Source organism: Prionailurus bengalensis, unplaced genomic scaffold (genome assembly GCF_016509475.1).
Source record: "Prionailurus bengalensis isolate Pbe53 unplaced genomic scaffold, Fcat_Pben_1.1_paternal_pri Un_scaffold_51, whole genome shotgun sequence".
Lineage (NCBI taxonomy): Eukaryota > Metazoa > Chordata > Mammalia > Carnivora > Felidae > Prionailurus > Prionailurus bengalensis.
The window spans coordinates 571865-642372 of NW_025091155.1; the positions used below are offsets into that span (position 1 = coordinate 571865).

The 70508-nt window shown below is 52.0% G+C and overlaps 1 protein-coding gene and 1 long non-coding RNA gene across 2 annotated transcripts; one reads left to right on the forward strand and one right to left on the reverse strand.

Moving 5' to 3' along the window:
- Nucleotides 1-3495: 3495 nt before the first annotated feature.
- Nucleotides 3496-4788, forward strand: LOC122478341 (serine/threonine-protein kinase MARK1-like). Its single transcript, XM_043571964.1, has 2 exons — nt 3496-4182; nt 4285-4788. The coding sequence occupies exons 1-2, from the start codon at nt 3820-3822 to the stop codon at nt 4744-4746; spliced, it is 825 nt and encodes a 274-aa protein (XP_043427899.1). The 5' UTR covers nt 3496-3819; the 3' UTR covers nt 4747-4788.
- Nucleotides 4789-29428: 24640 nt separating this feature from the next.
- LOC122478333 lies at nt 29429-30581 on the reverse strand. The gene is made up of 2 exons (XR_006295943.1): nt 30198-30581; nt 29429-29562 (listed from the first exon to the last, which is right to left on the reverse strand). It is a non-coding gene; the product is annotated as an uncharacterized LOC122478333 (long non-coding RNA).
- Between the last annotated feature and the right edge of the window lie 39927 nt (nt 30582-70508).

Consider the following 70508-nt stretch of genomic DNA (forward strand, 5'->3'; position numbering starts at 1 on the left):
GGTAAACTATCTCACATTTACAACATACATAGACACACATACCATTACACAAACAGGGTGCAAGCAAAGCCTTAAGGGCCCAGTTTCCTAATATCTCCCTTTTACAAAACACAGCTAAGTGCAAGATGGTCTTACCATTTATGGATCCCTTCATCGGTTGTCTTTCTCAGGAGTCTGATGAATATTGTGGTGGAGCAGAGTTGACAAAAAAAAAAAAAAAAAAAGATGGCCTCGTTTGGGAGACTCCAGCCCATAGGGCTGGATGTGCAGATAGATTGTCCTTGCCCAGTGTCCAACGAGGACATGGCTTGTTGTATTCAAAGATGCCCAAAGCAGTCAAAGCAGCTGACAGACCAATTGAAGCCCAGGTTACCTCCGTGAATTTTCCCCTCCCCACCCCACCCCCTGCCCCGCTTCAGCTGTGTCCAGTCTGCAGTGTGGCCCATCCGTTGTGGACGGAGGCTCTCAGAAGAGGTCCATAGATGTTCAGCCTGATTCTGGAGACACTACTGGTCCTCTCTTTCCACAGACAAGAGAAAGGTCTCTTTTGTCACTGAGAAAATAACTAATCTGGCTGGATATTTTAGAAAACTCCTCTGGTGACTGTCTGGAAGGTGGCCCAGAGATATTTAGGGTGCATCAAAGCAATGCCAGCCTGATAGAATTAGTTAGGAAGTGTCCTTTCTTCTGAATTTTTTGGAAGAGTTTGAGAAGATTGGTGTCAATTCTTCCAATGTTTGGTAGAATTCACCAGTGAGGCTGTCAGATCCGGGGCTTATTTTTGTCAAGTGGTCTTTGATTACAGCCTCAATCTCTTCCCTAGTTGTGTACGAATCTCTTCCGATTTTCTCTTTCTTTGTGATTTAGTCTTGGTAGGTTTTCTAGGTCTAGAAATTTGTCCATTGTATCTGGATTCTCCAATTAGTTGGAATACATTTGTTGATAGCACTCTAACCCTTTCTACGTCTGTAAGGAGTCAGTGGCAATGCAGTCATTGAGTCTTCTCTGCCTCCACCGGCAATCTGGCTAGCAGTTTGGTGTTTTCAAAGGACCAGCTCTTGGGTCCATTGATTTTCTCTTTCGTTTTTCTAGCCTCTGTTCCATTTATCTCTGCTCTAATCTTTATTATTTCCTTCCCTTTGCTACCTTTGGCTTTTTCTAGTTTCTTAAGTTGCACGTCTATGGTGTTGATTTAAGATCTGTCTTGATGTTTACTGTGAGCGTTTACAGCTATAAATTTCCCCCTCACCACTGCTTTGTTGTTTTCCAGGAGTTTTGATGTGTATTGTTTCATTTCCCTTCACCTCTACGTATTTTCGCATTCCACTGTGATTTCTTCTTCAACACATTGGTTCTTTGAGAGTGTGTTTTCAGTTTTCACAGATTTTTAAATTTTCTACTCTTCCTTCTGTTACCGATTTCTGACTTCATCTTCTTGTGATTGGAAAAGATACTTTGTATGATATCTATCTTGTAAAATCTACTGAGACTTAACTCGTGACCTAATGCAAAGACTGTCTCAGAGAAGGTCCCGCGTGCCGTTATTGTTGGGTGGGGTCCCATGCCCGTCTGTTAGATCTGGTTGGGTTATCGTGTTCTTCAAATCATCTGTGTCCTTACTTACCTTCTGTCTGGTTGTTCTGTCCATTATTGACAGTGGGATATTGAAGGCTACAACGATTATTATAGAACTATTTTTCCGTTCAGTTCTGTCAATAATGGCCTCTCATTATGTGCGTAAATGTTTATCATTTTTTCTTCTTGCTGTACTGAACCTCTTAATTCATATAAAATGTCCTTCTTTGTCTCTTGTAACATTTTCTGATTTAACGTCTGTTTTGTCTGGTATTATTACAGCCACTCCACCCTTTCTTTTGGTTACTATTTGCATGGATTATCTTTTTCCTTCCTTTCATGTTCAACTTTTTTGTGTCTTTGGATCTGAGTCCCTTGTAGGTAACAGATAGTTGGATCCTATGTTTTTATCCATTTCACTAATCTGTTTAATCTGCTTACATTTAAAGTCATTACTGATAAGGAAGGAATTCCTTCTGTGGCTTGCTCTTTGTTTTCTATATGCCTTAATTGCTTTCTGTCTCAAATTTTCTGCATGACTATCTTCTTTTGCATTTAGTTGATTTTTTTGTAGTGAAACATTTTAATTCCCTTCTCATTTCCTTTTGTGTATGTTCTGTGGTGTGTGTGTGTGTGTGTGTGTGTGGTTGCGTGTGGTTACCATGGGATTGCTTTTAACATCCTAAAGTTACAACATCGTAGTGTCAATTTATACCAGCTTAACCTCAATAACACATGAAAACTCAGCTACTTTACAGCCCTGACCCCACCTTCTGTCAGTTGTTAATGTCACAAAATTACATCTTTATGCATCTTGGGTCCAAAAGCATAGATGAATAATTAGGTTTTTAAATATATCAGTCTCTTAACATAGAGAACAAAAAGTAGAGCTACAGACCAAAGTCATAACAGTACTAGCGTTCATAATTGTCTGTCTGTTTACTTTTACCGGAGATTATGTCTTCAGAAGGCTTCGAGTTACTTGTTCAGTGCCCTTTCATTTCAACCTGAAGGACCCCCTTCACTGCAGGGCCGGTCTAGTCATCAGGGCAAGGCTTTCAGCTTTGGTTGATCTGGGAAGGTCTTCATTTCTTCCTCATTTTGGAAGGACAGTTTTCCCAAATGTAGGATTCTTGGTTGACAGCTTTTTTCCTTCAATGCTTTAAACACATCAACCCATGCCTTCTAGCCTCCAAGGTTTCTGATGAGAAATCTCCTCACAACCTTATCAGTGAACATATGATGAAAAGCAATCTTCCTCTGAGCTTTATAGATGTTAATAATGAGCCTTATCGTGTTTTACACAACACAACATTTCCTTATACGTTGTAGCACCATTTTGAGACCAGGAACTGGGTATTTTAAGTGTAGACATTACGAGGTCTATACAAGCCAAAATTACAGTTTTCTAAACTTGAAGTGAAAAGGCCACTGAACCATCTTATAGATGTTTATTTCTAACAAAGTAAATATCAATCTTGAAAAGCCCACACAAACAAACAAAAAGCCCATTGGGGGTCTTTTTTTTTATTGAGTAAAGGGGTTTTGGGAATAAAAAGTGAGGAAACCACTGTGGTCTCAGACATCCCAGCCATGATTGCCTAATTGGCCCATTTCTTGCTGTGCCCTCACAAAGCCCCATTGTGACGTCATGGCAAGACCTGTCTATATAAGACCCTGGCTCGGCTGGGTGTTTGGTCTTTACAGCCCAGGAAGCTTTGGTGACCTGTCGGCCTTTGACCCTAGCTAGTTTGATTTCGACTTCTCTTTTTTTCATTTTGTTTATTTTTTTATTTTCATTTTTCTTTTTTCTCTACTCCTTTTCTCTCCCAATTTTTTTTGCCTTTTTCTGTTTTTACTTTTTTCTTTTTTTCTCCTTTTTTAGTTTTTCTTTTTCTCAATTTTTCTTCGTTTCCTCCCTTCATTTTCTTTGTGTGTGTGTGTGTGTGTGTGTGTGAGTGTGTGTGTGCGCGTGTGTGTTTTTCATTTGTTTTTTTTGTGTTAGCGTTTTAGTACAGTTAGTATAGTTCATATTGTTAGTATAGTTCATATTGTTAGTATAGTTCATAAGCATAGTATTGTTAGTATTGGCAAATTTTGTAGGTTGGTATTGTTGGTTAGCATAGTCCGTGTAATTAGCATTATTTAGCGTTAGTATAGTTAGTAGGTCACCATCCTTCAGGGGCGTAAGGCCATTACCGCATCTGTATTTACGAGACCACCAGTGAGGGCAGCGTCGCCACGATGAAGCTGACCCCGCACATCCTAACCGGGAAGCAGTCTGATGTGAAGTTCATCAGGAAAACCCAGAAGGACCCCACTGGCCTCCAGGGACTTTGTCGTGAAGCCCAGAATATGAAGACCTCAAGTCACCCAGGTATTGTCAAGTCACTCGAGGTGATCAACACCAAGGAAACGTTAGTCCTCCATGCAACATATGTAAGCAGAGACAACCTGCATGACAATTTTACACACCGTGGCCAAGTGACGGAGGAGGTTCCAGAGAAATTCTGCCAGCTGTTATCGGTTGTGGAGTACTGCCACCAACAAGGTATGATCGGCGGGTATCAGAAGCTGGAGACACTGCTTTTTGGCAAGAAGCTGAAGGTAAAACACACGGGGGTTGGACTGAGCATCCGGTTTGCTGGCTACAAACTCCACACTTTCTGGGACAGCCCCCCTTATTCTGCCCCGCGACTCTTCCTGCAGCAAAGGGAGGACACCCCTTCCGCAAATGCTTGGAGCCTGGGGGTGGTTTGGTACTGCTTGGGCACCGGGTTTGAGCCGTTTGAGGGGGAAGTCTTCTGGGAAGCAGAACGAAATATGGAAAACAGGGAACAGAGTGCCCTGATTTTCATGTCCCTGGAGAGTGAAAACATGTGGTACACGTTAACCACTATCCAGCCCACGATCTACACACCAACCACAGTCCGCTGCTGGAGCTCCATCGCAACCTGTTCCAGCACAGGCCTGTCCTCAGAGCGGAGTAGTCTGACCTCCGAAGGGACCAGCATCGTGACCATGATTAGCGGGCCCAGATACAACTCACCAGCCACAAACTCCGACACCAGCAGTGAATACAGGCAGCCAGGGAGGATGTCCCTAGAGCCAAAAAATCAGGTTCTCAAACCTCTTGAGAAATTCAAAAATTTATTCAAAAAAAAACAATAAAATAGAACCCCAAAAAATGGCAAATAAATGAGAGCCATAAGAGAGCCACGTGTCCGTGCCTTTATTTTATTTTGTTTTTTAACTTTAACGGGACTTAAATGTTTGTTTTGAAACAGAAGGGACAGTGCGAGTGGGGAAGGGACAGAGACAGAATCTCAAGTCTACTCTGTGCTATCAGCTCGGAGCCCGACGCGGGGCTCCAGCTCACAAAACAGATGGTGACCTGAGCAAGACCAAGAGTGGGACGCTTGGGCCACTGAGGCCCACCCCGGAGCCCCGTCCCTGCGTTTTAAGTGCAGGGAACGATGCTGAGCTCCAGGAAGCCCGGGGACATGGCACAGGAGATTGGCCAGGGCGACGGGTGGGACCAGATCCAGATCAGCTTCACAGGCTGGAGGAGTGTGGTGGGATAGTGACCTGCTGGATTTGGAGTTGTAGGAAGCACAAGGTGGAGGTGGTGAAGTTTTGGAGTGATGGGGGTTCGTGGGTCTGGAGCCGATGGCCAAGGAAGAATTCGTGAAGAAATCTTTGGTGCAAAAAGGTGATTTTATTAAAGCACGGGGACAGGTCCCATGGGCAGGGAGAGCAGCACTGGCGTCGTGACGGGTTAGGGGGAGAGCCAGAATTCCTTGGAGACTTACTCTAGGACTCAAGGTTCCAGGACCTTGAGGGGCTAGCTGTTGCCAGGAAAATGCCATTTCTTGCCGTTTAATGAAACCTCAGCCATGAGACCCTTTAGATGGATCTGGGCAGGCCATAAGCGTGGAGGATGATTGCCAGCATATATGTTGCAGGGGTTGAGATGAAGTAGATTTGTCATTATTTGTCATAGTGGCGTGTGGGCAGCGGGGGCCCCAGGGGTGGGTCACAATGGGGTATGGGCAACGGGAGCCCGGGGGGGTGGGTCACAATGGCGTGTGGGGAGCGGGAGCCCCGGGGGTGGGTCACAATGGGGTATGGGCAGCGGGAGTCCGGGGGTGGGTCACAATGGCGTGTGGGTAACGGGAGCCCGGGGGCTGGGTCACAATGGCGTGTGGGCAGCGGGGTCGCCGGGGGTGGGTCACAATGGCGTGTGGGCAATGGGAGCCCCGGGTCCGCTTGCAGGGACTGCCCACCTGGTGGGGAAGGAATGAGCTGGGTGGAAACACTCTGGATATCACCCTCTCTTTCCTGTGCACCCACTGGGGACCAGACCTCAGCCGGTGGATGTCCCAGCTCTCCCTCCCCCACCCTCCCCCCTGCTGTCCCCCTCCTCCCTTCTGCCCTGGCTCCGGACTCACCTGCTCTCACTGGCCACAGGTGCAGGGTCCATCATGGCCCCCTTCCCTTCATGTCTCACTTTGGCCACCTCCAGAAGCTGACTTGGATGACCACGCATAGCAGGCTCTTTTTGCCCAGAGGTTGGGTCAACAGTAATCCACTCATCTCACTGGAAAGTCTTAAGACACCACATAAAACCCAATCATGGCTCTGTGCCCTCTGTATACATGACACAGAACCCCAGTATAACAGACTGGTGAGCAAGGAGGTGGGGTGAGATCAGAGGGTCCCTAGTAATGGCCCCCGAGTTGTAACTACTGAGAGGCTTGTCACCTCTGGGTCCCCCAGGAGATTCACTCCTCTCTCCCCTTCATCCCCGACCAGAAACACTCCAGATTTGGGCCAGCAGACTGCTTGACTGTACTGTGTTTTAAAGGACAAGGAGTGCATAATTCACTCATTTGTTCACTCAACAAACACGTTTACATGATGGTATATATGGTGGAGGTTCCATGGGGCACAGGACCCAGTTCCTGCCCTTGAGAGCTGAGGCCACCGGGAATAGGTAAGGGAGCGTGGAGTGCAGTTCCAGAGTCAGGTTCAGATCGCAGCTCTACCGCTGACTCGCCGTGTGACCTTGGGGAAGTCACTTAACCTCTCGGGGCCTCAGTCTTCCCCCCTATAAAATGCATACACTAGTGATGCCCGCCTCGAGGACAGCTGTGAAATTGAAATAAGGTCATTTAGAGAAGCTCTGGGAACACTGCCCAGGGCAAAGTGCGGCAAGTATTTACTGCTCATTTAGCGGCCATTACTGAGCACCTACTGTGTGCCAGGCACCAGGGATGCAGCAGTGATGGAGACACTGATGGGGTGCTAGGCCCCGGAGGGGTAGACAGGTGAGCAGTGCGGAATACCCAGGAGACCCCAGGTGTGGGAAAGCAGAGGCTCCTGGGGATCACACTCCCTCCACCTTGTCCTGCCCTGAACCTACAGCTGCTGGCCCCTCCTGCTCACCTGCCAGCCAGACCCCATTGTCCTGCGGCATCTGGGGAGCGCTTTGCCAATTGCCTGCCTCAAAGGTGCACTTGTCCTAGCTCTTGCCAGCTGGGGGGCCTCAGGACACTGCCTTGGCCTCTCATCACGTGCTTTGTTTCTGTGAGGGAGGACCCAGCCCCTTCCACGGGGGTTCAGCGAGGAGCAGGGGACAGAGTGGATGGCATCCAGCCAGCAGGGTCAGCTCCTGCGGTGACCGGGAAGCAGCTGGTCAGCTTTAAACACACCTGCAGCCCCCCTGTGGCTCACGGAGCCTCGTGGTCTGTGGTCTGCAGAGGTGGCCCAGGGCTGGTGATCTATCTGTGCCCCAGGTGTGGTGGACGGGGGTTAATTAAAAAGGTGGCTGGGAGATGAATTTCTGGAAACACAAATTGGAAACCAGTGGAAGCTATTGATCTGCCTAATGGGAAGCCGATGGTTTCTGAGCGTGCAGAGAGCTCTGGCTCAGGCAGGTGGCAGGAATCGATGTGGCCCCTTCCCCGAGTTGATCGGCCCCAGGTGCACTGGGAACATGGGTCGGGGAGGGGCCGAGGAGGTGCCATACAGTTCTGTGTCTGAACCTTCCTCATCTTGGCTATTGAGAACACCCAGGGCAAAGGAGACCCCGTGGCTTGCTGTGCCTGTGTGGACCCCAAGGCTCTAAACTCCTGTAAGGTGGACTAATGCTCCTGCTACAAAAATTCTCTTTTGAGGTTTTGTGAATCCCAACCCCTCCCACCACTGAAAGTCAAGTCTGGAACTCTAAAAAGGAGGCATAGGGAGGGAGGCCACATGGAGGAGAGGAAGGGTTCTATACAGGTTGCTATATGTCCATGGAGCCCATCCTTCCTCTGCCTCCCTGTCCCTCCCTTCTTCTTCTGTCACCCACTCCCCTTTCTCTGTTATAGCCGAAATTGGTCGTAGCCCCGTGGAAGAAGAAAGATGCCTGATGTGTCACTAGGGAGGCGAGGGATCCTTTGGAGGCATGCCCAGTGGGAGGACTTTCTTTTTCTTCCGGTTGAGTCTAGTTTCTCTTCACTCTTTGAACACTTGGAGACATGAATTAATTCCCCTGGTCACTGTGTCACTCATTTGTCGGCTCACTCGGCTGCTCACCACATCCATGTCTTCCCATCTTTATTTAGCTCAGCCTTTTTTTTTCAAGCAAGAAGGGAGATTTCTTAGGAGAACATAGACAGCCCAAGGACAAGCAGAGAATAGAGTAGCTGGTCCTCCCCAAAGACGGGAGCCAGCAACTGTTTAAGACATGAGAAGCCAAGCCTGCTGTATCTTCTCGCCATTCTGGCGTCACACATTCACTCACCTCTGCTCCCCTTTGTACATCACTAGACCCTTCCATCTTTTAAATCGCTTGGCTTCTCTCCATTTCCACTGCCATGATCCTAGTGTAAAGTACTTTTCTTTTTTTTTTGCCTGGCAAACTGAGGCAGCCTCCTGAATTTTCTCCCGAATCCCACCCTTGCCCACTTCCAATCTGTGTCTCTCACTACAGCCAGAGGGATTTTTAGAAATGAACAGTTTATTCAACAGATTTCACTGATCCTAGGAAAGACGTCAAACTCATAAGCACGGTGTGGAACTGGATTACCACTCCCCCACATTCGGTGCCCTGTATCGAAGTGCCCTGCTCGGTTGGAGGATTATACAGCACGGCCCATGTTGTCCTCAGGCATGGCAGAGGGGCTGCTGAACAGTGAAAACAGATGTGAGCACACGCGTGAAGAACCAGTGAGTAATTTACCACTTTTCTTTTCCTTTTTCCACGACAATGGCAATATTCCAGATAGAGACAGACTGCTCTGTCAACCTGAGTGCAGAGGGGAGAGGAGACGAAGGAGAGCCACATGAGCATGTAGTCTGAGACATAAAGAAACTTTATTGTAGGCCACTGAGATTTAGAGAATTGTGTGTTATGCAGCGTAACCCATCCTAGCCTAACCGATACGCATAATCCATGAACTCTTGCCCATCGCCCCATTGCTTTGCTGAGGCACCACTGGCCTTTCGGTCCTTACACAAGTTGCTCCCTCCCACCTTACAACATTTGTCTGTGACTCTCTCTCTCCTGGGAAAGTTCTTCACTCCCACTGTTGGGCAGTTGACAGTTACTCACCAATGAGGTCTTGGCTTCGCTGTGAAGTACTCAGGAAAGGATGGCCTGGTCCCTGTTCAGAATACCTAGAATTTACCTTCTTTGTCATTAGGGCTCTTTCACTACACTCTAAGTTGGAGGAAAACAGAGCCCAAGGGTTTAGATCATGCTTCTTTGAGGCCCTACTCCACCCCCCACCAATGTGCCCGGGCCCATGCTGAGGGGCTGGAGGTAAGGGGGTACATCAGCCCTGCGCCCTGCTCCCACAACCTGCCCGTGACGGGGGAGCTAGGTGTGCAAGCAGCAGCATTTGAACCCATTGTGATCGTTCTAGCAGGAAATTAGTGTAAAGAGGCCAGCGAGAAGGCCAGGAAGAGGGGGAGTCAGAGATGGCTTTGAGGAGGATTTGGAGGTGTCCAGGTGGGGGGAGCTTCCTGGGAGAGTGGGCGATGGGGGGATCTGATGGAGGGATTGTAGGGCAAGAAGTGGTGCCCAGAGTTTCCAGGACTTGAAAGAGGATGAACCCAGGAGAAGTTGGAACCAGAAGTAAATAGCTGGCGTCTGTGTGTATTCCTGGGAACACAAGTGAGCGTTCCTGTTGGAGTGCCTTCGCAAGCTCATGGTGTTGGCTTCTTGGGGCCGAGGGATGGTGATAACGATGACAGTGGGTTCCAAGCCCTTTCACACAGTGGATATCAGTGGCAGGCTCTGATCCGAGGGTGTGGTGGGCGTGTGTGGGCAGCTGTGTTCCCGGACACAGCAGCGGGAGAGACATCTTTGTCTCCACTCTGCTCATTGGACACGTCTGGATGCCTTAAATCCCTGACTTTGTCTTCTTCTAAGAAAACCCGCCACGGTTCTTTCTAGTGAATCAAGGCTTCCTGTGTACACAGCCCAGTAGTCATTTAAAACGTGTATCAGGTGAACAAAATGGGAGACGAATCGCCGAAGCATCACGTCCCTGGGTATGATGTCTCTCCGCGTGATCTTGTTGTTAAAAGAATCCGCAGGGACCAGGATGAAACCAGATGCTCCATGATTAGGGGCTGTGGTCACTCAGCAGGCCCCTGCTCTGGGGAAGTGAGGTGTTTCCTGGGGTTTGAGGGCCCTGATGGGACATGACAGAAAAGCTACTCAGCCTCCCAGAAGGTTAGAGGGTGGGCAGTGATGCTGGAAAAGTCACCCCCCTCTGTGGCCCTTGAGTCTCTCGCTGTTGGAATAGGGAGGGAGGTACCATTCCCCGACTGCCAACCTCACTGGCTGTGCGGCTGAGGCAGTAGGTGGACAGTTTTCGGAGAAGCCCATCGATTCCAAGGAATTGTGGCTGTTTGATGGTATTATCTTCATGCAGGTGTGAGGTGGACCCTGCAGGGCTCCCCATACTGGAGGGGACAGACACCCACAGAAACTGGACCAGACCCAGCACACAAGCTCTCCTCAGGAAAGCTGACCTCTGTGTGGTGGTTGTCTAGAGGAAGGGACGTCAGCGCTCACTTGGGGGGGTGGGGGGTGGGTGGGAGGTAGATGGAATAGCACAACCAAGGAGGAGTCTTTTGAGCTGGGACCAGAAGGGGAGGAAGAGAGGACAGGTGGGGGCAGGGGGGGCAGGTAGGGAGGGGAGCAGAGGAGCAAAGGCCTGCAGGCCCCGCAGGCCTAGGCGGTGGTGCAAGGAACGCCATCCTCCTGCCTCAGAGAGCTGGTTGAATCTGGCACAACGGGGCCGCTTCCACGGCTCTCTGGGCTAGAGGGTGAAGCTGAGCTCCTGCCTGGCCCTCTGCCCGTCTTGCCGTTTTCAGGTCCAGCAGAGCTCACCCGCAGAGCGGAGACGTGAGCCTGCCCACCCGACAGATGGGAGCACGGGCTCTGGTCAGATGATGGGGGGGCCAGGGGCCCCCCCGCGGCGGACCGGAGGCCACAGGCATGGGCAGTGTAGACGCTGAGGCTGCACGCTGCCAGGGTCCGGCTAGGGTCAGTTCCAAAGCCAGTCGGCTCCTCCCTAGGGCCCCTGCCTCTCAGACTAGCTAGTGCCTGCTGGTGAGGCTTCAGAACCTTCCAGGCCACAGCTGGAGGGATCTGGATCTCTCCAGATCAGCAGGAAGGTATCACTTAGTGTGCCCTCTCAGACTGGCATCCCTGGCAGCCTGCAGGGCCCAGCTGCGGAGCCCAACGCTGTGTGTCTGTGCTCCATGTGAAACAGTGCTGCAATCCATGAGTAGTGTCCGCAGCGGGTGAGGAAGGGGAGACCTGGGTTATGCACGCCAGCCATTTGCCACTCCTGGTACACCCCCTCATTTTGCATATGGAGAAACTGAGGCCCAGAGGGAAGAATGCCCTCGTCCAATTGCCTGTCCTTTCACTTCCCGCTCTGGCCTCTCGACGGAACTCTTGGTACCCCCCGTGACACCACGTGAAAACAGTCAACTATGTGTGTGACAAGGAAATCATAGTGGATGTGTCTGGACCCACACCATGTTCTCTTCTTGTTTTTCTCCTTTGCCTCTGTTCTGTTTTAATACTTGGTGTGTTTCGTGCATTATGAAGGATGGTGGGACAATGAACATCCCTGGGCCCGCAGCTCAACTCCAGAACTAGAACATTCCCAGTCACTTCCATCTTCTCCTTGCCTGGAGGTCACCCCTCTCTGCAATTTGGTGTTTGTTTGTTTGCCATTGTCTTGCTCACAGGCCGACTGAATAAGCCTAAACATTAGATTGCTTCTTTGTTCTCAAGCTCTAAAAACTTGCTCTCTGTATGTAGATCTCTAAAATTTGCATTTTTGTACCCAACATTTCCCTCTCTCTGAGCTTGAGCTGTGCTGCTGTGTAGCTGGAGTTTGCTGTCACCGGTGTGGAAAGAAATTGTGTGACTGTGCTACAATTTCTTTTTGCATTGCTCTGTCAATGAGTATCTGGGTCATTTCCTCTCTCCCCCTCCTCTTGCTAAGAGTGCTGCGACGAACTCTTCTTGGGTGTGCCTTGTGTGGCTCCTGGGAGTGGATTTGCAGGGTTCTAAGGCATGGGACTGGTCAACCTAACAAGAAAAGGCCAAAGCGGTTTTCAGCGTGGCCAGACCAGGTTTCACACTCATCAACCGTGGGTGCCAGCTGATCTGCATCCTCTCAGACCCTCGGTGCTGTCAGATGTCACATGTCTTCCTCACTGTGAGCCTGATGGATGTGAAATCTCTCACGGGGACCTTACCTTGCACTTCCCTGCATCCTCGTGACATCGGGCAGCTTTTCCCGTGTTCATCTGTGCACTCCGTTTCCTCCTCTACCACATGCCTGCTGTGGTCTTTTTGCTCATTGCCTCTCTTCTTCCTGTGGATTTGTAGGACTTCTTTATGTATTCTGGATACTGATCCTTTGCTAGTTGTACATATGCCAGAGGCCTTCTGCTTTTAGTGATTTGTCTTTTCACCCGTCATTTGGTGAAAGAAAATTTACAATTTACAGCAGTCAAACCTATCGATTTTTTTTTATGCTTACTGAGCTTTTAACACCTTGGTAAAGAAATTGTTCCCAACGCCAAGTTTGCAAAGATATTCCCCCAGAATATCCCCCTCTTCTATCCTCAGCTTCCGAGGCTGAGCCAGGCCAGCCGGTGTTGCTCCTGTTTGCGGCCGGGGAGTCCCAGCCCAAGTTAGAGTCTTCTCTCTTTTGTAGGTTCTAGAAACTCTGAGAAGGGCCCTAAATGGTGGGCCCTCGATTAAGGGGTTTCAGAAGGCAGGAGCCCCAAGGACGCCTTCCTTTGCGAAGCCTCTTGGGTTCCAGGGAACTGCTCTCTGTGGCCACCTCAAGACGAGGTGATTTTGACAAACATGTGTCACCTGCATGACACTTGTAAGCAGTTATGCCATGGCCATAAATCTGGGCTTGTGCTGCTGAGTGCGATACCGGCTCCTACATGTGGCTGAAGCACTGCCAACAGTGCCTCTGATGGTTTGTCTGGCAGTGGGGGGGTGCCAGGCTGCTTCAGGACACATCGGCTCCCAGTCAGTGGCTGTATGCTATGAAGGTCCCAACGTCGACGGCTTTCTCAGCATCCCACCCTCCCTTCCTAACCTTCCTGGCTCCCACTGGATGTCTCACAATGTGGACACTTTTGCACCCAGTCATGCTTATTGCTCTGAAAAGAAATAAAGCGGGAGGAGTGTGCAGGGAGTGACACAGGCCATTTGTAAGAATGATCTGTGATCTCCGGTTTGTTTAACAAACCTACTGGGTCAGAGCCTGAAGCAAATGGTGGGGAGCTGTGCGGGTATCCGGGAAGAGCATGCCAGTCAGGAGAGCTGCACATGCAAAGGCCCGGAGGTCAGGTTGGGTCTTATGGGTTGGAGGCAGGTGTGTCTGGAGTGCAGTGAGAGGCGCAAAGCTGGGAGCAGGGTGGGAGTAGGGAGCATCGTGTGGGATGGTGAGGCATTTGGCTTTCACCTGGAGTGTCATGGAAAGCGGCTGGAAGGCCCTGGGTAGGTCCAGGAAACCGCAGAGGAGGCCAGATGGCTTAGGCGTAGCCACTCCCGGGCCAACTATACTGTGCTGACTGTAGATCCTAGCTGTAGAGCAGAACCCAGGTAACAGCAAACATGAGGGCCAGGTGACGGTCCCGAGGCCAGCCAGTCCATCTGTCTGCAGCCAGGCCTCTGCCTATAGATCCTGCAGCCTGTGCATCCTGCCCAGAATGCTGGGATGCCGGGATCAGTTAGTTTCTGCTGCGGAATAACCACCCCGAAACGTAGCAGCTTGCACCAACTGTTGACTTAGCTGAGCAGCTAGCTGGTCGGGCAGGTCTTCCAGGCTCCCTCAAGCATGTGTGGTCAATGGCAGGGGTCGGCTCATTGCTGGCCGGCTGTTGGCCGCGGCGACTAGGGGTGGTGGTGAGTAGGCTACATGTGTCCCATTCTTCCAGGAAGCCGTCTGGGCTTCTGCACATGGTGGTGCCAGGGTCCCGAGAGGGTGGGCACGCAAGGCCACGAGGCTCTTTGAGGCCTACGCCTGAAATTGGCACGGCATCATTTCCACCACATTCTGTCGGCCAGAACAAGTCACGGAGCCAAGGCAGATTCAAAGCGGGGGGATCTAGACCCCACCCCTGATGGGAAGAGCTGCCCCATCATAGTGCAAAGGGTACGGAGACAGGGGGGTGGAGGAACAGAGCTGTTTAGGGGTCAACCGCAGTGTCCCGTGTTCTGGAGAGAGGAGCAAGGCAGGAGCCAGGGCCCCAGAACAGTCAGCCATGGCTGTGTCTCTGTCGCCCTGAAGAAACCAGACCCCCAACAATCCAGGACTAGGCAGAGGAAGCTCGGACCATTTGTTCCTTTGTCACCAAATGCCACCTAGCCAGTAGCGATAGACTCAACAGTGCCCATGGAGGTGTCTTTTCTCTGGGATGCTTACACCCAAGGACTGCGGAGATCATATGGAACATCGCACACCTTTGGCACCACCTCTTCCAGGAAGCCCTCCAGGCTTCTTCTGGGCTCTCCCAGGCTCACCCACCTCCCCCCGTCACAGAAGACAGTGTACTTGTGTCCCTCATTGGCGCATGTTTGTGTCAGCCTCCTGAGTCAGAAAGGCCAAGGCCTGAGGATGGGGCTATGTCTCACTCACCCCGAATCCCTACTTCTAGCTGGGAGTGTGCACTGAGGATGAGGCTGGCAAGGTATGGGTATACTGGGGAACTGCATTCAGTGCTGACTCACAGTTGATGTCTGCAAGGGAAGGGGAGGGTCACTGTACCTGGTAGCAAGCCCCAGATGAGCTCGGCCTGGAGCCTGGACAGGGGGTGCTGGGAACGGATGCCGGATGGAGGCGGCAGCCAGAGCTTAGCGGAGCAAGGGCAGAGACCACAGTCCTCTTGCAGACAGAAATGGGTCTCAAGCTCTGGGCGCCAGCACCAAGGCAGGAAGGCAGCCCACAGGAGAGCATGCAGAGAAGCCACTCCGGGTGTTCAAGGCCAGCACTGGGCAGATGGAAAGGCAGGCAGAGCCTGCCAACCCTGAGGAAGAAAGAAACATCAGCCACGTTTGGCTATAGTCAGCTTTGGTTTACTGGAGTGTCCCTTGCCTGAGATCCACTGTACCCAAAATCAATATTATTAGCATTAAAAAAGAGAAGCCAACTAGGATGTAGCAACCCCGAATGCACTGTGGTTCGGTGCCATCACAGGGCAGGAGAAAAATCTTCATCACCTTCTCATGCATACCAGAGACAAGGGAGGGAAGAATGGCGGCGGGGGGTGGGGGGTGCTGCCTTCACGAGGCCTCCAGGAGTGCCTCCCTGGGGCTCATAGTGAGTTAAGCCAGCCAGGCCTGCTAGTGTGCCAGCTCGTCCTGCCCAACTGGCGTCAGCACCATTGCCCCGGGCTGGGCCGGGCCGTCTCCCTTGGGGAGAGAGCTTGAAGCTTTTGCAGTTTGTAGTGGTCTGTTGTATTTAGAAACCCGAGCATCCCAGGGTCATAAATTACCTTGAACTAGTTTGCTAACCCTTGTGACTCGGTGTACAGCGCCTTCTCAGAGGCGGCCAGTTATGTCACGGACTGAGGGAGGCGTGGCCCAGTCCCCGCAGTGAGGCAGCGTGTGCCAGGCCTGGCGTGGATGGTAGCCACCCAGGACCACGGGGACGATGCAGGGAGGTGCCGCAGGTCTGTGCACGGCATTTCTGGGGAAATGCACTCCAGAAGGGAGAAGGGTCTGTGAGTCCATGAAGTGGGATTCTCACTCCCAGCACGTGGTCGTGAGAGCTGTACCACATGGAAGAGGCAGAGCGCACCGTGTAGTTCAGCATTCCTGTTACGTCCCTGCTGGAGGATCAGCTCCTGCTTGCACCTTCCCAGGGATGGGGGCTCATCGCTGCCTGAGACATTGCACACTGACAGGAAGTTAGCTTCCCGCAAATTCCAGCTCCATCATCTGGGTAAATGTTCTGCATCCGTGCTTGCAACGGCCTGGACAGAGTGGGAGGCCGTTGCAAGGCTGCTGGCCAGCTAGGACGGCTCTCCCAGCCTTTCCTCCATTGCCACAGCCCTCTGGTCACAACAGGTGCTAAAGGGCCCATCTGCTTACACATTCCGAGTGTTACCCCTGCACTGCAAGTTCATTGGCCACGGCAATGTTGAGATCAAGAGAAACACGTGTCATTTTCTCATCTCTACAAAGAGCTCCAACCCCCTCCCCGTTGTTGTATTCAGAAAGCAGAGGGGCGACCCACACTTTCTGGGGTCATGGGGAGGAGATTCAGGTGTGAAGGGAGCATCTGCTTGTGATGTGGGATCCAGTTCCAGGATCCCCTGGCGTTCCTTGAAATTTGCTGGAGAAACAGAACCCATTTGATGTTCAAAACCAGGCTTCCAACAGAATGGGACAGCTGAAACGGCCCAAAAATGGACAAACCACATGAAACAGGTTTTGAAGACACTGAATGAACATCAGGCAACAATGGACAGTGATCCCTAAGAGGAGGGAAGTGATCTCTGTGGTGCTCTGAGCATCTTCCTTGGGAAGAGGTCATGACCCAACTTGGCAGGTGGTGGTGTGTGTGTGTGTGTGTGTGTGCACGTGCACATGTGTGTGTGTGTGTGTGTGTGTGTGTGTGTGTGTGTAGTAAGGGAGGGGAGGACAGAGCCTGGAGTCCTCCCTGAGTTAAAGAGGTGGAGCTGAGTGTCTGGAAAGACCAAAGCAGCTAGACCTCACCACAAGTATCAAAGAGGACTGCACGGCATGAAGGGAGTACTCAGGACATCTGCAGAGTTTCTCCCTTGGGTATTCAGTGGAGTGCTGGCTAGGACATGTGTGAGAGAAACTGGGAAATTAACTATCCAAAAGAAGTCGGAGGTAGCAAGTGTCTGCTCTTACCAGCCAGACTAGAAAACCTCATGATGCCTGGGACATTGGCTAAAGTATTCTGAACAGACTTGCCCCAGTGGTAGGAAAGGATTAGCCCTAAGCCAAGCACTGCTGAATTTGACAACCTTAAAAACAAGACACTAAAGGATCAAGTTATTTCCACATAACTTACCATGTCCCAGAACAAAGCTCAAGGTGGTTTAGAGGAATACAAAAATATCCAGCAGGGCGAAATTCACAAAGTCTGACGTCCAGTGAAAAGTTTTATGGCATGGAAACGGGCAAGAAAATATGACCCATATGAGAAGAAAAATTAATCAAACTGGCCCAAAATAAACACTGATGCTAGAATTAGCAGAAATGACCATTAAAATAGTTATTATAACTGCATTCCATATGTTCAACAGGTTGTGTATAAACATGCAAGATTTTTTTTTAACTTGTAAAGATTAAACCCTAATGCAGTCACAAAAAATATTCGAATAATTTTTAAAAAGGGTTAGGAAAAGAAGAAAAATATAACAAGGAACCAATGAGATAGAAAGAAAACAAACAGATATGTCTAATCATTTCAGTATTCATATTAAATGTAAATGGCCTAAATACACTAATTAAAAGGGAGTGATTGTCAGATATGGTGGGGTTTTTTTTAATGTTTATTTTTGAGAGAGAGAGAGAGAGAAAGCAAGCGGGGGGCTGGGGGAGTGGGTAGAAAGAGGGAGACACAGAATCCAAAGCAGGCTCCAGGCTCTGAGCTGTCAGCACAGAGCCCAACCCAGGGCTGGAACCCACAAACTGTGAGATCATGACTTGAACTGAAGTCTGATGCTTAATTGACCAAGCCACCTAGGCACCCCAGATTAGATGTTTTTAAAAAGCAAGAACCATGTACTACCTACAAGAAATACCTTAAATATAAAGATGCAAATATGTTAAAAGTAAAAGGATGGAAAACAGATGTAATAAACCCGGGGCCACCAGAAGGAAGCAGGGCTCATGACTGAGCCAGAGAAGGCTAGGGGAGCCAGGAGCTCCCATAGGAGGTGCACCTGAGAGATCCTCTGCTCATGAGTCAGGGGTGGGGTCACTGCCCATGACATTTGCCAGTTATGCCACCAATGGCAGTCCTACCGGTGCCCTTTCTTGAGTTCTGTGTGTGAGCCCTGTCTACCTCTTCACAGTCTGGGCATCTCCGGTTTGCACAATTGCAATCCACTGTGGCTGTGAGGGGAGGGAGGATGGCAGGTGCCACTAATAGCCCCACTTTACAGAGGAGCCACTGCTCACCACCTGTCAGAGTCCTGTGGGTCTTTATTGAGATCCATAGACTATTCTGGCAGAGCAGGGCCTCAGAAATCATTGAATATGAGCCCCCCTTATAGGCAGAGAAACTGAGGTTCAGGAGTTGAGCACAACTTCCAATGGTTAACATTCTGGAGTCCTAGACTTCCCCGCTTTAGGGGCGCAGTTTGGTGAGCTCATCAAGACCCCTAGAAGCTGCCCTCCCCCAGCAGTCACAGCTTACTAAAGCAACCAGGATGACCTGATCTATAAATGGGGTCCTGACGATCCGCTATCACCACCCTCCCCCTACCCCCACAGGCTGCTCACCCTCACAGCCTCGCAAAGGGGCCATGCACCCTAACGTGAGCCTCCTCGGGGCACAAAAGGGTTGCCAGACTGAGGATTGGAGGGAACCCACACTAAGCAGCTGGATTGGCCTGAGTGGGCAGCATCTCTTGGGCTGCTCTTGTCCAAAAGCTGCCATACCCCGATACAGACAGAAGTGAGCATGCCTGTGTTCCAGCAAAACTTGACTTACAAAAGCAGGCAGCAAGCCAACTTTGGCTCAAGACCCATAGTTGGTCAGCCTTTGTTCTACATATAGCAAGTCCCATGATAACCCAGATTCATCAGCCTGACTCCAGGCCAAGCGGCAGACCTGCTACGGGCCCAGGGCAGAGTAGGGTACTGGGGGGCACAGAACTGGGCCTGGGTTCCATGTTCCGTCATGCACTATAATCCTAGCAACTTGCTTGACGTCTCTGGGCCTCACTGTCCACACCTGAAGGCTGGATCCGGGGTGCAAACTCAGAGCTGCTGGGGTCACATTACCACGTATCAGAGAAAGGCTGGCTGGTGGGGAGACTTGGGCCCATCTAAGGACTCAGCTGGCTTCTCCATTGCCGCCAATCATCGCTGATAGGGACACTGGCCCCCAACATTTCAGAAGTCACAGGCCACGTTTAGATGTGAACCCTCGTGGTTGTATGCTGGCCACTGACTCAGGCCAGCCTGACTTGTGTGGGGCCGACCACACCCACAAGCCGTGTCCCTTTGCGACCCCTCAGCTCAGGGCTTGTCTGCTTTTACTAGGGGACAGAGAAGACTGACTTTCCCAACAGACGCTGTCTTCAGGTTTGAAACGAGTTGCGGGGGGTGGGGGGGGGGAGGCGCAAACATTACAAATAGACTCCCTTGCCTCACCCGTGCGCCTGTGTTCATTTCCACCTGGTAATAACCTTCCAAGGCCTTCCATGTTGAGCTCACATATCTCAGACTTAGCCTGTGCAAAACCTTCTTGGCTGGGTTTTTCTTAATCATTTGCTCAGTGGGTGTATTATTTGACATGTAATTGTCTTCCTGGGAGATTAACTTTCAGGGCCCTGAATGGTCTTTATTAAAATAAAGAGAGCGGTAAATTCCAGCCCTGTCCCATGGGGCATGCAGGAGACCCAGCACACCTCATACTGGGTGCGCGCGTGAAGACGTTCCTCTCAGTGGGAAAGGGTCACCAGCCTGCACGTTCTCCAAGCCCTCCTCCTTCATTAGACTGACGCTGAAGGAGTGAAGGAGCTCCTGGTGGATCCGAGGAGTTGGGATGCTGCTGCCCCCTGGAGGGCCCAGAGCCTGGTGTCGCGGTGAGGAGGATGTGGATTCGGGTCCTAACCTATCCAGCAATGAGGCCATGTGACCTCGGCAAGGTCCACCACTCTCTGAGCTCCAGGGTCCTGGGCAGCAAAGTGAAGCCGCTGGTGGGGACCTAGTGGAAATACTCTTCCTGGGAGTCTGTGCTGAGCTCCAGCTTTGAGGGCACTGGTTATCCTGCAGGGCACAGTTAGCGGTCTGCGACCCACATGCTGCCTTATCCCTGTGTGTCTCCTGAGTGTGCAGCTCTGTTCAGCTCCTGGTTCCCCTCCCCGGCCCCTCTATGCATTCATTCATTGTCTCTTTCCTTCCTTCCTTCTCACACTCAGTCCATTCTCCACTGGACAGCCAGAGGGATCCCGATAAAAGCTAGGTCAGTGCCAGCCCCTCAGCCCCCTACCATGGGCTCCCTCCTCACGCACAGTGAGAAACAGCGTCCTCCCCATAACCCTCATGGTCCTGATCATCTGCCCCATCATCCTTCTGCCCTCATCTCTTCCTGCGGTCACTGGCTGGGTTCCAGGCACACTCCTGCCCCAGGGCCTTTGCACTGGCAATGCCTTCTGCCTGGCTCACTCTTCCCCCCGGACACCTGCGTGGCGCCCTCACCATCAAGTCTTTACATGGTTTCATCTCCTGGGGGCCTTCCCTGACCAGCCTGTTTGTACTTGCAACATTAACCCCTTCCCCTGAGAGGGTATTTCTATCCACGGTGCACATCACCGTGTGCCAGATTTGGTTTGCTGCCATTCCCCTCACTGGAAAGCGGACATCCTGCAGGCAGGCCTGACCCAGGGCAGGTGCTAGGAGCTCTTGCCTGCCTCTGGCAGACCTGGATTATTTCCACCCAGCCTTGAGGGATGTGGTCTTTAGTTTGGATGGAGGGCCCATTTCAGTCTCCTGCTGCCTTAGCAGTGCCCTGAGCCCGGGGTAAGTTCTGGAGGGCTGCACAACGCCCAGCTCACCCGGCAGCCCCTGGTCCGTTCCCTCCATTGTCAGAGCCAGGAATTCCGCAGCCTGGCCCAGTGCCCAGCCCCTGCGATGCTCCGCTGATTCAGCGGAGGGGAGCACCTACTTCCTGTGGGCCAGGGACTCCTAGCCCCGTTCTTTCCCTTTTGCTCTTTGTAGATCGCACAGCCCCAAAGCAGGCCCCAAGCCTATCATCCTCCAGAGACAAAAACAGCCGGTTTGTGCCTCCCTGGCCACCCCTGCTTGTCCACTCAGGACTGGCCTTGGCCCTGTTGTGCCCTGGCTGCCCAGGACCTTGACAGGTGGCATCTCAGAGCACATCAGCTTACGGGTGCACAGCTCTGCATAGGGCCTTGGTCCCTGGGGCAGCGAGCACCTTATCCCTACAGGTGCCAGGAGGGTCCATGCAGAGTAGGGTGGTTCATTCAAGTCGTGTCATGCGTCCATATGTCTGTCTGTCCTTTCAGTAAATAGTCACCAAGCAGCTGTTCTCTGCCTGGCCCTGCTGTGTATGCTGGGAACAGGATGAAGCCCTGTCCCGATGGGGCCGGCCTCCCCTCTCCAAGCCTTAGTGCCCTCCTGTGTCAAATGAGAATAATAACATTGGCTTCCCAGGAGGCTGTGAGGAGTACATGAGACAGATATAGAACAGCATCAACAAATGTTTTCTGTCAAGGGCCAGACAGGAAATATTTTAGGCTCTGTGGGCCATACAGTCTGTCATCACCACTCAATTCTGCAGATGCCCCAGCCATTGACGACATGTCAACGGTGGGTGTGTGGCTGCATTCCAGTGAGACCTTAGGAAAACAGCCGGTGGGCCAGATGTGGCCTGGGGGCCGTGGCCTGCTGGCCTCTGGCGCAGAGTGTCTGGGATGGGCGCAGAAGGGACAGCTGCTGCTCTAATCATGGCTGATGATGATGGTGGTGATGCTGTCCTCCTCTGGGACCCAGGACTACAGGAAAGTTGCGGTCTGGGGTTGCAGAGTGCTGGGGGCAAAGCAGGCACGAAGTGAGTGAGATTTCAACAGCACCGCGTTCTGCTTCCATCTGTTTAAGCCTCATTTAGTCTGTCTGGGTTTCCCTGGAGCCGCATTTAATCCCTAACAGGGCAGGGTAAGTTCTGGGAGAAGGGAGAGCTAGCACTTAACTCATGGCCGAGGTCGGCCGGGAGGCCCCACAGAGGCGTCCGATCTCACCCTGCCTGGTGCCACCACTTTGAAGCAAGCCTGGGCTGTGCCCTCGGGGGCAGCTGAGTGCAGGCAGGGGCCCGGCAGTTCTCATGCGTCCTGCTTTATTGCCCGAGAGACTCCTCCGCTGGCACTGTCTTTTTCCCTGGTGCTCCGAGATCCCTCTGCTCATTGCTCTATGCAACCCCGTCTCAGATTGTGTTCTAAATTCTTCTTAATTAAATGTTTGCCTCCTCCCTCTAGACTATGAGCAGCTCCTCCTTCGGGAAGGGAAGAGGAAGAATTAACATTAATTGAATGTGTGCCACATGGAGGCCTTGGGGACGAGGAGTTCAAGGAGACCAGAGAGGTCACATGCCTGCCCAAGGGCACACAGATTAAGAGCCACAGAGCTGGGATCTGGAGTTGGGACCCTCCCTTGCTCCATCGCCCTGCGTGCGCTCTGTCTCATCCTGACAGGAGAGGCCAGGCATGAGGAACACAAGTTGAAGTCAGAGAGGCTGGGGCTGAGAATGCCTGCTCCCACCAAGCGTCAGGTTGCTCATCTGTAAATGGGACACAGCGACGGTCACCACCTCTCAGAGTGATCCTAAGGATCCAGTGAGGTCTGGAGGGAGGGAGGAAGAGGGACAGAGAGTCCTCACCCTGTCTCTTGGGGCCTGAAGGTCACTACCGCTGGAGACTGCCCAGTCAGCCCCATGCACACCCTTCTCCCTGAGCTGGAGTGTTAGCGGCAGGCCCTTGTGCGTTACATCCTCACACTGTCCCTGTGCCAAAGGAGTGCCTTCCAAAGAGCATGCCCCCGTGGCCAAAAAGAGTTCTGAAAGCCTTCCTAGGAAAGTGGGGAGCAGGAAGGGGTCTGCCCTTTGCCCCTACCCGAGTCATTGACCGGTTCCCAGGTGGGCCCACAGAGAACCCAGGAAATGGTACGTAGCTCACAAGGTGGGGTGTGATGGCCTTCTGTGCTGACAGAGAGGCCAACAGAAATGCTGTGCTGTGCTGTGCTGTGCTGTGCTGGGAAAAGCAAAGCCCGCGCCACGTTGGAAAATCAGGGTTCCAACCCACTCTTTTTTTTTTTTATTAATGTTTATTCAGTTTTTGAGAGACAGAGAGTGAGTGCGGAGGGGCAGAGAGAGAGGGGGAGACACGGAATCCAAAGCAGGCTCCAGGCTCCCAGCCGTCAGCACAGAGCCCGACACGGGGCTCGAACCCACAGACCGCAAGATCGTGACCTGAGCCGAAGTCGGACGCAAACAGACGGAGCCACCCAGGCACCCCCCAACCCACCCTTAATCCTGGCACCCCATAATCAGCCTCATCGTCGTCCAGCGTGATCAGTATCCCTACCACCGCCCTCATCCTGTGCCCGTCGGAAGCCAGACTGCCCCACGTGCACTGTGTGAGGGTCCAGTTCTCTGGGTCCCTTTCAAAGGATGGGGTTGGAGGGACCAAACAATGTGCTCACGTGGGGAGGTGCTTTTTATTTTCCATTTCCTTTTTAAAATCTACATAACATAATATTCGCCATTTTAACCATTAGTGTGAGGTGGAGTGGCATAAGTAACCGTCCCCACCATCCACCTCCGGAACTTTTCCATCTCCCCAAACTGAAACCCTGTCCACATTAAACACGATCTCCCCAGGCTTCTCCCCCGCCGCCCCCCGCCGCCCCCCGCCACCCCGGTGCCTGCAGCCACCATTCTGCTTTCTGTCTCTGAGTTTGATGACTCTAGGGACCTCATGCGAGTGAAGTCATGCAGTGTTTGTCCTTTTGTGACGGGTTTATTTCACTTCGCATAATGTCCTCAACGTTCATCCACATCGCAGCATGTGTTGGAACTTCCTTCTTTTTTTTTTTTTTCAACGTTTATTTATTTTGGGGACAGAGAGAGACAGAGCATGAACGGGGGAGGGGCAGAGAGAGAGGGAGACACAGAATCGGAAACAGGCTCCAGGCTCCGAGCCATCAGCCCAGAGCCCGACGCGGGGCTCGAACTCCCGGACCGCGAGATCGTGACCTGGCTGAAGTCGGACGCTTAACCGACTGCGCCACCCAGGCGCCCCCGAACTTCCTTCTTTTTTAGGGCTGCGTGATACTCTATCGTATGGCTCGGTCACGTTTTGTTCTCTCCGTTCATCCATCGTTGGACACTTGACTCGTTTCTGCCTTTCAGCCACTGTGAATCACGGTGCTCTGAGCGTGGTGTAGAGATGTCTCTTTGAGACGCTGCTTTCCATTCTTCCGGGTACCTGCCCGCAAGTGGAATTGCTGGATTGTAATGATAATTCCATAGTAAGTTTTTCGAGGAACCGCCCTACTGTTTCCCACAGCTGCTGCCCCAGGTTACGTTCCACCAGCAGTGCACGCATTTCCCCCACATCTTGCCCAGTGCTGTTCTGGGTTTTGGTAACCGCCATCGACTGGGTGCGAAGTGGTATCTCATTGTGGTTTTGGTTTGCAATTGCCTAAGTTGAGCATCTTTTCGTGTGCATTCCGGTCGTGTGTATCCGTTCAAGCCCTTCATACGTTTTTTTCATTGTGTTGTTTTTTTTTTTCTTGTTGAGTTTTAACAGCTCTTTATTCTGGATCTCAATCCCTTACCAAATTCATAATTTACCAATATTACCTCTCATTCCGTGGGTTTTCTTCTCGCTCTGTCGACGCGTCCCCTTATATACAGAAGTTTGTACTTTTGGTGAATTCCGGTGTAGCTGTTTTTTTCCCTTGGGTCCTGTGTATGTTTTGTCTCTGACTGCTTTAGTATTATATCCAAAAAAGTAATAATTGCCACACCCTGGTGTCATAAAGTGTCATAAAGCTTTCTGTATGTTTCTTTCTAAGATTTTTATAGTTTCAGTTCTAATGTTTAGGTCTTTGATCTGTTTGAATTAATTTTTTATATGGTGTGAAGTTTGGATCTGACTTTATTCTTCTGCACGTGGAATCCAGTTTCCATGACCCCATTCGTTGAACACTGACCTTTCACCCTGGAGTGGTCTTGGCCCCCTTGTCTCAGACCCTTTTGACCATGTATGTGAGGGTTTATTTCTGGGATCTCTGTTCTATGCTGTGTTTGTAAAGTTTTATTGGAACATGGCCACACCGTTCACTTATGTATTGTCTACAGCTGCTTTGGAGAGAAAACAGAGTCAGAGTAGCTGTGACAGAGAAAGTCAGGCTCTGGGGGCAGCTGGGTGGCTCAGTCGGTTAAGCATCTGACTCTTGATTTTGGCTCAGGTCGTGATCTCTTAGTTTCGTGGGTTCAGACCCAGCATTGGCTCTGTGCAGAACCAGCTTGGGATTTTCTCTGCCCCTCCCCTACTCATGCTGTCTCTCTCTCTCTCTCTCTCTCTCTCTCTCTGTCTCTTTCTCTCAAAATAAATAAATAGACTTTAAAAAAAAGAAAAAAAGAAAGAAAAGAAAGAACATTAGACTGCCAAAGGCAATAGTACCGTCTGGCAATATGGTCCAGTCTCCTCTGCCTGCATGGCTCTGGGACGTGAGCTCCCTGGATGGCTTCTTCCATTTTCCCCTGGCAGGCAGTGCAAGGTTCACCACCTAGTAGGTGCTCCACCACCTAGTAGGTGCTCTGCCAGTGGTGTGGGTTTGTTGCCTTCTGTTGACCGGGAGGATTTTCAATGGCCTCTGCCTTGGTACACTTCTAGACACATAGTGGCAAAGACGTTAAAGTACTACAGGACCTCTCATTCATTCCCTAGGGGCCCTTCGTTTTTTCCCTGGTGGCCCCTCCTTCACGCCTCAGGACTTCTCCTTCCCTATCGATTTGGCTAGAGGAGAAACTGAGATGCATAGTTGAACTATTTCACAGCATCCTGGAGGCTCCCTGCTGCACCAGATGTTAACCTTTTAGTTGCTGAATTTGGGGAAAGTGGGGAGCAGTTCCAGGCAGGCAGCCAGGCAGTGGGAGGGGCTCAAGGCAACTTACCAACCAGACAAGGGTGTTTTACTGGTTAACAGTACCGTGAATAGCACTGAGGCGAAGGCCTAGAGCAGGCCATGGTCCATGGGCAGTGCCCACTCCAGACGCCTGGCCCCGGCCACTTGTTGGGGCCACAGATGCAGTCACAGGGGCCAATGTGTTCTGACAGCCTCCAGTCCAGGTGCTGGAGTGTTCCACTCCCCAGCGCCTCTGCTGGCGAGACAATGCATTACCACCCCTGCTTTACAGATGAGGAAATATGTTCAGAGATTTATCTGAGGTCACAGAGGGAATGGGGACACCCCCCCGGGGACGTCTTGGGGGTCCAGACCCCTGAGGGACACTGTGACTCAACCCCATTTCTGGCAAGACTCCCATCCTGAAATAGGGCCTTGCCGAGCACCCGGACAGGTAGAATGTCCTGGAGCAAGAAGGGAGAGGACTTGGCCACGGGAACAAGAGAGGGGGTGCAGCGGGGATGGGGGAGGGGAACAGGCTAAGCCAGGCCAGGCCCACATAGGCAGCAACCGGACGGTCTGAGCATTTCATTGCCCACTCAGCCATGGCACACCCCAGCTCAAAGATCATCTCTTCTGGCTCCCTTTAAACAATAGAAAGAAATCCAAACCTCCTGGCCTTCAAAGGCCTCACCCGAGCTGTCCAGAGCCATCAGCCCACCTGCCCAGCACCCTCAGGGCTCACCCACACCCCCACCCTGCCCCCCTACCCCACTAGCTGAAATACCACCTTCTCTCCAAATCTCCCCGGTGCTTGGCCCTCCTCTTTGGCGCTCCACCATCTCTTCCGGGTCACACGGTCTGAAATTTTTTATTTTCAAAATGTCAAACCCATGGAAAAACTGAACAACAACATGATAAGTCCTCCTATAGAACTTTGCCTGGGTTCCCCAACTGTCAGCATCTCCTGTGAGTGGCCACTGCATCCCTCCCTGGGAATACACACCAGTCTACATCTTTTGTCAACCTGCAGGCTGTAGATGCTGTGACAGCACCCCCCCCCCCAACACCCGAGCACAGGGCTGCCGTCCTGGGGAACCTCACCTAGGAAAAATGACACTAACTCAGTAACTTCATCCGCAGCGTTCAGGTTCAAAAAACAACACAGGAAGTCATCCTCTAGATGACCAATTAAAGCTGTAACGGTGCTGACGTGCCTTTTGGCCAGTGTTCCCAGCCCAACGGGCTCCTGCTGACTCTGTTTGAGGTGTATCCTGGCAGAACTGTTTTGTGCATCGTCAGGTACACACGGGCACAAAGCTGGTGGTGCTCTGCATACGTCTTCCTCTCTCATAAGTAGAATTACACTGCATGCATAATGTTTTGCAACTGCCTTTGTACTCCCGGAACTTTTCCACATGTCATCCTGTGACCTGCAGCTTAGGGTGTCCCTCAGCATATCTTTGCCAGTCCCCCACGGAAGCTCACGTCCAGCTTGCTTTCCTTTTATTTGACCAGCCCTCGCCACATCGGCAGCGTGGCCGGCTCCCCAGGGAGCCCCCTTGCTGCCAGCAGCCACCCCCCCATCCTGCAGGAGACCCTAAAACTCCCAGAGTGTTGAGGTCTCGTGGCCTCGCCACCACAGCCCCCAGGCCGAGGACAGCGTCCAGCTCCGTAAACAGCACCAAAAGGCAACGTTTGAAGGATCCTCGTTCCGCACCGCGCTCTCCTCTGGGTGCCGCGCCTGCTGGTATTTCTGTAATCCTCCCACACCCTCCGAGGTAGGCAAGCATTACATTCACTTCACAGATGCACACGCCAAAGCCCAAAGAGGTCACCGAGGTGGTCAGTGTCACAAGGCAGTAAGTGAGGTTGGCTCTAGGGTCTGTGCATTTAACTACTGCCCCTTCGATGTGAAACCAGCTCAACTGAATTGAACCCACCCACCCCAGCAACCAGCTTCAGTGTTTGTCCTGTCGCTACTAGCCCCTGCCTTCTTGCCTCACCCCCAGACCCAGGCAAAGGGGCAGCCCACCGGGATACGTGTCTGCCTCCATCGCCTCCTCCAAGCTGTGTGACCAAAGCTGGCTACTCGCCGTCTCTGAGCCTCGGTTTTCTCACCGTGAGTGGGGCTGGCAGTGGGAGACCCTGTTGTGGAGGCTGACCTTGGGCAGCACCCCACCGCTCCGGGTGAACAGTCAGCAGCCTGATAAGAGGGCGTTCCCTCCCCCAGAGAGCCCTGTGGGGCCCAGCTGCCTGCCCCCCAGTGACTGATGTTCAGCTGCTGCGGCCCGAAGCCAGAGCAAGTTTATGATGCTCTAGCTGGTTTTTAATCACAGCAAGATGAGAATTTGGCAGATTCAGACACCGATTCGTGCGACAAACATTGTCTGGTGTCTCATTTGTCTTTCTCTGGCTTCAGTGGTGATGCAGGGGGTGGGGCTTCCACTCTGGGGAGCACCCCCCTCGAAGTCCCTCAGGCCTCTTCCATCTGCCCATGCCTCCCGAGCACCAGCTCCAGCCTTGAGGGAGAGGGACGCAGGCACTGGCCTGGAAGGGATCTCGGAAGCCCCTGCCAGGAGGCTCCCTCCGTCTGAGCGTCACTGCATGCCTGGCACAGCCCACCTTCTGCTGGGTTGACTGTCTGGCCCGCCCCCCGGGGGTGTCACTGCCTAAGAAGCTCTGTATCTGCGATGGCAGATGCTCAGAGGTGTCCAGATCTCCTCCACTCAAGCGTCGCCTCCTCACGGAAGTCCTCCCTGACCACCGTAGACAGACTGTTCCCTTCATGGCTCTCAGGGCTGGGGCAGAGTTTTCCCCACTCTGTCTGTCAGTTGTCTGTCTGACCACTGACAGTGGTCACCATCACCTGCATGGCACTTGACCCATGCTGGGGACCCTGATAGGACATTTACGGGTGTAAACAGTCCCGACAGCCTCACTTTTCGGACGGGACACAGAGAAATTCAGGAGTTGCCCCAGGCCACACAGCTCAGAAAGAGCCAGACCAGCTGGTAACGTGTGGGCATTCCTGGTCTGTGCCGCACTCCTCGGGGGGCGAGGACCCTGGTGGGCACTCCATTGGCATTTGTGAACTGTTGCCCTGGCAAATGCTGGTCCACGTGCTGGGGGCCTGGGAGGAAGCTGTCAACTCTGTGCATCATGGACACAAGAAAGAGACGGGGGGGGGGGGACAGCAGAAGAGGGATGGCATGTCAGCTTTGCCACAGAGGCTGAGTAAGAGTCCATCTGGCAGATGGGCGGAAGGAAGGGCAGCCCAGGCAGGGGGAACAACATTTGCAAAGCACGGCAAGTGCAGGAAGCCGCGATGAGAGTGGAGGGCCACCCATGTGCAAAGCATAAAGGTTGGGGAACGTGGCAAAAACAAAATCACTCCGTGTACTAGACAGCTCAGGCTGATATGACAAACCACCACAAGCTGGGGGCGTAAGCAACACACATTTATTTCTCGCAGTTCTGGAGGCTTGGGGGTCCAAGGTGAGGGGGGTCGGTGAGTTCAGTTTCCGGTGAGTTCTCTTTCTGGCTTGCACGTAGCCGCTTCTTGCTGTGCCCTCACGTGCCTGAGAGAGGAGCGGGGTCGTCGGTCTCTCTTTCTCTTCTTGTAAGGACTCTAATCCCATGGGGGCTCCACCCACATGGCTTCATCTAAGCCTGTTTACCTCCAAATACCATCATATTGGGGTTAGGGTTTCAACATATGAATTGTGGGGGACACAAACATCCAGTCCATAACACGCGGCTGTATTAAGCAGAAAGAGTTGTAATACAGGGGGTCAGGAGCCTGCCGACATCACCAGAAAGTCTGGAGGTACAGGCCCTCAGGAACCAGCCCAGAGCAGCACTGCAGAACTGGCCCGGATCAGCCTCTGCCACAGTCACGAAGGTGGGGGGTCAAGAGGCTGGCGCTGGGCCCCCAGATGCTGCTGGAGGAAAAGCCAGACCCTCCTCCCAGACACAGGAGATGAGGCATAAGAGCAGGGAAGGGCCTGGGCTGCGGAAGCGGGGCGGGCAGCGGGGCATATTGACCCATGACTATGCGAGGTCCCTGAAAAGCCCAGGGAAGGACATCCCAAGCCCTCGCTGCAGGGAATGAGCTCTCCAGCCTCTGCAAGGCAGGCAGGAAGTTGGTGTGGATGCTCTCCCTCTCCAGCACACCTCCCTGGGTGGTGGGGGCCCCAGGTTGCTTTTTCCTTACGTGCTTCCTGGGCTCTGCGGTCCCCTCTGACACTTCTCTGCTTAGGGATGACAGCTGAGCGGGTAATTCCCCCCAGCCATCCTCATTGTTCACTGCAGGGCCAGCTGGCTGTTCCCTGGGTAAGCTCTTTAAGACGATTCATTTGCATCTCCCTTTAACCGGTGCCCCGCCCCACCCAGTGTCAATCTCCAAACCCACTGCTGTAGAAGCAGAGCATAAATCTGTAAGGCTTCTGCAGCATGTCCCAGACGCTCGGCAGTCCGGGAAGTGCCTATGGCTGGGCTATCAGGCAGCTTTTCGGGTTCAAGAGACAGAAAGAGCTTTGGCCAAAATCATCCCAAGAGGATTAGAGGTGGGGTGAGGGTCAGGGCGGCCTAGTGCAAGCAGGAGCCAGGCCAGCACGACGGGGGCTCAGGAGAGGAACTGGCAAACAGGCGTGTTGCCTCTGTTGGAATAACTCAGCCACAGGTGGAGGCGTTTTCCAGGTGACAAAATATTCCAAACCTCGGGAAAATAAAAAGAGCCTAGGGGCACCTCTGTGGCTCAGTCAGTTAAGTGTCCGACGCTTGATTTCGGCTCAGGTCATGATTTCGTGGTTCGTGAGATCGAGCCCCACATCGGGCTCTGTGCTGCCAGCACGGAGCCTGCTTGGGATTCCCTCTCTCCCTCTCTCGCTGCCCCTCCCCAGCTCACACACACACACACACACACACTCTCTCTCTCTCTCTCTTTTTCTCTCTCTCTCAAAAATAAATAACCATTAAAAAAAAACTAAAAGACAAGAGCTTATACTTACATGGCACTGCCCGTGTGCCCAGAATCATTCTAAGACACTGAATGAACCCACCCACCATCCAGATTAGCTGGCATTTATTTTATTTTATTTTATTTTATTTTATTTTATTTTATTTTATTTTATTTTATTAAAAAAAATTTTTTTTAATGTTTATTTTTGAGAGAGAGAGACAGAGACAGAGCAGGAGTGGGAGAGGGGAAGAGAGAGAGGGAGACACAGAATCTGAAACAGGCTCCAGGCTCCGAGCTGTCAGCGCAGAGCGTGACGCGGGGCTTGAACCCACGAACCGCGAAATCATGACCTGAGCTGAAGTCTCACACTCAACCAACTGAGCCACCCAGGCGCCGCAGAACAGCTGGCATTTATATTGTGCCACAAAAGGGGGGCAGGGAGAGGAAGCTAGTACTCTGGGGCTGCCCCGGCCCCTGCCAGGGTGGACGGTCCCTCACACATGTATGTGCGTTGGCCACAGAGTCCCCGTGCATTGGAGGACCGTGGTAGACTGTGTCTGTACCCTACGCCCCTGCAACCCACGGCCTGGACATGCCCTTCCACAGTTGCTGTCGAGAGGTCTATATCCATGATCAGAGAGCCCCAGAGGGACATGTTGGCCCTGTGACCCCTGAACTTGGAGGAGGCCACACCCTCCCGACCTGTGTCCTGTCCATTGTCACTCACATTGACCTTCCAGACGTTTCCCGACTCGGGGGCTATCACCTGCCGGCTCCTCTGCCTCAACCCCAGCAGAGGGGCTGTGTGGTCCAGAAGTTACCGTTTCATTTGTGGGCTTTGCACGAATTCTATCAGACGGCACTTACCTATTTAGCACCGTGCCCTGTTTGGATCCCTGTGGTGTTTTCAAGCTTTGGCCGCGCTAAGAACGCCTGGAGAGCCTACACGCACAGGCAAAGGTGTGTCCCATGGCTTCTCGACCTTGCAGCCATTCGGCTCAGGATTCTAAACTCAGAGGGCTATGTGTCCACCCTGAGCTGGTCAGGGAGGCTCCCACCGAAGGCTGAGTCAGCAGAGGAGTGAGGACATTCCCTCAGAAGGGGAGTGTTTGCAGGAGGGGAGATGGCTGTGCGTGGCTGCCTGGTAACACAGGGAACACGCTCATCACAGCCTGGGGACTGCAGACCGGAGGGCGGTGTGGGCATTTGTAACGAAGGGGCCCCTGAAGTGTCCACAATTCTGACCCGTAATTCTGCCTCTTGCAATGCTCCTGAAGGATCTGCTCGTCGACGGAAACGAGGAAACGGCTGACAACATAGCTCCCGCAACTCCAAGTGTCAGCAAGAACACTGCTCTCTGAAAATAGGGGTGTCCATTCATGATTTACATCCCAGCCACATACTGGTGTTGAAGGGAGTGATTAAAACGGAGAACGCCTGGGTGGCTCAGTCGGTTGACATTGACTCTTGGTTCTGCGTCAGGTCGTGATCCCAGTAGCGCAAGATCGAAGCCCCACATTGGGGCTCCACGCTAAATGTGGAGCCTGCTTAAGAGTCTCTCCGTCTCTTCCTCTGCCCCTCCCTGGCTCCTGCTGTCTCTCTCTCTCTCTCTCTCTCTGTGTCTCTCTCTCAAAAAACAAAAGTAGAGTTTTTAAAACATGAGGCAGAAGGATGCTCATGAAACAGAGGTCACAAAAAAGCTAACACAACATGCCTTGAAAAAACGACCAGTAGAAAATTCACAAAAAGGCCGAGTGGTTCATTCCAGGTGGTGAGATCATGGGTGACTTTCGTTTCGTTTGTACCGTGCTGTGATTTTCTAGGTTTTTAGAATTTAAAGGCTGTAAGGTATCAGTGGCAGCATGAGGGGCTGGTCCCCTGGGCTCACTGGGTGAAGGACCCGGGAGCTTGGCTGCAGGCTGTGACAGGCCAGGCAGCCACACAGCGTGGGGAGGTACGGGTCCCTCGCGTGTCTTGCTGAGCCACATTCTGAGGCCAGCTGGCAGCGAGCCAAGGGCTCCATCATCTCGTCCGTGGCCACGGGGGCTTACCTGGAGTGACAGACCCAGCGGCTCAAAGTTCTGGGAGATCAGGCAGTCAGAGGCAGAGTCCTAGACCTTGAGTGGAGGTCCTGGCAAAACCATACTGTTAAGAAAGCACTGACCACCCTGAGGCCATATTTGGGGTTCCCTCTTGATGTTGGGCAATGCTTCCTCTTGGAACGTGAGTAATGGAACCCGCTTTGGTCCTAATCCTGTGATATCTGTCACCTACCCGCTGTGCGGCCTTTGGTGAGGCACTTGACCTCTCGGAGCCTGTTTAGTTCCTTCGTGCATAAAATGGAGACAGTAAGTCTCACCTGAACTGAATCCTGGGAAGATTAAACAAGTAGGAAGCATCTAACTGCCGCTGCCTTTACTGATCTGAATGATTCCTAGAGGGCCTGGACTTTGCCATTAGAGTGGGAAATGGTGTTGCTTTTCTCTAGCCACTGACCTGATCAGCCCTGGCTCATCTTTCTTCTGGCTCCTGGATGACCTCTGGGGTCACACGGAGGCCCCGAGGCCTCTGTTCCCTGGTGGTCACCTGAGCCAAGCCACACCTTCTTCACATCGAAAATGACAAAAGCAGCGAGGAGTGGCCGGGGATCTGCCAGCTTTGTGGCATCTCACATGTTCACTGTTGCTTTGGGCTGGCATTTCATTAAGATGTAAGTCTTCCCATAAAACCACCCGACTCTTCAACTATTTTCATCATTTCTGCTAACTCCGCACGGCTGGTTAGCTTTAATGGGCCACGGAGCTGGCATTGGACATCTCTTCTCAAGCAGATCTGAGATGATGTATTTGGGAGAAGTGGAGGCACACGTAGGATTGTGAGGGTGTGAACTCCAAGGCCTCGAACTTCCATAATGGCGGTTCCCCCCACCCCCCGACGTCTGTTCGGTCACTGGTTTTATGAATGTGTTTGGAGTGCGTACTCGGGGCCCAGCCACGCTCCATGAGAGTGAGAAGGGGACGTCATCTGATGCGGATGAATCGGGGGCCCATGGGCCGTAGCCCCCTGTAGGAGGCACCAGGCAGTGCAGATCCGTGCATTCTCCCCCAACACCCACTCATGTGCTCACAGCGGGTTAGCCCGCTGTGCCACAGGGAAGCAGCGTTGCCCCAGGGTTAAGGGCATGGCGTGGTGAAGGCTGAATTCCCTGCCCAACTCCTGCTGCTGTGTGACTTTGGGCACATTACTTGGCCTCATTCACCGGCACAATTTCGTGGAGCTGTGCTCAGGATTAAATGCGTAAAGAGCTCAGAACCATACTTGGCATACAGCAAGCGCTAAAGAAAAAATGGAGGCTGATTACCCCAGGCCAGATGCTGGGTTCCAAAATAAGAAGGGTCCTGTGCCCCAGGAGGTGGCATGGGGGTGGGGAGCTGGGGAGGCAGACACATGATGCAGAGTCACAGTGGAGGTAGGGTAGTGGGGGGAGGTGACAGGGTGGGTCACAATGGGGTGTGGGCAGCGGGAGCCCCGGGGGTGGGTCACAATGGGGTGTGGGCAGCGGAGGCCCCGGGGGTGGGACACAATGGGGTGTGGGGAGCGGGGGCCCCGGGGGTGGGTCACAATGGGGTATGGGCAGCAGGAGCCCGGGGGGTGGGTCACAATGGCGTGTGGGCAGCGGGGGCCCCGGGGGTGGGTCACAATGGGGTGTGGGCAGCGGGGTCGCCGGGGGTGGGTCACAATGGCGTGTGGGCAATGGGAGCCCCGGGTCCCCTTGCAGGGACTGCCCACCTGGTGGGGAAGGAATGAGCTGGGTGGAAACACTCTGGATATCACCCTCTCTTTCCTGTGCACCCACTGGGGACCAGACCTCAGCCGGTGGATGTCCCAGCTCTCCCTCCCCCACCCTCCCCCCTGCTGTCCCCCTCCTCCCTTCTGCCCTGGCTCCGGACTCACCTGCTCTCACTGGCCACAGGTGCAGGGTCCATCATGGCCCCCTTCCCTTCATGTCTCACTTTGGCCACCTCCAGAAGCTGACTTGGATGACCACGCATAGCAGGCTCTTTTTGCCCAGAGGTTGGGTCAACAGTAATCCACTCATCTCACTGGAAAGTCTTAAGACACCACATAAAACCCAATCATGGCTCTGTGCCCTCTGTATACATGACACAGAACCCCAGTATAACAGACTGGTGAGCAAGGAGGTGGGGTGAGATCAGAGGGTCCCTAGTAATGGCCCCCGAGTTGTAACTACTGAGAGGCTTGTCACCTCTGGGTCCCCCAGGAGATTCACTCCTCTCTCCCCTTCATCCCCGACCAGAAACACTCCAGATTTGGGCCAGCAGACTGCTTGACTGTACTGTGTTTTAAAGGACAAGGAGTGCATAATTCACTCATTTGTTCACTCAACAAACACGTTTACATGATGGTATATATGGTGGAGGTTCCATGGGGCACAGGACCCAGTTCCTGCCCTTGAGAGCTGAGGCCACCGGGAATAGGTAAGGGAGCGTGGAGTGCAGTTCCAGAGTCAGGTTCAGATCGCAGCTCTACCGCTGACTCACCGTGTGACCTTGGGGAAGTCACTTAACCTCTCGGGGCCTCAGTCTTCCCCCCTATAAAATGCATACACTAGTGATGCCCGCCTCGAGGACAGCTGTGAAATTGAAATAAGGTCATTTAGAGAAGCTCTGGGAACACTGCCCAGGGCAAAGTGCGGCAAGTATTTACTGCTCATTTAGCGGCCATTACTGAGCACCTACTGTGTGCCAGGCACCAGGGATGCAGCAGTGATGGAGACACTGATGGGGTGCTAGGCCCCGGAGGGGTAGACAGGTGAGCAGTGCGGAATACCCAGGAGACCCCAGGTGTGGGAAAGCAGAGGCTCCTGGGGATCACACTCCCTCCACCTTGTCCTGCCCTGAACCTACAGCTGCTGGCCCCTCCTGCTCACCTGCCAGCCAGACCCCATTGTCCTGCGGCATCTGGGGAGCGCTTTGCCAATTGCCTGCCTCAAAGGTGCACTTGTCCTAGCTCTTGCCAGCTGGGGGGCCTCAGGACACTGCCTTGGCCTCTCATCACGTGCTTTGTTTCTGTGAGGGAGGACCCAGCCCCTTCCACGGGGGTTCAGCGAGGAGCAGGGGACAGAGTGGATGGCATCCAGCCAGCAGGGTCAGCTCCTGCGGTGACCGGGAAGCAGCTGGTCAGCTTTAAACACACCTGCAGCTCCCCTGTGGCTCGTGGAGCCTCGTGGTCTGTGGTTTGCAGAGGTGGCCCAGGGTGGGTGATCTATCTGTGCCCCAGGTGTGGTGGAGGGGGTTAATTAAAAAGGTGGCTGGGAGATGAATTTCTGGAAACACAAATTGGAAACCAGTGGAAGCTACTGATCTGCCTAATGGGAAGCCAATGGTTTCTGAGCGTGCAGAGAGCTCCGGCACAGGCAGGTGGCAGGAATCGATGTGGCCCCTTCCCCCGAGCTGTCCCTGAAACCTGGATCCATGGTGGGTCTGGGCCTGCCCTGGGCCTCCTTGGCCCTGGAGGGTGCCCTCCCCGGTTTCTGAGGCTGAGCCAGGCCAGCCGGTGTTGCTCCTGTTTGCGGCCGGGGAGTCCCAGCCCCAGTTAGAGACTTCTCTCTTTTGTAGGCTCTAGAAATTCTGAGAAGGGCCCTAAATGGTGGGCCCTCGATTAAGGGGTTTCAGAAGGCAGGAGCCCCAGGGACGCCTTGCTTTGCGAAGCCCCTTGTGTTCCAGGGAACTGCTCTCTGTGGCCACCTCAAGATGAGGTGTTTTTGACAAACATGTGTCACCTGCATGACACTTGTAAGCAGTTATGCCATGGCCATAAATCTGGGCTTGTGCTGCCGAGTGCGATACCGGCTCCTGCATGTGGCTGAAGCACTGCCAACAGTGTCTGTGCTGGTTTGTCTGGCAGTGGGGGGTGCCAGGCTGCTTCAGGACACATCGGCTCCCAGTCAGTGGCTGTATGCTATGAAGGTCCCAACGCCGACGTCTTTCTCAGCATCTCACTCCCCCTTCCTAACCTTCCTGGCTCCCACTGGATGTCTCACAATGTCGACACTTTTGCACCCAGTCATGCTAATTGCTCTGAAAAGAAATAAAGCGGGAGGAGTGTGCAGGGAGTGACACAGGCCATTTGTAAGAATGATCTGTGATCTCCGGTTTGTTTAACAAACCTACTGGGTCAGAGCCTGAAGGAAATGCGGAGGGCGGGTGGGGAACCGTGCGGGTATCCGGGAAGAGCATGCTAGTCAGGAGAGCTGCACATGCAAAGGCCCGGAGGTCAGGTTGGGTCTTATGGGTTGGAGGCAGGTGTGTCTGGAGTGCAGTGAGAGGCGCAAAGCTGGGAGCAGGGTGGGAGTAGGGAGCATCGTGTGGGATGGTGAGGCATTTGGCTTTCACCTGGAGTGTCATGGAAAGCGGCTGGAAGGCCCTGGGTAGGTCCAGGAAACCGCAGAGGAGGCCAGTTGGCTTAGGGGCAGCCACTCCCGGGCCAACTATACCTTGGTCGTAACTGTGCTGACTGTAGATCCTAGCTGTAGAGCAGAACCCAGGTAACAGCAAACATGAGGGCCAGGTGACGGTCCCGAGGCCAGCCAGTCCATCTGTCTGCAGCCAGGCCTCTGCCTATAGATCCTGCAGCCTGTGCATCCTGCCCAGAATGCTGGGATGCCGGGATCAGTTAGTTTCTGCTGCGGAATAACCACCCCGAAACGTAGCAGCTTGCACCAACTGTTGACTTGGCTGAGCAGCTAGCGGGTCGGGCAGGTCTTCCAGGCTCCCTCAAGCATGTGTGGTCAATGGCAGGGGTCGGCTCATTGCCGGCTGGCTGTTGGCCGGGGCGACTAGGGGCGGTGGTGAGTAGGCTACACGTGTCCCATTCTTCCAGGAGGCCATCTGGGCTTCTGCACATGGTGGTGCCAGGGTCCCGAGAGGGTGGGCACGCAAGGCCACGAGGCTCTTTGAGGCCTACGCCTGAAATTGGCACGGCATCATTTCCACCACATTCTGTCGGCCAGAACAAGTCACGGAGCCAAGGCAGATTCAAAGCGGGGGGATCTAGACCCCACCCCTGATGGGAAGAGCTGCCCCATCATAGTGCAAAGGGTACGGAGACAGGGGGGTGGAGGAACAGAGCTGTTTAGGGGTCAACCGCAGTGTCCCGTGTTCTGGAGAGAGGAGCAAGGCAGGAGCCAGGGCCCCAGAACAGTCAGCCATGGCTGTGTCTCTGTCGCCCTGAAGAAACCAGACCCCCAACAATCCAGGACTAGGCAGAGGAAGCTCGGACCATTTGTTCCTTTGTCACCAAATGCCACCTAGCCAGTAGCGATAGACTCAACAGTGCCCATGGAGGTGTCTTTTCTCTGGGATGCTTACGCCCAAGGACTGCGGAGATCATATGGAACATCGCACACCTTTGGCACCACCTCTTCCAGGAAGCCCTCCAGGCTTCTTCTGGGCTCTCCCAGGCTCACCCCCCCACCCCTGTCACAGAAGACAGTGTACTTGTGTCCCTCATTGGTGCACGTGTGTCAGCCTCCTGATTCAGAAAAGCCAAGGCCTGAGGATGGGGCTGTGTCTCACTCACCCCGAATCCCTACTCCTAGCTGGGAGTGTGCACTGAGGATGAGGCTGGCAAGGTATGGGTATGCTGGGGACATGCATTCAGTGCTGACTCACAGTTGATGTCTGCAAGGGAAGGGGAGGGTCACTGTACCTGGTAGCAGGCCCCAGATGAGCTTGGCCTGGAGCCGGGACGGGGGGTGCTGGGAATGGATGCTGGATGCAGGCGGCAGCCAGAGCTCAGCGGAGCAAGGGCAGAGACCACAGTCCTCTTGCAGACAGAAATGGGTCTCAAGCTCTGGGCACCAGCACCAAAGCAGGAAGGCAGCCCACAGGAGAGCATGCAGAGAAGCCACTCCGGGTGTTCAAGGCCAGCACTGGGCAGATGGAAAGGCAGGCAGGGCCTGCCAATCCTGAGGAAAAAAGAAACATCAGCCACGTTTGGCTATGGTCAGCTTTTGTTTACTGGAGTTTCCCTTCCCTGAGATCCACTGTACCCAAAATCAATATTATTAGCATTAAAAAAGAGAAACAAGCCAACTAGGATGTAGCAACCCCGAATGCACTGTGGTTTCGGTGCCATCACAGTGCAGGAGAAAAATCTTCATCACCTTCTCATGCATACCAGAGACAAGGGAGGGAAGAATGGAAGCTGGTTGGGGGGCGGTCTTCACGAGGCCTCCAGGAGTGCCTCCCTGGGGCTCATAGTGAGTTAAGCCAGCCAGGCCTGCTAGTGTGCCAGCTCGTCCTGCCCACCTGGCGTCAGCACCATTGTGCCGGGCTGGGCCGGGCCGTCTCCCTTGGGGAGAGAGCTTGAAGCTTTTGCAGTTTGGAGTGGTCTGTTGTATTTAGAAACCCGAGCATCCCAGGGTCATAAATTACCTTGAACTAGTTTGCTAACCCTTGTGACTCGGTACAGCGCCTTCTCAGAGGCGGCCAGTTATGTCACGGACTGAGGGAGGTGTGGCCCAGTCCCCACAGTGAGGCAGCGTGTGCCAGGCCTGGCGTGGATGGTAGCCACCCAGGACCACGGGGACGATGCAGGGAAGTGCCGCAGGTCTGTGCACGGCATTTCTGTGGAAATGCACTCCAGAGGGGAGAAGGGTCTGTGAGTCCATGAAGTGGGATTCTCACTCCCAGCACGTGGTCGTGAGAGCTGTACCACATGGAAGAGGCAGAGCGCACCGTGTAGTTCAGCATTCCTGTTACGTCCCTGCTGGAGGATCAGCTCCTGCTTGCACCTTCCCAGGGATGGGGGCTCATCGCTGCCTGAGACATTGCACACTGACAGGGAGTTAGCTTCCCGCAAATTCCAGCTCCATCATCTGGGTACATGTTCTGAATCCGTGCTTGCAACGGCCTGGACAGAGTGGGAGGCCGTTGCAAGGCTGCTGGCCAGCTAGGACGGCTCTCCCAGCCTTTCCTCCATTGCCACAGCCCTCTGGGCACAACAGGTGCTAAAGGGCCCATCTGGTTACACATTCCGAGTGTTACCCCTGCACTGAAAGTTCATTGGCCACGGCAATGTTGACATCAAGAGAAACACGTGTCATTTTCTCATCTCTACCAAGAGCTCCAACCCCCTCCCCGTTGTTGTATTCAGAAAGCAGAGGGGCGACCCACACTTTCTGGGGTCATGGTCTGGGGTCATGAGATTCAGGTGTGAAGGGAGCATCTGTTTGTGATGTGGGATCCAGTTCCAGGATCCCCTGGTGTTCCTTGAAATTTGCTGGAGAAACAGAACCCATTTGATGTTCAAAACCAGGCTTCCAACAGAATGGGACAGCTGAAACGGCCCAAAAATGGACAAGCCACATGAAACAGGTTTTGAAGGCCGCAGCCTTTCTGGCAGTCTGAGCCTCCCCGAGCAGCAGGGAACGGGTTTTGCCGGGAGACGCCCGTTTGCGATGGCGCTCGCGCTCCTTTTCCCCCGGCCGAGACAGGTGCAAACTCAGATGGATTCATTTTCCACAAACGAAACGACTCGGTTTTGACCATGTTGCAGACTTAGGACTTGGCTCCCTTGTTCCCGGGGGGTGTGCGTCTGGTTTTCACTCCATTCCGAAGGAGCCTGTGGAGACTCCTAACTTTGAACCTTCTAATGATAATGATTTACTGGTTTCAGGGGGTTTGGGGTGGGGTGGCGGGGGGAGGTGGGACAAGAAGAGTGATGGAGAGTTTGCAGTCTGAAGGAATGATTAGCTGCGTGGAGGGCCCGGGGCCAGTGCTGATGCTGTAGTTAAGGCACAAGGACTTTCTGCAGCGCCAAAGCATCACCTTTTGCTTCTCATCAACCCCTGGAAACGAACTCAGTCATGTTCACTGATAGGAATCAGTACCACGTAATGAGTGTCCGCCATGGGTCGGGGCCTCACCGCACCTGTACAACCAACCCCACCCGTTCAAGAGTGTTATGGTGCGCCCCAGTGTTTGAGCTCTGGGAGACTGGGGTAGAGAAATGCTGAACAGCTTCCCTAGACAACACGGCTTTCAAATGCAGATCTGAGACTTCCCACCCAAAGCCTTTCCAGGTCCTGTCCTTGGTGCCTGTGGAAGGTACAGATTTCCAGGCCCTGTCCTTGACGTGTCTGACTCGGTAGGGTCGGGGGCGGGGCCCGAGACTCTGAATTTTGCCCCCTTCCCGCGTGATTCCAGCAGGCAGCCTGGACACCCAGCCTCTGTCCAAGCAGGCCAGCGTCCAGTATTCGGCTGTGCCCAGCTCACCAGTGTGAGCTCAGAAACACCGAACCAAGCAGTTCCCGTAGATCCCCCCACCCCTGGCACAAGAATCCTAAACCCTGACTGGCATTTTCCAAAGGTCCCAGCAAGCTTCTCGGGACCCTGAGCAGCCAGCCAGTGAAACCTGAGGACTGCTTGTTTGGGGAGTGTGGGGGCTGCTTCTGGAGCAGGTGGGCTTGGTTACAAGTGTTGTCTTGATTGGAACGAGGACGTGGAAGGGAAAGCAATGAGTCCAAATTAATCCGTTTTCCTGTGAACATCTCCCACCACCCCGTGCCGAGGCGAGGCAGCCTTTGTAATTAACCGACTGGGCCTTTGCTCCCCCCAACCCAAAATGGGAGCGTGCGATTTATTTTGTGTGCGAGGTGGTATGAAAATTGCCAAAGTTGGCAGATGAGGCTGGGATGTTGGTGGAGCTGGGTAAACAGGGCTGAGCTGTCTGTCACCTCCAGGTCGGAATGGGGAGCTGGCTCCAAAGCAGGGACAGGGGCTGGGGCCACGGAGGTGCTGTGCCCAGGGCTGAGCAGGTGGCCTTGGGAGGAGAGCAGAAACTTCTTAGCACTGTGGATGGGAGTAGAGGCACTACAGTTCTGAAATCAAACCCTTCTCCTCGTCCTACCCTGTGTCACCACGGACCAGACACTGACCTCTCCAAGCGTCAGAGTCCACGCGGGTTCAGCGGTCTTTACTGAGTGCCTGCCGTATGTAGTGGACCCAAGTTCATCTGCCTGATGCGCATAAAGACCATCACTGAGACACGGGGTATAAAGCAAAGCAAGAGTTTATTCCAGAGGCAGGAGGGCGAGCCTCACATCCACCTCCCTAGAGGAGGAGAGTCAGGGGTACTTAGTGGCGAAGGAAAAAGGTCAGGGTACAAAGTTGCGGCTGCTAGCCCTTTGGTTACCCTTTTCAGTCCGCAGGGTCTTTTGATCCGCCCTCATTCTTGTGGGTATTGGGACCACGACCCGGCCGCGGCCGTTACTTCCTGCTGAGGTGGGGTGGAGACTGGGGTTAGACAAGTGGAAACTTTGGGGTGGAAAGGAATGTCCTGCATTACCGGGATTTTTGTACTTTGGTCAATAGTTCCTGTACCATGTTGTGTCTAGGGTTTTAGGGGTACTGGAGAATGACAGGCAGCATGTTGTCCTCAGGGCTTGATTCCCTTGGACCAGTTCCCCCGCGTCGGAGGTTCAGGTCCGGCAGAGGCTCACTGGTCTGAGCCGGGTCCCTTTCGACCTCCTCCCTGCTGACAGGGTGTAGGGAACCTGTGGATTCTTGTCATTCCAGTGTGAATCCACGGCTCAATTCCCTGTAGTCTCGGGGGAGTGGGGGGTCAACGGCACCTCGCAGGGTCTGACGTGTCCAGTGAGGCTGGAGCTGGTCCTCTGGGCTCCCGCTCTTCATGTCTTTAGTGACATCTTTAGTGACACCTTTGGATGTCACCAAGGGATTCAGGCAGCGTGAAGACACATCTGTGAGGTACATCAGCCTGCCGGAAGCAAACTCAGGCCCTGGATGTACCTGATAGTATCCAAATCGCTGGTGGGAGCCCCGCCAGCGACTCCTAGGTCACGAAAAGAACATAGAAAGTCTTGCATATAACATTCCACAGGGGCTTAAACCAAGCCCTCTTCTAGGGACCACTCTTTCCCAAAGCAGGGCAGATGGCACAGGTTGTTCCCAATGAAGTGGGTTTCTTGGCAGAGCTTTGCCAAAGTTCATTTTTTCCCCTTTTTCCACTCTCTCGGTGTCTCCCGGAAGCCTGTGATTTCCACTGAATGCCCAAGGCCTTGGACACTGTGGTTGTCACTCCATTGTCACTCTGAATTATTAGCGGCACTTCAAACCTAGAAATGATCTCGCTTCAAAGCATTTTGACCACTCCCGAGGCCTTCCCTGAACAGCAGGGAGGAACCTCAACCCCGTTGATAAAGGTGTCTGCAGATACAAGCAAACCCCGAGAATTTCCCATTGTTCTTTGCATTCTGGGAAAGGCTGCGTGCCGGTCTTCCCCAGGTTTGGGGCGTCTCAGTTGTATACCCTTGAGAACTTGTGGGCACCCAGTCTTAGGATTGGTTTTAGCACAAGCGTTGCCTTTTGTAGCATTTCGCCGAAATCGGAGCCCGCAGTATACTTCTGGATCCACTGGAGAGTGGCATCTTTCCCATAACGGGTGCTTCGAGGAATGTGGCTAATTATTTCTTTCATCAGATGCCCTAGGGTAAGGATTCATTCTGTTTCCAGCCGGGGTCAATGCCAGCACGGTGTCCAAACCCCCACTCCTTACTTAACTCCTCTTTGGTCCTCCAAGGGACGTTGGGGTTGATATGTAGTTAAGTCTATCTTTGGCACTAAAGCTCTTCCAGAGGGTCTTGGAGTCTTTGACGGGCTGCCAGCATGGTTCCCTTGGGCAGTCGGTCCACTGTGTGGCGTCTTCCGCAGTGGACGATGGCTGATGGGTCACCGCTGCACCCAGCTCTTCCTTGTCTTTGACCCGTGACACCGTCCCCATCCGTGAACACGTCCACGTCTGGATGCTCCGATGGCAGCTTGTCCAGTCGGGATGGCTGTGATCAGCTTGTTCAGCTATCCGTGTGTCTCTGGTGATCTTTCTGAGTGGCCCTCAGATCACCGGGCCACTTTTCTCTCCCGTGTACCTCGGGTGGCCTGGCTTCGGTTTGCGGGGCTTCAGGGAAAAGCAGTTTCCGTTCTCAGTGCTTCCAGTCAACACGGTGGGAGAAAACTGGAAACCTTAGTTTGGAGAGTCAGGGTCAGACATTCAAGGAAACCAGAAGAATTCAGGACCCAGCCCAGGTGTATAGACAACCAACGAACACTCAAAGACGGTTCCTCGGAACTATGATCTTACATGTTCACAGGTGTGTTACTGGAAAAATCTCCCTCTCTGAAACCACCCTCATTTCCACCAAAGACAGCCAGATTAGGACACGTTTGTTTGTAAAATTGTCCAGTTGAAGCTGGGCCCTGTTTACACAAGCGCCATCACAACGGTGATTGGTCATATAGGTGTTTGGTTTTTTCAATCTGCTTCGCTGGAACTTTTCGTAAGGAATGTCAGATTGAACTTCTAACAGCCTTGTCAGGCTAAAGAAGCCAAGCCAGATACTGGCCATCAGCCTTTGCCTGCCATACCTATAGGTGTGGGTGGCTCCCTCTCTTCTCGAGATCCCCCAAATACCCTGAGGTTCCTGCACCTGCCAGGAAGTGACGACCTTCCTTATTCGCCTGGTAGGGCTGCTGGAAACTTTGTAAGCAAGGTACGAGGCAAGTTTTCCAAGGGGCTTCATTGGCTCGGCAAAGTCAACCTTAATTAGCTCCTTAAAGCTCTCTGATTGTAGCTGAGTCTAGGCATATCTCCCTCAACTATGACATTCCAGTCAAAGCCTTGGCAACATGACCAATGTTTCCAGTGGCGTCCTGTTGCAAGGAGAACGGATTCGTATCGAACTTCTGCAAATAAATACACTGCCGTGAAAGTACGAGAATACTCCCTGAGAGTTTTGAATTCTGGTGGTACCAGGTAGGGAGAAAGGGATAAATGTTTCCTATCTGTTTATGAAGAAATTAGTTACCAAACGTCTGCCAAATGTCATGGGCAGACTTAAATTTAGAAGAGCAAACATTAGAGGACCAGCAATGTTTACACAAGTGTCTGTTTGAAAGCAGGTTCCCCATTAGTTCTGGGAATTCTTACTAAGCTTAGCTTGATGATCCTGAAGGGATCAGAGAGCTGTATTTGTCAATGCAGTGCAGCTGGCAAGGAGATTCTGTGACACACGATACTTCAGTAGTTAGTATTACAAGCGATGACGCTATACCAGGACATATCAAAACCTTAGGAATCTTATAAAATCTCTAGGACACTTAGAGCAATCACCCATATAACAAAGCCTAAGAAGGTTCCTCATCGCTTATTTGACGATGCCTCCCGTGTCATTTGACACACCGGGGAATAAGCCTAATTCGTCAAAAAGACTTCCATTCACAAGCTGGGTTTTTGGAAGTTGGTGAAATACCAGAAGGTTTCAAAACACGTGCCTAAATAGGATTACAGATCATTACAAAACAGGATACTTATTTAGCCGGGATGGCGAGAAGAGATTCTCAAGGTAAATGCAGACAGCAAGGTAACTGGAGCTGTGAGCAAACCTTAGCTCTCTTCACACTGAGCAGATTCAACTTTCTTAAGTAAGCAAAGACCTAACAAAGACAAGACATAGGAACTTCGTTTTTCTAGGCAGATTAAAGATAAAGAAAAACCTCTGTTGATAATGTAGACCCATCATCTAAGAAGCCTCTGTCACATGAACAGCGAGAAAACCCAAATTCCAGTCTTATACCGCTGTACTTTGGATATTAAAACTCATTCGTTGCAACAGGATGAATTTTTAAAAAGATATGCAGTCCGTTCTTTCTTCCTCCGTGTCACCTCCCACGTTGATACATACTTATTTGGACAAGGACATCCAGGGCACTGCATGGGTCTGAGTTCTTGGGGCGGGTGTTGGGATGTGCTGACCAGAATCTCCGGCAGGAACCCGGGTCTCCCAGCCATAGCAATGCTGCCTACAGCCTTCGACGCTCAGACGTCATCAGGGATCGCCTTGACTGTAGGCAGCGGCCTTGCCAAGGGCATTGCCCGCTGCCCAGGTGGTCACATCCAAAGACGCTTACGAAGAGCCAGCCCCTTTCACCTAAGTTTGGATGCTTCCGAAGGGCAGTCCAACTTTTGGGACGGCTCAGAGAGTCGGCTAAGGCTTCCGTTGAAGTGTCACTGCTCAACTTCTGCCTGACATCATTCTCTGCCTCCCCCTTCTCTTCCCCGGGGGTCGATCGCTGCCCTCATAAACTTGTTTCTTACATGCGAAACTCCAGAATCTCGGTCCCGACCATGCATAGCATTTCTTTCGAAAGATTCCCTTCTCGCAAACCTTCTGCAATTTTCCCTTTCGCATTCCTTCAGATTTTGTCCTACGTTTTCCCCTCTTTATTTTTTTTTAATTTTGTTTGAGAGAGAGAGAGCACAAGTGGGAGAGGGGGATAGAGAGAGACACACAGAGAGAGAATCTCAAGCAGGCTCCACTTGGAGCCTGACACGGGGCTCAATCCCACAACTCTGGGATTATGACTTGCGCAGAGGTCAGGAGTGGGATGCTCAACAGACTGAGCCACCCAGGTACCCCAAGTTTTCCCTCTTTGAATAACCGGTCACACTTTCATTAAATACAGAATTTTTCCCTTATTTTTTCAAGTAGCCTTAATTACATTTATTAAAATTATTTACATCTGTCTGTCTGTCCTTCGCTTGCCCATAAAGCTTCAGAAGCCATTGGACAGGGCTCTAACGTCGTTTTCTTTTCCATCACATTTTGTGACAGTCACAACACCAACAGCTGGTTTGACTTATAGTAAACACAAGCAGAGTGAAACTACCATATTTAATGTTGACAATTCTAAAGACTTATCTCCATTTTAACTAAACAAACAACGTTACATTAGCTTTCATACCAAATATTTTCCAAGATCACTTGAACTTGAAAGACACCTGGGGTTAGTTTCTATCTTTCTGAGTTTTAGAATTCCCAGTTCTTTTTTTTTTTCTTTTAAATTTTTTAATGTTTACTTTTGAGAGAGAGACAGAGAGACAGAGAGAGACAGAGCATGAATGGGGGAGGATTACAGAGAGAGGGAGACACAGAATCTCAAGCAGGCTCCAGGCTCTGAGGCCTCAGCACAGAGCCCTACGTGGGGCACGAACCCACAGACCACAAGAGCATGACCTGAGCTGAAGTCAGACGCTTAACCGACTGAGCCACCCAGGCGCCCCTAGAACACCCAGTTCTTACAAGCACTTGCCTTCAAACCAGCTAAGTAGAGCACTTTTACAAATTAATTTTCACAAACACCACCCAGAGGTAAACTATCTCACATTTACAACATACATAGACACACATACCATTACACAAACAGGGTGCAAGCAAAGCCTTAAGGGCCCAGTTTCCTAATATCTCCCTTTTACAAAACACAGCTAAGTGCAAGATGGTCTTACCATTTATGGATCCCTTCATCGGTTGTCTTTCTCAGGAGTCTGATGAATATTGTGGTGGAGCAGAGTTGACAAAAAAAAAAAAAAAAAAAGATGGCCTCGTTTGGGAGACTCCAGCCCATAGGGCTGGATGTGCAGATAGATTGTCCTTGCCCAGTGTCCAACGAGGACATGGCTTGTTGTATTCAAAGATGCCCAAAGCAGTCAAAGCAGCTGACAGACCAATTGAAGCCCAGGTTACCTCCGTGAATTTTCCCCTCCCCACCCCACCCCCTGCCCCGCTTCAGCTGTGTCCAGTCTGCAGTGTGGCCCATCCGTTGTGGACGGAGGCTCTCAGAAGAGGTCCATAGATGTTCAGCCTGATTCTGGAGACACTACTGGTCCTCTCTTTCCACAGACAAGAGAAAGGTCTCTTTTGTCACTGAGAAAATAACTAATCTGGCTGGATATTTTAGAAAACTCCTCTGGTGACTGTCTGGAAGGTGGCCCAGAGATATTTAGGGTGCATCAAAGCAATGCCAGCCTGATAGAATTAGTTAGGAAGTGTCCTTTCTTCTGAATTTTTTGGAAGAGTTTGAGAAGATTGGTGTCAATTCTTCCAATGTTTGGTAGAATTCACCAGTGAGGCTGTCAGATCCGGGGCTTATTTTTGTCAAGTGGTCTTTGATTACAGCCTCAATCTCTTCCCTAGTTGTGTACGAATCTCTTCCGATTTTCTCTTTCTTTGTGATTTAGTCTTGGTAGGTTTTCTAGGTCTAGAAATTTGTCCATTGTATCTGGATTCTCCAATTAGTTGGAATACATTTGTTGATAGCACTCTAACCCTTTCTACGTCTGTAAGGAGTCAGTGGCAATGCAGTCATTGAGTCTTCTCTGCCTCCACCGGCAATCTGGCTAGCAGTTTGGTGTTTTCAAAGGACCAGCTCTTGGGTCCATTGATTTTCTCTTTCGTTTTTCTAGCCTCTGTTCCATTTATCTCTGCTCTAATCTTTATTATTTCCTTCCCTTTGCTACCTTTGGCTTTTTCTAGTTTCTTAAGTTGCACGTCTATGGTGTTGATTTAAGATCTGTCTTGATGTTTACTGTGAGCGTTTACAGCTATAAATTTCCCCCTCACCACTGCTTTGTTGTTTTCCAGGAGTTTTGATGTGTATTGTTTCATTTCCCTTCACCTCTACGTATTTTCGCATTCCACTGTGATTTCTTCTTCAACACATTGGTTCTTTGAGAGTGTGTTTTCAGTTTTCACAGATTTTTAAATTTTCTACTCTTCCTTCTGTTACCGATTTCTGACTTCATCTTCTTGTGATTGGAAAAGATACTTTGTATGATATCTATCTTGTAAAATCTACTGAGACTTAACTCGTGACCTAATGCAAAGACTGTCTCAGAGAAGGTCCCGCGTGTCGTTATTGTTGGGTGGGGTCCCATGCCCGTCTGTTAGATCTGGTTGGGTTATCGTGTTCTTCAAATCATCTGTGTCCTTACTTACCTTCTGTCTGGTTGTTCTGTCCATTATTGACAGTGGGATATTGAAGGCTACAACGATTATTATAGAACTATTTTTCCGTTCAGTTCTGTCAATAATGGCCTCTCATTATGTGTGTAAATGTTTATCATTTTTTCTTCTTGCTGTACTGAACCTCTTAATTCATATAAAATGTCCTTCTTTGTCTCTTGTAACATTTTCTGATTTAACGTCTGTTTTGTCTGGTATTATTACAGCCACTCCACCCTTTCTTTTGGTTACTATTTGCATGGATTATCTTTTTCCTTCCTTTCATGTTCAACTTTTTTGTGTCTTTGGATCTGAGTCCCTTGTAGGTAACAGATAGTTGGATCCTATGTTTTTATCCATTTCACTAATCTGTTTAATCTGCTTACATTTAAAGTCATTACTGATAAGGAAGGAATTCCTTCTGTGGTTTGCTCTTTGTTTTCTATATGCCTTAATTGCTTTCTGTCTCAAATTTTCTGCATGACTATCTTCTTTTGCATTTAGTTGATTTTTTTGTAGTGAAACATTTTAATTCCCTTCTCATTTCCTTTTGTGTATGTTCTGTGGCGTGTGTGTGTGTGTGTGTGTGTGTGGTTGTGTGTGGTTACCATGGGATTGCTTTTAACATCCTAAAGTTACATCATTGTAATGTCAATTTATACCAGCTTAACCTCAGTAACACATGAAAACTCAGCTACTTTACAGCCCTGACCCCACCTTCTTTCAGTTGTTAATGTCACAAAATTACATCTTTATGCATCTTGTGTTGAAAAGCATAGATGAATAATTAGATTTTTAAATATATCAGTCTCTTAACATAGAGAACAAAAAGTAGAGCTACAGACCAAAGTCATAACAGTACTAGCATTCATAATTGTCTATTTACTTTTACCAGAGACTATTTCTTCAGAAGGCTTCAAGTTACTTGTTCAGTGCCCTTTCATTTCAACCTGAAGGGCCCCCTTCACTGCAGGGCCAGTCTAGTCATCAGGGCAAGGCTTTCAGCTTTGGTTGATCTGGGAATGTCTTCATTTCTTCCTCATTTTTGAAGGACAGTTTTCCCAAATGTAGGATTCTTGGTTGACAGCTTTTTTCCTTCAATGCTTTAAACACATCAACCCATGCCTTCTAGCCTCCAAGGTTTCTGATGGGAAATCTCCTCACAACCTTATCAGTGAAAATATGATGAAAAGCAATCTTCCTCTGAGCTTTATAGATGTTAATAATGAGCCTTATCGTATTTTACACAACACAACATTTCCTTATACGTTGTAGCACCATTTTGAGACCAGGAACTGAGTATTTTAAGTGTAGACATTACGAGGGCTATACAAGCCGAAATTACAGTTTTCTAAACTTGAAGTGAAAAGGCCACTGAACCATCTTATAGATTTTGATTTCTAACAAAGTAAATATCAATCTTGAAAAGCCCACACAAACAAACAAAAAGCCCATTGGGGGCCTTTTTTTTTTTTTAATTGAGTAAAGGGGTTTTGGGAATAAAAAGTGAGGAAACCACTGTGGTCTCAGACATCCCCAGCCATGATTGCATAATTGGCCCATTTCTTGCTGTGCCCTCACAAAGCCCCATTGTGAAGTCATGGCAAGACCTGTCTATATAAGACCCTGGCTCAGCTGGATGTTTGGTCGTTACAGCCCAGGAAGCTTTGGTGACCTGTCGGCCTTTGACCCTAGCTAGTTTGTTTTCGACTTCTCTTTTTTTCATTTTGTTTATTTATTTTTTTATTTTCATTTTTCTTTTTTCTCTACTCCTTTTCTCTCCCAATTTTTTTTGCCTTTTTCTGTTTTTACTTTTTTCTTTTTTTCTCCTTTTTTAGTTTTTCTTTTTCTCAATTTTTCTTCCATTTCCTCCCTTCATTTTCTTTGTGTGTGTGTGTGTGTGTGTGCACGTGTGTGTATTTTTCATTTGTTTCTTTTGTGTTAGCGTTTTAGTACAGTTAGTATAGTTCATATTGTTAGTATAGTTCATATTGTTAATACAGTTCATATTGTTAGTGTAGTTCATATTGTTAGTATAGTTCATAAGCATAGTATTGTTAGTAGTGGCAAATTTTGTAGGTTGGTATTGTTGGTTAGCATAGTCCGTGTAGTTAGCATTATTTAGCGTTAGTATAGTTAGTAGGTCACCATGCTTCAGGGGCATAAGGTCATTACCGCTGGTGAGGAAGACATCTGTATTTATGAGATCCCTGAGACCACCAGTGAGGGCAGCGTCCCCACGATGAAGCTGGCCCCGCACATCCTAACCAGGAAGCAGTCTGATGTGAAGTTCATCAGGAAAACCCAGAAGGACCCCACTGGCCTCCAGGGACTTTGTCGTGAAGCCCAGAATATGAAGACCTCAAGTCACCCAAATATTGTCAAGTCACTCGAGGTGATCAACACCAAGGAAATGTTAGTCCTCCTTTCAGAATATGTAAGCAGAGACAACCTGTGTGACGATTTTACGTACCGTGGCCAAGTGACGGAGGAGGTTCCAGACAAATTCTGCCAGTTGTTATCAGTTGTGGAGTACTGCCACCAACAAGGTATTCTCGGCAGGTATCAGAAGCTAGAGACACTGCTTTTTGACAAGGAGCTGAATGTAAAACGCACGGGTGTTGGACTGAGCATCCAGTTTGCTGGCTACGAACTCAACACTTTCTGGGACAGCCCCTCTTATTCTGCCCCACGACTCTTCCTGCAGCAAAGGGAGGACACCCCTTCTGCAAAAGCTTGGAGTCTGGGGGTGGTTTGGTACTGCTTGGCCACCGGGTTGGAGCCGTTTGAGGGAGATGTCTTCTGGGACACGGAACGAAATATCGAAAACAGGGAACACAGTGCTTTGGTTTTCATGTCCCTGGAGAGTGAAAACATGTGGTACACGTTGACAACTATCCAGCCCACAATCAGCACACCAAGCACAGTCCGCTCCTGGAGATCCATCGCAACCTGTTCCAGCACAGGCCTGTCCTCAAAGCGGAGTAGTCTGACCCCCGAAGGGACCCGCATAGTGACCACGATTAGCGGGCCCAGATGCAACTCGCCAGCCACAAACTCCGACACCAGCAGTGAATACAGGCAGCCAGGGAGGATGTCCCTAGAGCCAAAAAATCAGGTTCTCAAACATCTTGATAAATTAAAAAATGTATTTAAAAATAATAATAAAATACAACCCCAAAAAAATGCAAATAAATGAGAGCCATAAGCGAGCCACGTGTCCGTGCCTTTATTTTATTTTGTTTTTTAACTTTAAAGGAACTTAAATGTTTGTTTTGAAAGAGAAGGGACAGTGCGAGTGGGGGAGGGACAGAGAGAGAATCCCAAGTCTACTCTGTGCTATCAGCTCGGAGCCCGACGCGAGGCTCCAGCTCACAAAACTGAGATGGCGACCTGAGCAAGACCAAGAGTGGGACGTTTGGGCCACTGAGGCTCACCCAGGAGCCCCGTCCCTGCGTTTTAAGTGCAGGGAACGATGCTGAGCTCCAGGAAGCCTGGGGACATGGCACAGGAGATTGGCCAGGGCGACGGGTGGGACCAGATCCAGAACAGCTTCACAGGCTGGAGGAGTGTCGGTGGGATAGTGACCTGCTGGATTTGGAGTTGTAGGAAGCACAAGGTGGAGATGGTGAAGTTTTGGAGTGATGGGGGGTTCGTGGGTCTGGAGCCGATGGCCAAGGAAGAATTCGTGAAGAAGTCTTTGGTGCAAAAAGGTGATGTTATTAAAGCACGGGGACAGGTCCATGGGCAGGGAGAGCTGCACTGGTGTCGTGACGGGTAGCTCATTATATACCCTCAGGTTGGGAGGGGGTTAGGGGGAGAGACAGAATTCCTTGGAGATTTACTCTAGGACTCAAGGTTCCAGGACCTTGAGGGGCTAGCTGTTGCCAGGAAAACGCCATTTCTTGCTGTTTAATGAAACCTCAGCCATGAGACCCTTTAGATGGATCTGGGCAGGCCATAAGCATGGAGGATGATTGCCAGCATATATGTTGCGGGGGTTGAGATGAAGTAGATTGGTCATTATTTGTCATAATGGCATGTGGGCAACGGGAGCCCGGGGGGTGGGTCACAATGGGGTGTGTGCAGCGGGAGCCCCGGGGGTGGGTCACAATGGGGTATGGGCAGCAGGAGCCCGGGGGGTGGGTCATAATGGGGTCTGGGCAGCGGGAGCCCTGGGGGTGGGTCACAATGGGGTGTGTGCAGCGGGAGCCCCAGGGGTGGGTCACAATGGGGTGTGGGCAGCGGGAGCCCTGGGGGTGGGTCACAATGGGGTGTGGGCAGCGGGGTCCCTGGGGGGGTGGGTCACAATGGGGTATGGGCATCAGGGGGCCCCGGGTGGGTCACAATGGGGTATGGGCAGCGGGAGCCCTGGGGGTGGGTCACAATGGGGTCTGGGCAGCGGGGTCCCTGGGGGGGTGGGTCACAATGGGGTGTGGGCAGCAGGAGCCCGGGGGGGGCGGGTCACAATGGGGTATGGGCAGTGGGAGCCCCGGGGGTGGGTCACAATGGGGTGTGTGCAGCGGGAGCCCCGGGGGTGGGTCACAATGGGGTGTGGGCGGCAGGAGCCCGGGGGGGGTGGGTCACAATGGGGTGTGTGCAGCGGGAGCCCCGGGGGTGGGTCACAATGGGGTGTGGGCAGAGGGAGCCCCGGGGGTGGGTCACAATGGGGTGTGGGCAGCGGGAGCCCTGGGGGTGGGTCACAATGGGGTCTGGGTAGCGGGGTCCCTGGGGGGGGTGGGTCACAATGGGGTATGGGCAGTGGGAGCCCGGGGGGGTGGGTCACAATGGGGTGTGGGCATCAGGGGGCCCCGGGTGGGTCACAATGGGGTATGGGCAGCGGGAGCCCGGGGGGTGGGTCACAATGGCGTGTGGGCAACAGGAGCCCGGGGGGTGGGTCACAATGGGGTGTGGGCAGTGGGAGCCCCAGGTCCCCTTCCAGGGACTGCCCACCTGGTGGGGACGGAATGAGCTGGGTGGAAACACTCTGGATATCACCCTCTCTTTCCTGTGCAGCCACTGGGGACCAGACCTCAGCCAGTGGATGCCCCAGCTCTCCCTACCCCACCCTCCCCCATCCCCCCTTCTGCCCTGGCTCTGGACTCACCCGCTCTCACTGGCCACAGGTGCAGGGTCCATCATGGCCCCCTTCCCTTCATGTCTCACTTTGGCCACCTCCAAAAGGTGACTTGGATGACCACGCATAGCAGGCCCTTTTTGCCCAGATGTTGGGTCAACAGTAATCCACTTATCTCACTGGAAAGTCTTAAGACACCACATAAAACCAAATCATGGCTCTGTGCCCTCTGTATAGATGACAGAGAACCCCAATATAACAGATTGGTGAGGAAGGAGGTGGGGTGAGATCAGAGGGTCCCTAGTAATGGCCCCCGAGTTGTAACTACTGAGAGGCTTGTCACCTCTGGGTCCCCCAGGAGATTCACTCCTCTCTCCCCTTCATCCCTGACCAGAAACACTCCAGATTTGTGCCAGCAGACTGGTTGACTGTACTGTGTTTTAAAGGACAAGGAGTACATAATTCACTCATTTATTCACTCAACAAACACGTTTACATGATGGTATATATGGTGGAGGTTCCATGGGGCACAGGACCCAGTTCCTGCCCTTGAGAGCTGAGGCCACCGGGAATAGGTAAGGGAGCGTGGAGTGCAGTTCCAGAGTCAGGTTCAGATCGCAGCTCTACCACTTACTCACCGTGTGACCTTGGGGAAGTCACTTAACCTCTTGGGGCCTCAGTCTTCCCACCTATAAAATGCATACACTAGTGATGCCCGCCTCGAGGACAGCTGTGAAATTGAAATAAGGTCATTTAGAGAAGCTCTGGGAACACTGCCCAGGGCAAAGTGCGGCAAGTATTTAATGCTCATTTAGCGGCCATTACTGAGCACCTACTATGTGCCAGGCACCAGGGATGCAGCAGTACGCCCCGGAGGGGTAGATAGGTGAGCAGTGCGGAATACCCAGGAGACCCCAGGTGTGGGAAAGCAGAGGCTCCTGGGGCACACACTCCCTCCACCTTTCCCTGCCCTGAACCTACAGCTGCTGGCCCCTCCTGCTCACCTGCCAGCCAGACCCCATTGTCCTGTGGCATCTGGGGAGCGCTTTGCCAATTGCCTGCCTCAAAGGTGCACTTGTCCTAGCTCTTGCCAGCTGGGGGACCTCAGGACACTGCCTTGGCCTCTCATCGCCTGCTTTCTTTCTGTGAGGGAGGACCCAGCCCCTTCCACGGGGGTTCAGCGAGGAGCAGGGGACAGAGTGGATGGCATCCAGCCAGCAGGGTCAGCTCCTGCGGTGACCGGGAAGCAGCTGGTCAGCTTTAAACACACCTGCAGCTCCCCTGTGGCTCATGGAGCCTCGTGGTCTGCGGTCTGCAGAGGCGGCCCAGGGCGGGTGATCTATCTGTGCCCCAGGTGTGGTGGAGGGGGGTTAATTAAAAAGGTGGCTGGGAGATGAATTTCTGGAAACACAAATTGGAAACCAGTGGAAGCTATCGATCTGCCTAATGGGAAGCCGATGGTATCTGAGCGTGCAGACAGCTCCGGCTCAGGCAGGTGGCAGGAATCGATGTGGCCCCTTCCCTGAGCTCATCGGCCCCAGGTGCACTGGGAACATTGGTCGGGGAGGGGCCGAGGAGTTGCCCAGAGCCTCCCAGTGGGGCCCTGGGGTACTGACTCTGGCTCAGAGCTGGGGAGCCCGCTGCGTTTCTGCTTGGGGTCCTCATGAGAGGAGCTCCTATCCTGCGTCAGTTTCCTCATCTGGAAACTCCTGACCCCTGGTATTATTGTCAGGTTAAGTGGGTTGTGACAAATACCGGCCTCAGTGCTGGGTACATGGTAGTAAATACCCTGGCCCACGTCTCAGCCCCTCCTGGAGCTCACACTCTAGTGGGTGTGACACACAAGGAGCAGATGCAGTTTCAGGGAGAACTGCCTGTGCAAAGGCCTTGTGGGGGGAGGACCCGGTGGCCTGCAGTTGGCCACAGTAGCCTGTGATGTGAATAGACATCACCGTGGCAATCCACAAATACCCCCCAAATTTCAGATCCCCACACCTCCAGGGGACTGCGGCACCATTGCAGAGAACCAGTGATGTGGATCTGCTCGTTTCCTTTTCACGGAGTCCCTGCAGCATACACGTAATTTTATGCGCATTACACAGATAAACAAAGTAAAGCTCAGAGACGCTTGGCCAGGGCTGAAGACCACACAGCTAGGAAACCGAGCCTCCAGTGCAGTGCTTTGCCACAGCTCACGGAGCGGGCGTGGCTGTATTCCTTTGGTGTCCCCGCACTATCACAGCAGGGCTGGGCCCAGGGCCTGGCTCACCAGCCCCGGCCCATCTTGGGCTGCGCTGCTCTAGAATGTAGGCAGGTGACTGTTCACACTGCCCCTGGTGAGTGGATGCCATTGAGGCGTGGGCAGACTTTATCAAGCTCTGGCTGGTGCCTGGGCTCCTGTCTCACCGCACCCCCTCCTTCCCTCCCTAGACCAGAGTCATTTTGAAAGCACTTACTTGTGAAGTGCTCTCTCAGGATTTGGGGGGGGAAAGTGGCCAGTGTTAGTCTGCTTATTGATCGCTGGACTTTATAAGGGTTTATCTCTGAAACAATAAAACTGAAAGATGGCCTCTAAATTTATATCTCCAGCCTATATCTCCACCGCCTCCCCCCCCCCCAATTCCAGGCTTTTTAGCACCAGTGGCCCTTCAGGCATCACACTGCCCATCCACCCAAGGGCCTCCTGGGTCTCCATTTCCTTTCTACTGTCTCAGCAGGGGGAGCTTTTATAAGCACAAACCACATCATGTTGCTGGTTTGGAACACCCGATGCTTTGCACTTTGCCCAAAATCTAGATTCCCCATCACACCTGCCCTGCCTCCCCCTCTACCTCCTCTGAAGGGGCACTCCCCTTCAGACACTCTTCAAGTGTCAGCTCACAGGTCACCTCCTTGGGAAACACTCCTGGACCATCCCCACACACCTTCGCAGTGCGTAATGCCCTCTCCAAGTATTGAGTGTGCACCTGTGCACAAGCTTCCCGTCTATCCCTACCCCCATGGTAGCAGGAACTGTCTTTCCTACTTACCGCCCAATCCCCAGGGCCTAGGCCGGGGTTCGGTAAGCATTTGTACAATTAATCAATGAACAGAGTGTGAGGTTCTGCAAAAATTCAGCCAGAGACACAACCTGACTTGGCCCGGAATTCTGGGCTTTGCTGGATTTACCCGCACTTGGTGGCATTGTGCTGGGTCTGCCCGCCACCCCCTCCACCGGTCCCAAACCGCTGACCTGAGGATAGGTAACCCTGTGGTGTCTTCAGCCCCTGGCTCTGTCCCTGCTCGGAAGGCGGGCCTCAAGGGGATGTCCTGGAGGCCGGTCTGCACGGAAAGTCCAAGCCCTCTGTGTGTGTTGAGGGGAAATGCCTCACCCTGGGCTGCCAACCCCAGCAGAGGAAACCACCCCAACACCCAAGGGGTTAGGACTTGAGGATGAAGTTTCACCAGGCAGATGAGGAGAGAGGGAAGAGTGTCCTGGGCAGAGGGAACAGTGTGTGCAAAGGCCTAGATGTAGGAAGAGCCTGGTATAAAGACAGAAGAGGAAAGAGCCAGCCAAACCTCATTTTGGAAGGAGGACTATGGTCTTCGTCTGCCTCATTGGATCTCCCCCACCACTCTATGCTAAGGAGGAGTCGGTGGAGCTTCCCTCAAGGTCATGGGGAAGTCTTCTCCCATAGCCCCTTGTACCAGCCTCCTCCCTGCCCTCCCTGTTCCTGCCCTTGCCACCCTGCTATCTGTTCTCAGCACAAAGCCAGAGGGGCCCTCCCAAGGCTCCCACCTTAAAGGCCAAGGCCATCCAAAGCCTGCACCAGCCAGTCCTCTGACCACCCCTCCTCAACTGTCCCCATCACTCCCTCTGCACCAGCACAGCGGCCTCCTCGCTGATCCTGGAACACACCAGGCACACTCCTACCTCACTCAGGGCCTTTGCACGTGCTGAGCCCTCAGCCCAGAACCACCTCCTTCATTGCTGGTTCTGCTTTTATAGGGAGACAAGGTGAGCTGGGCACGAACAGGGAGCACTTTGAGGTTGAGGGGACTTTCCTGGTATCTAAAGCTGCCCCAAGGGAGACCTTTTGGGGAACACTGATGGCTATTTTCCTAAAACTTAGGGCCAAGAAGCCCTCCCAGAGCTGGAGCCCCAGGGTGATCTGGGAGAAGTCCCATTTACCTTGGCCTGCTTCATTCCTGTAAGTACTGACTTTGGCTTCCCAAAAGATCGAGCTCTGCCAGTGATGTGACTTAAGCAGGGCCTCTAAGGGCTACGGATGCCTGGACCAGCACTCAGGCACAGAATGGCCACTACCCGTAAGCCCTACCTGGTGCCGCCTCCGCTCTTTCTGAACAGAGGACAGTAGTGACCTCCATGACCACCCGAGGGACCTGAGCCTGAAAAGCATTTGCCCCACTAGCTCTGAGAGGATGCAAGTCTTAGTGGTTTTAAAGCATCAGATTCTCATGAAATGCCATCCAGCACACCTGAAGTGGCATCCCCTCCCACCCCACCGAGTACTTGCCAGCACCCCCAGGCCGGAGTCTGACACGCCCATGTGCCCAACTCTGGCATCAACTTCCCCAGGTGGCAGACACAGGCAGCCTAGTCCAGCTGCACCCATTCCTGGACCTGAAACTCCACTCAGGTCTCTGCTCAAGTGTCCCCTCCTAACCCCTCTCCCCATCTTATCCCAGTTCCTTCTCCTTCAGGGCACTGTTGGCTACCTGACATGTGACATAGTCATTATGCAACAGCTTCGTCGGTAGGTAATTTACATACTAGAAAGCTCACCCTCTTAAAGCATGCAAGGCAACGGTTTTAGCATATTCAGAGTTGTGCAACCATCACCACTGTCTAATTTTGTGATGTTTGCATCACCCATAAACCTATACCCATTAATAGTCATTCCCCGTTATTACTCCCATCTTCCAAGCCCCTGGCAACCACTTACCCATTTCCTGTCTCTGTGGACTCGCCTGTCCTGGATATTCCTATAAAGGGGACCATGCGCTCTGTGGTCTTTTGTGACCGACTTCGTTCATGGAGCAAAGTGTTATTTCTAATCATCCATTTCCCCCTACCTCAGGGCCCTTGCACTGCTGCTCCCTTTGCCGTGAATGTTCTTCCTCAGATACCCCTGCGGCTCCTTCCTTCACTCCCCTCCTCAGCAAGGGCTTCCCCAACCCCTATTTAAATGGGTAATTCTCGCCCTCTTCCTGGCCCTTCCAACCTTACCAGCTTTGCTTTTCTTCAGAGATCTTAGCTTCCCCCCCCTCCCCGACATTGCTGCACTTCCCTAAGATTCTGTTATCAGCCTCCCCAAAAGTCAGGGACCTTGTCTCACTGCTCAGTGCCCCCTGAAAATGGCTGCATGTAATAGCTGCTCTGTGTTGGTTGAATGAAGAAATTCCAGGGTCTTCCAGGATCCTTTTAACCTTATTCAGAGCCAGCCTCGGGTCTGGTGAGGCCATGAGCCACCTGGGGGCAGGCATGCATCAGGAGCTCTATCACCCTGGGATGCTCAGTTTCGGCCTCTAGATGCCGCCACAGTGCTCAGGGTTCTAGGGGCCGAGCTCAGCAAGGGCCTTAAGTGTCCGGGGCCTTCGGTGCCCACGAAGGGCAGCTGGGCATCTCCCACAGTGCCATGGAGCTGGCCATGAGGACAAGGTCTGCAAGCAGGGTTCAGGCCTCAGCCTTCCCCGGTGACAAATGGCTGATAATTAATGTTGGACCCGCACGTTATTAATCAATTTAAAGTCGAGTGCACAGCCAGAAGCGATTCCGAGGAAAAAAATGTTCAGCCCCGCATCCTCCTCATTCTTACTCGTCAATCACCAATTTTGCAGGCAGCTTATTAAAATGTAGAGAAAAGCGTGACTGGAGAAATAAGGAGCCCTTAAAGGCCCAGAGATGGTTTATCAGGGTTTTGCAGATGCGGAGGCAAAGGGTGGGGAGAGGGGTGTCAGGAATGGCAGAGCTGAGGGGCCAGGCCCCATTTCACAGAGGGAGGGGCTGAGGCCAGATCCTCAAAGGTGAAGGGCGATGGTGTGAAATGCAGAAGGGTTCATGCCAGCCCAGAAGCATGGCCAGAGGCTCGAGCCCCCAGGCCCAGGAGTGGTGGTGGGGGGGGGAGCGGGGGGGGAGCTTGCATAAGGTGCCAGCAGACAGAACGAAGATCCCATGTGGAGGACTTAGTGACCAGAGGCAGTGGATCTAGGTCCAAGTGCAGGGCAGGAGAAGACCATTGCTTTGGAGTTAGGCAGATCTGGATTCAAATCCCAGCTCTTCTCCCCACCAGTGGTATTAGCGGGTAAGTCGCTTTCTGTCTTGGAGCCTCAACTTCCTCCTGAGCCAGGAGAAAACCAGACCACTCTCAAAGGTTTGCAAGCATGGAAGGAGGCCACGTATACGAAGGCCTGGGAGACTAGGCAGAGAATAGATGCTCAGTAAATGAGAACTATCTCTGAAGGCCCAGAACTGGTCACAGACCACGGCTGGTGTTTCTTCTGTGTCTCCGGAGGGCATGAGGATGTATTTTGAGTCTAGAGCCAAGCAGGTTTGCCCTCTGCTAGGACAGTCTTTCCAAGTACGAGAAGCCTGCTATGTTTTTGCTTGTCCTGTTTCTTTTCTGGGAGTGTGCTTTCTTGTCTCCTTCCCCTAGGGAACTCTTACATATCCTTCAAAACCTAGCTCATACAGCAACCCCTCTGTGCTGCCTTGCCAGTACTGTCAGTTGCTTGACTTCTGTGTTCCAAACATACTGGATTCTTGCTAGATTGTGAATCCCTTGTGGGAAGGGCCTTGCTTTGTGCCGCCTCATAGGCAGTGACATAATACCTTTAATTGGATGAATAACTAAAGGGATGAGTAAATAAATGAATGGCCATTTACCCCTTCCCTGATGTCACTTAGAGGCCTGTCCCTCGCCATCCTTTGCCTCCATGACTGTGAACTTCTCAAGAGCCAGAGCCTGGTTTAGGGGTCTTGGCTTTGTCTGTCTCCCACTGGCCAGGTCCGTTCTTGATACATACTAGCTACTCAAAAGGTGTCAGAATGACCGAGAGGGAAAAGGGGAGACGGGAAAGCTGAGCCCATGCTTAGTGAGCACCTACTAAGAGGCAAGGGTGGTGCTGAGCGTTTTTACCTGTATGACCCCTTTCTTAGCGTCATACCAAGCTCATAGTGCAGATGTGGGTACTGCGGCAGAAGGACCCAGATATGTGCAGGAGCCAGAATTTAAACCACAGGGTCTGAATGACCCTTGAGAGCTGTTGCCGTTTCATGATGATGCCTTCCAAAGGCGTTCATGCACGCATGAGTGACTTAATGAGTACACAGATAAATCAATGAATTCCATAGTTCTCAGGAGAAGTCTGCTGCCTCCTTCCTCTCTCACGCCAGTCCCTCTGCCTCCTGCCCAGGCCTTTCACCGGTACAGCCGGGTCAGCGCTTTTATTTGGGGCTGTAGAATGAGACCTGGCCCGCCCCATCCCTTCGCAGGACTCCTACCTCCCTTCAGATTTTCCTGCATGCCACCCCCCTCCTTCACCCTACCTTTCCTTGCTCTGCCGCTGCTGGCCCTTCCTGCTCCCCTGCCAATCAGACCCCCATTGTCCTGCCACATCTGGACTGCTCTGCAAATTGCCAGCCCCAAAAGGCTCACTCAGAATTCTCTGCAAGAAGACGTCCAGGCTTCACTCACAAACACGCGTTCCTAAAAGGCTGGTGATTGTGTCCTCAGCATCCCCATTGGGGCCTACCTGGAGCCTTGGAGTGGCAGAAAAAGCCCCAGATGGCTGGGGAGGGAGGGGTGATGGAGCAGGAAGGGAGCTTGGCCTCTGGGAAGTACAGGGCATGCATTACAATATCCTTTGCTCCATCGGCCGCCAAAGCCTGTGTTCCTGCCTCTTGAGAGGTAGTGTCTCCCTAATAGGGCTGCAAGGATGTCGGCGGGAAGGCTGTTAACACCCCGAGGGCTGGACCTGCCCCGGGGTTCTGGTTCAAGAAGCCTGGGGTGGACATTTGATGCTTTGGTTAGGGGAACCATGAGGAGGCTTCAGGAAGGGCGAGACCCTGCCCAGCTGGGCTCGCCTCTGGGGAAGGCAGTGACCATCTGGACCGGGTCACACGCAGCCCAGGGGAACCCAGGGACAGGGATGGTGGCAGTCTCTGGCTCATTCACCTGTGCAGTAAGCCTAGAGCAAGGTGAGGAAGAGGGAGGGTGCTCAGAGAGCAAGATCTGACTGGTGCCAGCTCACTGATGACCATGGTCACTACCATGGTGAAACAGCAGCAGTGGCCCCTCTGAACCCCTACCGTGCACCAAGTACAGAACACCTACCTCGCTTAGGGTCTGATTTGACATCAGTGAAGTCTTTGTCCGTGAATAATCTGAATGTGCCCCTCTGCTTTCTGGGGAGGTAATGATTGAACTGAACTCCCACCCTCCCTGAATTTCCAGTAGAAGCCCAGAGAGGGCATGCACTCTACCCCAGGTCACACAGCTTAGCAGGTGCAGGACTCACTGAGAGAAGGCCCTCTCGAACACGTGGTTGCTGGAATCAGTTGGCCTGGGTTTGGCTCCTGGGCCCCTCTGCTCAGCCGTGTGGCGAGAGACAGACCCCGAGCTTCACTGTCCTCAGTTTCTACTTCTGCACTATGGGCCTGAGGAGAAGAAAGAGGCTGCTGTGACCACTCATGCTCAACACCCCATCAGTGGACGTGGCTGCTTCTCTGCCACCACCTCCTTATGGCAAACCTGAGAGACGAGGAGCCTGAGGGTCAGGGTGAGGCAGTCCTCAGGGTCACACAGTGCAGTCCCTTCCCTGAGACATCGCTCCTCCTCTGGAAGCTGCTTTTAGAGGCTCGTGGCCTCCTGGGAGACCGCGTGCAGGCTGTGTTCACCCTGAACCTGGTATCAGAGCCGGGGTGAGGATCTTCCTGAGCACAGGCAGGGCAGGGCCAGGCCTATAAGCTCCTCACAGGGCTGTGGGAGGCAGGATTCAAAATGCCTTGGATTAAAATACATAAGAAAACCGGACAGTGGAAATTGATAAATGCGAAATTAGTGTCCTCAAGGTAGGATATGGCAGCTGACCAGGCACAGCGTGGCCCACCTCCCTGGGCTCTCAGAGCAGACTGCCGAGGGACACCGTGTGACTTAGGACCTGGGTGGGTCACTGAGAAGTGACAGTATCTGAGTGGGACCTTCAAGTCTGACTTAGTGCATGGGTGAGGCCACTGAGGGGTGACTTTGGACCTGGGTGGGGCTAAAACAATCCCACGCACAGAGATGTTGCCAAAAGGATCGAATCTAGAAACAAGATGCTAGAGACTGGCGTGGGTGTGGAGGTGGTGAGTGGTCTCATGGGCAGGCCTGGGAGGGAGCCAGGTCTGTTGGGCCTCTCTGGACCTCCTTGAATCCCAGAGGTTTGGGGTTTTGCCAGCAACTCTTTCCAGGACTGTGTGGCAGCCACATTCTGCCCTCTGCTGGGACATCGTAGTATTACACCCCATGACATTGGGCTTGGGGCAACACCAGGGCTTCCCTGAGAACTTCATGGGGACATCCCTGGGGTCCAGAGTCCTCAGGGCTTGCAGAGGCTCCCAAGGCCTTCTTCTGCCCCTGATAGACCCTTGCTTTCTTAGTCACGGAGACGGGGAGCTCACTCCTTTTTGCAGTCAGCTTCAACCCTGCACAGCGTGGATCAGCTTGGCCCAGAAGGCGTTGCAGTTGGCTCCCTCCTGGTGTCATCTCTGCTCTCTGGGTTTCAGGACTGCCTGTAGAGCCTGGGGGTGCTACGCTGCCCTCCACCAGGCTGCTCTGGTCCAGACCGGGCTGTCCGGTTCCTCCAGGCCCTGCCCACCCTAGCCCTACACAAGCTTCTTTATGCCTGTTCATCTTCCATGGGGGAGCTCCAGACCAAAGAGACCTGGCAGGAGCTCCAAACAGCTGAGCACCACCCCCCCTCCCCTGGAGGGTAAGGATTTCTCAGGAAAATCCCTGCAGATCTCCCAGACGTGCCTGTGTCTTTGTTTCTATGCCAGAGATGCTCAGTGTCCCTGGATCCAAAGGGAGGCTGACAATGGGCCAGGAGTTGAGGAAAGGCTGGATATGGACAAAGGGGTGAGTGGCCGGCTCAGAGAGGCCAGCCAGGGTGAGGCCGCAGCACAGCCGGGAGCTGGGACTTCTCTGGAGCATCATGGGCAGGCCCCACAGGGGGCTCTCAGGACCTTCCACGCCCAAGTTCAGGGTATTCTCAGGGAGGCCAAGGAGAAAGGAGAGGGGAGGGGGAAGTTGGCAGGCTTGGTGGTGAAGGAAGAGGACCGATCACTTGAGTAAAAAGCCCAGCGACTTTATCCGTCATCATGTAAGCAGACTCGTTCATTTGCTCGTTCCTCAAATATTTTTTGAGTACAAGCACACCTTACCTTATTGCGCTTTGCAGATACTGCATTTTTTTTTTTTTTTTTTTTTTTTTTTTTTTTACCAATCGAAGGTTCGTGGTGACCCTGCTTTAAGCAAGTCGGTCGGCACCCTTTCTTCTGCAGCATTTGCTCGCTTCACGTCCCTGTGTCACATCTTGGTAATTCTCGCAGTATTTCAAATTTTTTCGTTGTTAATCTATTTGCTCTGGCGATCCGTGATCAGAGATTGTTGAATGTTGCTGCTGTAACTGATTCGAGGTGCCGTGAACCGCGTCCATAAAAGATGGGGAATTTAATCGAAAGATGTGTGTGTCCAGCGACTAGCCCCTCCCCTTCCCCCCTTCCTCTCCTCGGGCCTCCCTGTTCCCCGAGACACGATAATATTGAAATCAGGCCAGTGAAGAGGCCTACAGTGGCCTCTACGCGTTCGAGTGAAATGAGGACTCCCACGTCTCTCACTTTACGTGAAAAGGTAGAAGTGATTCCGCTTAGCGAGGCAAGGGTGTCAAAAACTGAGAAAGGCCCCAAGCCAGTCCTTGTGCAACAAATAGCCAAGGAACGTGGCTGTGATGCGAATGCGAAGGAAAAGTTCTGGAAGGAAATCCAAAGTGCTCCGCCAGTGAACACAAAAACGGTAAGAAAGTCACGCAGCCTGAACGCAGATATGGAGAAGGTTTTAGTGGTCTGGATAAGAGATCAAACCAGCCGCAACATTCTCTTAAGCCAAAGCCTAGTCCAGAGCAAGGCCCTGACTCTCTTCAATTCTGTGAAGGCTGAGAGAGGTGAGAAAGCCACATAAGAAAGGTCTGAAGCTAGCGGAGATTGGTTCATGAGGTTTAAGGAGAGAAGCTGTCTCCCCAACATACGAGTACAAGGTGAAGCAGCAAGTGCTGATGTAGAACCCGCAGCGAGTTATCCAGAAGGTCAGGCTGAGATCACGAATGAAGGTGGAGTCACTAACCAGATTTCCAGTGTAGATGAAACAGCCTTCTGGTGGAAGAAGGTGCTGTCTAGGATTTTCATAACGAGAGAAGAAAAGTCAATGCCTGGCTTCAAAGCTTCAAAGGACAGGCTGCCTCTCTTGTTAGGGGCTAATGCAGCTGGTGACTTTAAGTTGAAGCCAGTGCTCACTTACCATGCAGAAAATCCCGGGGCCCTTGACAATTACGCTTCATCTGCCCTGCCAATGCTCTCTACGTGCAACAACAAGGCCTGAATGACAGCACATCCGTGTACAACGTGGATTACCGAATATTTTAAGCCCACTGTTGAGACCTGCTGCTCAGACAAAAAGATTCCTTTTATATATTTTTAAGTATTTTTGTAATGTTTATTGATTTTTGAGAGAGAGCGTGGTAGAACGTGAGCAGGGAAGGGCAGAGAGAGAGAGAGAACCAGAATCCGAAGCAGGCTCCAGGCTCTGAGCGGTCAGCACAGAGCCCAACGCGGGGCTCGAACCCACAAACCGTGAGATCATGACCTGAGCTGAAGTTGGATGCCCAACTGACCAAGCCACCCAGGTGCCCCTACATATGTGTATATGTGTTAATTAATTTATTTATTGGGGTGCCTCGGTGACTCAGTCGGTTAAACATCCAACTTCAGCTCAGGTCATGATCTCACGGTTTGTGGGTTCGAGCCCCACGTCGGGCTCTGTGCTGACCGCTCAGAGCCTGGAGCCTGCTTCGGATTCTGGTTCTCCCTCTCTCTCTGCCCCTCCCCCACTTGCTCACGCTCTCTCTCCCTCCCTCTCTCAAAGATAAATAAACATTTACAAATTTTTAAAATTAATTTATTTACTGTGAGAGAGAGACAGCACACGCACTAGTTGGGGAGGGGCAGAGAGAGAGAAAGAGAGAGAATCCCAAGTAGTCTCTGCTCTGTCAGTGTAGAGCCTGACGTGGGGCTCGATCTCACGAACCGCGAGATTGTGACCTGAGCCAAAATCAAGAGTTGGGACACTCAACCAACTCAGCCACCCAGGTGCCCCTCAACTTTCAAGTCTTATTGTTTAAGAAATACATTTCATAAGGCTATAGCTGCCATAGGTCCTGATTCCTTTGATGGCGCTGGGCAAAGTAAATGGAAAAGCTTCTGGAAAGGATTCGCCCCCATTCTAGGTGCCATTAAGAACATTCGTGATTCGTGGGAAGGGGCAAAAATATCAACCTTCACAGGAATTTGGAAGAAGTTGAGTCCAACCCTCACAGAGGACTTTAAGGGTTCAGGACTCGAGGGGAGGATGTCGCTGCAGCTGGGGCGGAAGGAGCAAGAGAACCAGAATTAGAAGTGGAGCCTGAAGATGGGACTGAATTACCGGAATCTCATGATCAATCTTGAACAGATGAGAAGTTGCTTCCGACTGATGAGCCAAGAAAGTGGTTTCCTGAGATGAAATGAGCTCCTAGTGGAGATGCCGTGAAGATTGTTGAAATGACAACCGAGGGTTTAGAATATTACATAAACTTAATTGATAAAGCAGCGGCCGGGTTTGCAAGGATTGATTTCAATTTTGAATGAAGTTCTCCTGTGGGTGAAATGTTCTCGAACAGCATTGCAGGCTACAGAGAAATGGCTTGTGAAAGGAAGCTTCAATCAATGCATTATTGTCTACTTTTTTAAAAATTTCTTCTTAATGTTTTATTTTTGAGAGAGAGAGAGAGAGAGTGAGCAGGGGAGGGGCAGAGAGAGAGAGAGAGAGGGAGACAACAGAATCCGAAGCAGGCTCCAGGCTCTGAGCTGTCAGCACAGAGCCTGATGCGGGGCTCAAACTCACGGACCGCGAGATCATGACCTGAGCCGAAGTTGGACGCTTAACCAACTGAGCCACCCAGGCACCCCCAAAGTATTTTTAAGCTAAGGTATATATATTGCTTTTTTGGACACAATGCAATTGCACACTCGATAGACAACAGTGTGACTGATCCTTGAACTACACGTGTTCGAACTGTGTGGGTCCACGTATGTGTGGAGTTTTTACAGTACTATAAGTGTATTTTCCCTTCTTTATCATTTTCTTAATAAAGGTTTTTTCTATAGCTTGCTTTAATTTAGTTCCTTCTTTATCATTTTCTTAATAAAGTTTTTTTTTCTATAGCCTGCTTACAGCTATAGCTGTAAGAATATAGTACATAATAGATACAACACACAACGTATGGGTTAACCGACTGTTTATGTTACCGGTAAGGCTCTGGTCCGCAGTAGGCTATTAGCAGTTAAGTTTAGGGGGAGTCAAAACGTAGGTGCAGATTTTGAACTGCATGGGGGTCAGAGCCCCTAACGCCCACCTTGTTCGAGAGTCAACCATGGCATGTAAACGTAACTTTTAGATGCACTGTTATACGCACAAACCAAAATATTCGTTTGATTTTATTGCGACACCAGCTTTATCGTCATGGCCTGGAGCCAAACCCACACTACCTGTGAGGCGTGCCTACTATGTGCCAGGCGCGGTCCCGAGGCTTGAGTCTATACCGGTGAGTAAAACAAGCAGAATCCCCTCCCCTTTACGGAGTCTATACCTGAATGAGGGAAACAGTCAGCAAACAAAGAGATGCTTTCAGAAAGTGGTAAGTGCTCCAAAGATAGTGGCTTGAGGGGGATGGGGTGGATGATGTCAGGGGACAGGTGGGCAGGAAAAGCCCCTGTGAGAAGACACCTACATGCTGAGAAGAACGGGCCTGGTGAAAATCCAGGGCAATGTACTAAGTACACAGTCGATCCTTGAACAGCTTGAGGGCCAGGGCTCCCTGTGTCGTCAGAAATCCACATGTAACTCTTGACTCCCCAAACACTTAACTACTAATCACCTCCTGTTGACCAGAAGCCTTACTGGTAACATAAACAGGCACTTAACACATCTTGTATGTTATATGGACTTTATACTGTATTCTTGCAATAAAGTAAGCTGGAGAAGAGAAAATGTTAAGTACGAAGAACAAACTGGTGGTGGCCAGAGGGGAGGAGGTGGGGGGTGTGAAATAGGACATTAAGAGGTACAGACTTCCGGTTATAGAATAAGTCACAGGGATGAAAAGTGCGGCATTGGGGATATGGTCCGAGTCTTGAATTAACGTTGTATGGCGACAGATGGTCACTACATTTATCATGGCGAGCATCGTGTAATGCATAGAAGTGTCAAATCACTGTGTTGCACACCTGAAACAAACAGAACATTGCACCTCAACTATACTTCAATAATAATTTTAAAAAAATTTTAATGTTTCTTTACTTTGGAGAGCGAAAGAGCGTGAATAGGGAAGGGGCAGAGAGAGAGGGAGACACAGAATCCGAAGCAGGCTCCAGGCTCCGAGCTGTCGGCACAGAGGCTGAAGCGGGGCTCGAACCCATGAATCGTGAGATCATGACCTGAGCCGAAGTCGGACGTTTAACCAACTGAGCACCCCAACAATAAATTTATTTTAAAAAAGAAACCCCCATATCCGCTAGCCGTCTCCCTCACCCCGCTCTCCCCTCAGCCCCCGGCAACCACCGATCTACTCTCGGTCTCTATGGATTGGCCTCTTCTGGACATTTCACGTAAACGGCATCTTACAATCTGTGGCCTTCTGTGACCGGCTTCTTTTCGCTGAACGTCATGTCTTCAAGGCTCGTCCACCTTGCAACATGTGTCAGCCTCTCACTCCTTTTTGCGGCAAAGTCACGTGCCATTGGATGTATGTGACACAGTTTGTTGATACACTCATCAGTCGGTGGACATTTGGGTCTTTCCCACTTTTGGGCGATTCTGGGTAACGTTGCTGCGAGCATCCGTGCACAGGTTTCTCCGTCCACACGTCTCCGGTTCTTGTGCGCACTAGGGGTGGAGTCACGGGTCCGGTGACAGCTCCATGTTTCATAATTTGAGGAACTGCCAGACCACCTGCCACAGTGGCTGCACCGTGCACGTTCCCACCAGCAGTGTGCGAGGGCTCCTGCTTCTCCACCTCCTCGTCAACACTTGTTGCCATCCAGTTTTCCTTTGAGCTGTCCTGGTGGGTGTGAACTAGCTTCTCATTGTGGCTTAGATTTGCGTTTTTCTAACGAGGGCTGAAGCCGAGCACCTTTTTGTGTGCCTCTTGGCCGTTCGGACCTCTCTTTGGAGAAATGTCCGTTCAGAGTCTTTGCCCCGTATTTGCTTGTTTGTGAAAACAAAATGACTTCCTGCACAGGAAGCCTGCAGAAAACTTAATAGAAGTGGTTGCTTTTATGAATAGGAGTCACAGAGCTGAGAAGGGAGGAGGAGAGGTGGGGACCAGACTTTTCAGTATAAACCTTTCATATCTTGTGGTTTTGAATCCTGCAAATATACTATGCAAGTGCAGTTTTAGAGAGCAAATGTGGGGCACCTGGGTGGCTCAGTCGGTCCAGTGGCTGACTCTCAGTTTCGGCTCAGGTCATGATCTCCTGGTTCGTGAGTTCGAGCCCCATGTTGGGCTCTGCGCTCACAGTGCTGAGCCTGCTTTGGATCCTCTGTGTCCCTCTCTCTGCCCCTCCCCCACTTGTGCTCGCTCGCTCTCAAAAACAAATAAATGTTAAAAAAAACCTTTTTAACAACAAAAAAAAAAGAATAAGAAAAGAGCTAACATGAGCAAACTGCACCAAGTCATCCAGACCAGCCCTCAGCAGTCCCTGGAAGTGATAGCTGAAGCTTGATTCCAGAAACGCAGTTGGTTCCTGGCTGGTGTGGGTGACTGCGGTCCCCCACCCCGTCCCCGCCAGGTTGTCCTCGTCTGGGTCATTCACTCAGCCAGGAGGGAACTCCCTTGATTCAGATCATTGTCCTGCCACACCCCCTCAGTTAAATCTTATATAAAAACCACCTGGGAGGAAGGCAGTAGGCGTCAGGCCCAGGAGATAGAAACCTGGGCTGTGAGAAGGGGAAGGACAGTATCGTCCACGTGCTGCCCTTGCAGCCTGGCTTCTTGGTCAAGGCAGCCAGGGGGATGGTGGGTATAGTCCCAGCCCTTCTGCCCCGGGGGTCATCAACCAAGCAAGCGTGGCATGGGGAGGGGGGGGAGGTGAACCTCGTGGGCCCAGGGTTCCAGATCCGAGCTCTCCATTGAGACTCTCCTGGTCTCTGGGTGTGAGGTCCTGCCCTGTATCGCCAAATTCCCAGCAGGTGCCCAGGAGATGCGTGTTGAGCAAAGGTGCCTCTTGCAGTGGTATGGGGAGGAGGTGTGG

What these genes read in the sequence shown, in the direction of transcription:
- LOC122478341 (XM_043571964.1), top strand. Translation starts at nt 3,820, where the DNA reads ATGAAGCTGACCCCGCACATCCTAACCGGGAAGCAGTCTGATGTGAAG. An exon ending in TTTTTGGCAAGAAGCTGAAG is followed by an intron (nt 4,183 to 4,284) that starts GTAAAACACACG and finishes CTCTTCCTGCAG; the next exon opens with CAAAGGGAGGACACCCCTTC.